The sequence below is a fragment of the Cyprinus carpio genome, chromosome A11 (assembly GCF_018340385.1).
Source record: "Cyprinus carpio isolate SPL01 chromosome A11, ASM1834038v1, whole genome shotgun sequence".
Classification (NCBI taxonomy): domain Eukaryota; kingdom Metazoa; phylum Chordata; class Actinopteri; order Cypriniformes; family Cyprinidae; genus Cyprinus; species Cyprinus carpio.
The window spans coordinates 21955718-22027778 of record NC_056582.1 but is presented as its reverse complement, the minus strand read 5'-3'; the positions used below and the strand labels follow the sequence as shown (position 1 = coordinate 22027778).

General features: G+C 36.0%; 5 protein-coding genes across 9 annotated transcripts in view; 3 read left to right on the top strand and 2 right to left on the bottom strand.

The window, feature by feature from the left end:
• Positions 1-11539: 11539 nt before the first annotated feature.
• On the bottom strand, positions 11540-25067 carry LOC109051932 (cell division control protein 42 homolog). 2 transcript variants are annotated; one of them, XM_019069412.2, is made up of 6 exons: positions 24920-25067; positions 19548-19690; positions 19275-19347; positions 18763-18872; positions 17548-17745; positions 11540-12890 (listed from the first exon to the last, which is right to left on the bottom strand). In XM_019069412.2, exons 2-6 carry the CDS (start codon positions 19650-19652, stop codon positions 12801-12803), a joined length of 576 nt encoding a protein of 191 aa, XP_018924957.2. In that variant the 5' UTR covers positions 19653-19690; positions 24920-25067; the 3' UTR covers positions 11540-12800. The 2 variants fall into 2 exon arrangements, with proteins under 2 accessions (XP_018924957.2, XP_018924958.1); XM_019069413.2 differs by lacking the exon at positions 11540-12890 and adding an exon at positions 14514-15257.
• A 1501-nt stretch (positions 25068-26568) lies between these two features.
• ap5b1 (adaptor related protein complex 5 subunit beta 1) lies at positions 26569-30466 on the top strand. 3 transcript variants are annotated; one of them, XM_042766791.1, is made up of 3 exons: positions 26569-26722; positions 26827-26988; positions 27592-30466. In XM_042766791.1, exons 2-3 carry the CDS (start codon positions 26845-26847, stop codon positions 30250-30252), a joined length of 2805 nt encoding a protein of 934 aa, XP_042622725.1. In that variant the 5' UTR covers positions 26569-26722; positions 26827-26844; the 3' UTR covers positions 30253-30466. The 3 variants fall into 3 exon arrangements, with proteins under 3 accessions (XP_042622725.1, XP_042622726.1, XP_042622727.1); XM_042766792.1 differs by having other exon boundaries at positions 26603-26722; positions 26833-26988; XM_042766793.1 differs by having other exon boundaries at positions 26619-26722; positions 26844-26988.
• On the bottom strand, positions 30460-33920 carry LOC109051948 (uncharacterized protein C1orf50 homolog). Its single transcript, XM_042766794.1, has 5 exons — positions 33766-33920; positions 32021-32136; positions 31841-31927; positions 31139-31270; positions 30460-30925 (listed from the first exon to the last, which is right to left on the bottom strand). Exons 1-5 carry the CDS (start codon positions 33812-33814, stop codon positions 30740-30742), a joined length of 570 nt encoding a protein of 189 aa, XP_042622728.1. The 5' UTR covers positions 33815-33920; the 3' UTR covers positions 30460-30739.
• Positions 33921-35306: 1386 nt separating this feature from the next.
• p3h1 (prolyl 3-hydroxylase 1) lies at positions 35307-43489 on the top strand. Its single transcript, XM_042766790.1, has 15 exons — positions 35307-35832; positions 36852-37004; positions 37125-37314; positions 37493-37624; positions 38527-38666; positions 38871-38960; positions 39054-39106; positions 39189-39310; positions 39392-39534; positions 39643-39735; positions 40745-40883; positions 40989-41079; positions 41165-41240; positions 41822-41962; positions 42662-43489. The coding sequence occupies exons 1-15, from the start codon at positions 35377-35379 to the stop codon at positions 43163-43165; spliced, it is 2523 nt and encodes an 840-aa protein (XP_042622724.1). The 5' UTR covers positions 35307-35376; the 3' UTR covers positions 43166-43489.
• Positions 43490-59831: 16342 nt separating this feature from the next.
• LOC122146633 (claudin-19-like) overlaps positions 59832-72061 on the top strand; it is a 13514-nt gene continuing 1284 nt past the window's right edge. Inside the window, exons 1-5 of one of the 2 annotated variants that reach the window (XM_042766789.1) lie at positions 59833-60506; positions 65845-66009; positions 66520-66604; positions 68231-68377; positions 71973-72061. The exon at positions 71973-72061 is cut by the window's right edge and continues 1284 nt beyond it. In XM_042766789.1, the coding sequence (XP_042622723.1) occupies positions 60284-60506; positions 65845-66009; positions 66520-66604; positions 68231-68377; positions 71973-72009 (657 nt within the window). In that variant the 5' untranslated portion in view covers positions 59833-60283 and the 3' untranslated portion in view covers positions 72010-72061. Of the gene's footprint in view, positions 60507-65844; positions 66010-66519; positions 66605-68230; positions 68378-71972 lie in introns of both variants that reach the window. The other variant, XM_042766788.1, reaches the window with a different exon arrangement.

Below are 72061 nucleotides of genomic sequence, written 5' to 3'. Positions count from 1 at the left end.
CAATCATGACCAAAACTAGCCCAGTCACATTCCGGGGGAAATTGGCTTTCAAAATCACTCCAAAATTGCCATCCAGGGGTTCTACCTCGGTCACGTTCCAGGGGGGGCAGAGGGGTTTGCTTCAACCCACGACAACAGTATAAAAGCAGCCTAATTCTGTGTGAAAACCGCAGACTTGGCAACCCTGATTCTACATTTATGCAAGCTTTTTTTCTTTAAGAAATGTTTAAATATTTTTAGGTTGTGTTTCAGAGATGTCCATGTTTAATTATTTTTATTATTATTATAAAAATCTTTCTTGTTGGGGGGCTAGTGTTTTTTTTTAGGGGGTTAAGTTTCATTCTGAGTACCGATTTCTCCTAATATTTCACTCTGTAGTCCCTAAACTCACCTCAGAGGACACGAGGAGTGAATTTGTCTGCAGAGAAAGGCATAAGTTCACCAAAGGTCTGGAAGAATGATTCCAGGAGTGAAAAAAAAGAAGAAAAAAAAAAACAGGCCTTCGTCAAAACTCACAGATCTCTACCAACATACTTCTCATATTAAAAGAAAACAAGTTACACAAATGAGACAGCTGTTTCTTGTTTGTGATGACAGTTGCCATACTCCTCCCCCTTCTTCCTTCACTTTTTTTTTGTGAAGCATCAGGTTGTGCAATGACCCGGGGCCCTCACAAAGACATTATCCTGATACCAAGCCCTGGTGCAAAGTCAAGCAATAATTAATATTCCTCATGCATTTCAGTTTTTCACTAAAAAGGAAACAGGAATCAGGCACTCACCCATTACTGCAGAGTAACAATTAAAGTATCAATTTCCCTTATCATAAAAGAGATGATCATAAGAACTAAGTAGTTTACAGTGGATATACCAGTGTTCACACAAAAATTAAAATGAGCCATTATTTACTCATTTACCCTCACATTGTTCGAAACTCTTCACTTAAAAAAAAAAAAAAAGATCAGTACCTCATTAAAAATAATGTAACCAATTTCAATTTATATTATTTTTACATATATGAGATTCAACTAAATTTTTAATGTCCACTATAAAGTTGGACATTGAAGCCAATTTGATTATACTTAAAAAAATTTAAGCAAACAACCAAACATAGCTCACCCAAAAATGAAAATGTGAAAATTTACTCACCCTCGGGAAATCCAAGATGTAGATGAGTTTGTTTCTTCATTGGAACAGATTTGAAGAAATTTAGCATTACATCACAATGGATGGGTGCCGTCAGAATAAGAGTCCAAACAGCTGATGAAAACATCACAAAAATACACAAGAAATCCACACCTCTCCAGTCCATCAATTAACATGTTGTGAAGTGAAAAGCTGTGTGTTTTCTATCTCTGTCCTATATCCATAATATAGCTGTTTCCAGTGAAGAAATTATTCATAAACAGATTTAACAAATGTGTTGGTGGATTTTGATGCAAGAGGACAACAGGGGATGGACTTTTTTCACTGGAGGAACCATTATTATGGAATTTGGACTCTCATTTTCTGACGGCACCCATTCACTGCAAATGATCTATTGAGTAATGTAATGCTAAATTTCTCCAAATCTTTTTTACTATGAGAAAAAAACTCATCTGCATCTTGGATGGCCTGTACATTTTCATTTTTGTTTGAAATATTAATTTAAGTTTAAGTTGAAGGAGGTGTAAATTTTGGTGCATCTTTACACACAAGAATCCCCATTTTTAGGTAAACACTAATGGTTGTCAGTGTGAACAGCGTGAATTAATTTAAGGTTCAAGCTAGAGCAGCGGCTCAGTTCAAAGTATTGCTTGAGCATGAACCACAGAGAATTCCTCTACACTGGCTCATCCATCATGCAGCGATATATACGGCTTTCCAGCCTGATGCAAACCCCCTCTGCCTGGCAGTCAGGAATCTAAATTTGTATTCACATATCTCAGTGGTGATGCAATTACTAAAACTATGGAGGTGCTTTCCGTGTGGCAAAATATCAGATCCTGTGATCGGACACAGGTGTAGGGACTGTCATGAGATCACAAATACTGAAAATAAAAAAGAGGATATGGCCATAAACAGGCCTTACACTTAATCCATCAACCTCAGCTATGCCGTCTTACCAACTGAGATCTCCCAGCCACCTGCACCGCAACTGCATGCTGGTATCACTAGTTTGGACATGGTTGTTCTGCATCCATGATATGGAAGTATGGTCAGAGAGATGAGCCTCTCAGCAGATGGGACAGGCTGTCAACAGATAAGCTGGGGGTTTATGGAAAGATGGGTCACCCAAGACACCTGAGGGGTTCTTATTTGCTTGGTGGAGACTGAAAGAGAGGGTCCATGGACGCGACACATGTATCTGAACTCCATGAGCGAACTGGCGTGTCACAATAAACTAAACTCAGGGATTTGGGGAGTCACTGCTGGCTTCTCTGCACTTAAAACATACACTGAAAAAAAAAATGTGGTGTAGGATTCACACCAGAAACAATTTTAACTCAGAAATTGTTAGTAAATTTCACAATTAATGACAAATAGATGGCAAGTAGCACATTTATTATTATTATTATTATTATTATTATTATTATATATGTGATCAGGAGATTATGATTAGTGATACACTATGATTAATGTGCTATATGCTTGCATGTTATTTTAGTCTGCAACAAGGACTTTAATCATAATATATTTGTATGAATTATACTATGTAACAATACTACACAGAACAATTTGTCATATTACTGAAGGAAACATCATTAAAAAAAAATTAAAAAAAATAAAAAATAAGTAAATAAATCAAATAATTTTTTGCCTGCAGATGCTTCCAAATTGGTTTCTGTTTATATGTTTGACCTCTGAGCTTCACAAATTCATGAAACTAAACATGTCAAAATGACTTGTTCCCCATATGGGCATTGTTTGTGCACTCAACATATAGACATCATAATGGGTCATACCAGACAAACATAAAAAAAAAAAAAAAATTGTATGTGCTTACAGAATTTTTTTTATAACTTTTTGCCAGCATGATCTAGAGCTGATGTGCAACGTTTGGTGAAGATCTGAAAACGGTCTAGGAGGAGTTTGAATAAGTAGATTTTTTATTTATTTATTAAATGAAAATGGCAGATAAAGTTTATAGATAATAATAAAAATTTAGATATATTGTTTGCGGTTGAAGCAGAATTCACAAAAATTAAGAATGTTAATTCTATCAGTGAATTATTAGGTAAAAAGTTACTTATAATAGCACCACAATGTGGTCATTTAAAAAATAAATAAATAAATAAATAAATAAAAAATCTGTACTCTATTTTTGTAAAAGTAGGTCATTCAGATTCATTGTTATTTAGAATGTTGTAATATTTATAATCTATTTATTATCTTTATGTACCTCCTGTTAGAACTGAGCCATCCACCCCAAGCAGTTTCCGCTCTGTATCCTGTATTTTCTCATTCATGCATGTTTCTTTATCACTTTAACATGTCAAAAACTTTAAGCATTCCTGTCAAATATCATTAGACATGAATTCTGACCACAAATAATAAACCACAAATGACCGGACCATGTGATGCATTTGTTTATTTATTTATTTTCTAATATCAGCGCCTCTGCACTAGCTGTCATCACATTTGCAACGTCTCGCCTTTTTAAAAGGCTTGGAACTCAGATGCTCATTTTGAGGTTTCAGAGTATTGATTGATTGATTGCTATCTGATTATTATCGAGTGCCAAATATTGTTATCATGGGACTGCTTTCACGACTGAAAAAATTGATTGAGGAGTGTGTAGAAGAACCATGTGTTCTTCTCAAATACACCACTAACACGGCAGAGAAACATCATCCTCATCGGCCTGATGAGGCTCCTGTTGGTACTGATGGAGGAAAGGAGGCAGAGAGAGGAGAAAAAGAGCTTCTGGAGGTGGCCTGCTCTCCGCTTTCCTCGCTGCTAAATACGACCTGGCTAAGGCGGAGAAGAAGTACCAGACTAAGGCCGGAACATATCGGACATTTACCAATCACATCAACAGTTTTGGTTAATGGCTGATTCTTAAATTACTTCTGCCTTTTTATAATAAATAATAACTGTTCCAAAACACTGCTGTCATTATCACACCAAGAGTGATCATAAATTAAAGATTTGCATGATCTAGGAATAGCTTTATTAGGTGTCAGTGTTAGAGATTTAACAGATTGATTCACATTGTTTGGATAAGTTTTATTGTTTAAGAGATCACGTCAAAAGTGAAGAACCACTCTAATTTGAGTATATGATATTTTTCTGATTTATTTGATTTGATTCATATTATAGCTCCTGAAGTCAGTCCTGCTCCAGCTGTTCCCTTTGTCCCAGACAAGGGTATGAATAATAAATCCATGAAAATTAGAAAATGTTACTGTGGATTATAAAAGAAGTCAAAAGTGCATATATAAAATTCTATTTCATATCAACTGCAATTTTTTTTTATCTTTTAATAGGCCACATTCGCAGCCGTTATAAAATCAGTGACCAGATGGGTTAAGGAGGATTTGTCTTTGTCTACAAAGGGACTCGCTGCAAGGATGGACTTAAGGTTTCTTTATCTTTTTAACTTACAAAACTTTGCATATCTCTTCAGAATTAACGGCTGGACTGATACGACCTCTGTGCACAAACTGCTGGACTGGGAGGACAACAAAGACCATTACATCATGGTCATGGAGTTTGGACTTTAAAGGTTTTGTGACGCTCCATGGAGAAAGCATCGACGAGGAGACAGCGCGAAAGGTCATGCGGCAGGTCATTGAAGCGGCCAACGTTTGCATCAAGCATGGTGACTTCCACTGGGATATCAAAATAGAGAACCTGCAGGTCAAATTGATTGCCTTCAGGTGCGCTAATGAAGAAATTTACCTACGAAGTCTTCAGTGGTATGCGTTATGAAATGCTTTGTTAATTATCTCACAGAATTGCATCCTTTATAGTCAACATGCTTAAACTGACAAAATCTCTTTTCCCCAGGGACAAAAGAATACTGACCACCAGAGTTCACCGTGAACGGCAGATACATTGCAAAGCCAACAACTGTCTGGTCACTAGGGATCCTCCTATTCATGATGGCGTGCGGATATTATCCCACAGACCACGAGCTGGATCTGATCAGTTAGAAGAGATGTACCAGACCGGGCCTTCAAAGAAGAACAATTTGTTTTATAAATCATAAAAAAGACTCGCAGCTTGAAAGAGAGCAAGTATAAAGTATCAGCTGATAATCAAACATTTCTCGACTTTTTGCATAGAATGCTGCCAGATGATTTCTGCATGTCTGCAGTCTGATCCACAGCAGAGAATCAATCTGGAGATGCATCTCCATGACTGGTTTAAGGTACTAAAATGAGCTAGATGTTTTTTTCTCATATCTGGTTTGGTTTGATCATCAGCCATAAACTTCTTGCCAGTCAGATTTGCTTCAAATGTAATGTATTTAGACTAATAACGCTGATTTGTTTTTGGTTTCAGGTCATGGAGTAAGACATGAAGAACAGCTTCTGTCACGGCAACCCTGTTGTTTTCTGTCTTTGGTCAGCTTTGTGTCTGGCAGGCTGATGTGAGTGGCCTTTCCATCCCTCCACTCATGCCTCAGCATCTTCCGGGGCTCGAGAGTCCTGGTAACGTCTGGCGCCTTGACTTGAAGCAGCAGTACTTGCATCTGTCAATACTGCTTGCTTAGAGATGTTCAAATAATAGTTATTGTAAGAAAATGTATAATAAAGTTTATAAGAAAATTTGCCATGTTTTTTGAGTTGTCCAAGTCATAGTAGATATGTAAGGTCATCCAACTAAAGGTGGATACCAATTTTTAACTACATGTATCATACGGTTATAGTGGTTTTTCAGTTGTATCGCCCCCATTGGCAGAATTTTATGAAACTTCATATGCATTGTGCGTCCAGGTTCATTAAGCTTGGATTTAGCGTCCCAGGAAAAACATTGACAAAATATATATTATAAAAGCAATGCACTCAATAAAACCTGACAAATGTTGTGATATGATAAAAGAATGAAGAGATTTCACAAGTCATATTTAAATTAAGTTTATAAGTTTGTTAAAATTGTGTAATCTAATAGGTGGAAATTTTATATGCAATTCAAATATGTAAATCTTAAATTTAGGCCTAAATATTTTTTGAACTGCAAACTTAAACCTGACCATCCAAACCAAAAGGTACCAAAAATGTAGTAGTATTAGTATTTCAGGTCAAGGGAAAAAGAAAGTGTTAGACTAACATGTTCCCAAAGCCGATCCAACATAAAGACAGCCTGCGTGTCCTTACAGTGCAGTCGTGGTATGTATGAAAAACTCTGAGTTTAAGCTCTGCTTGTTGCCACATTACAGGTGGCCAAAGGGTGACAGGGAACAGGGAATGTGGGTTACTGATTTAAGACTCTGTAATATTTCAACGTTCACAGCAGTCGCAGTCCACCACCTAACCTTTCAACACATCCCAAACTGACTGGCACATCTGAGGCTTCAACCCAGCCCTCTTCTGGCTTATCTGCGGCTTCATCTCTTGCTGTGCTTGACAACGGCATCACTGAAAGGCACAGAGTTGCATTTGTCACTTCTACCGCTAATATTTATGGGTCTTTGGAGGCTTCTGCAATTCTTGCAGCCTTCCATGTTTAGTCTTTGGCTCTGATTGGCCCTTCAGGCATGATGAAGAGAAATGCCATCCTGCGGGAGACATCACAACACTCTCCAAGAAGATCATGGAAGGGCAATGAAACGTCAAACCTAGTGTTTGCTTTGGATGGGAATCAGCTTTACAGCTCTCCCATTTAGAACAGGAGAGATCCATGAGCAGTGGACAGCTTGGACAATATGTTTAAGTCTTGCCCAGATGACAAATCACCCCTATTCTCGGATAAAAGTTAAACATTTCAAAATCATCCACCTGGAAATTGCGAGTACAGAGCATGAATTGATGGAGAAGACCTGCATAGGATCACAATGACCTCGAGTCACACCTCCATGGATAAATGTGTACAAACATTGAGTACAAACGCCCACCCTCTGGAAACACAGAGATGTCTTAGAGGTGAAAAACGGCAAGCTTACCTTCTTTTAAGACACAAGGCCACTAAATCCAAGGGAGCAAGTAAAGAAATTTTGAAAGAATAGACCTGTAAAAACTGGATTTCCACCACAATACATAACTCAAGGTGCTTCATGTACAAAAGTTGGGAGAAAAATATATTAAAGGTGGGGTACAATGCTGTTTCATCCATTCAGAGTTGTTTACGCTGTTAAAGAGTTGGATTCTCATGCCAAGCATGGACAAAGTTAAAAAAAAAAAAAAAATTTGGACGTATGACTGAGTATTTATGTGCCAAAAAATTTTTCGATCGTGGCACTTCATGACGTAGATGAGGGTGGAACACCTTATATGGGCATTTCTCCTGAAAAAAACGTGCCCATGCACACATCGACCAGAGCGAGAGCGAGTTCGCACCCATCAATCAACGAGCTTCTTCTGACAGCCACGGCGTGCCTCCAGGAGCTCAGCTTTTTCCAGAGAGAATCATAAAGCTCTATCTTTCTTTTATAAATATGATAAAACTAAAGAATTTTTGGAGATATGAAGGATGCAGTACTACTCGAGGGTACTCAAGATTAACATGAGATTGGGTGAAACTGTGTGTTATGCCCCCTTTAATGCATTATGACATTTTCATTTAAGAACACAGTAATATTCTATATTATTTTAGAAATCAAACATTATTGGTGAATTATGGTTGAAATAATGTTCCATCATCATTAAACGTAACAAATATATTTATGTAAGAATTTAACAATTATTTCTGACCTGTACTTAATAAAATATATAAAAGAATAAGTGATCATACAATATGAACTATTGTTACACTGAATGGCATTTTAGTGGGTGTTAATAATGTATGATGGTCATTTTTGCTCAGAAAAAAATAAAATTAAACCGGACACATTCGAATGTATGAAAAAAAAAAAAAAAAAAAATGTTTAACGTTTTGGTTTTTATGATTAAAAAACCTGTTCGTTTTTGTCCCATAGGTATTATAACAAATAATACAATATTACATATTAATAATTGTTTTTTTTATTAAATAATAAAATATTTTATTTTTTTATACAGTACCTTTTTAATACCACCTTATATGAAATTTAAGACCTAAAACTGTAATGTAAATACACATTTTATTACATTCATATATGTAATATTTAATGTGGTTAAACTAAAAAAAAAAACAAAATATCATGCTGCTGTAATAAAATTATATTTATCACTACAATATACAGTGAATTTTAATGTCAGCAGACAAATATTCCATAAAAAATATCCCTGCAAAAATAACTGCATTACTGAGATTTTTGGTGGAGTAAACAATTTATTCTGAAGCAATATTTTTCATCGGTGTTCTGTTCTATCAGCTTTTACATACTTAAATCTTTACAAAGGACCTATGTTTAAACTTTTTAGATGTATGCATCATCTTTCATGTCAATTATTACAATTTATCAATAAATTCAATATACACTATAGGGCTGCTACAAGGCAGATTAAATAATTTACACTGCAAATAACAATAATTACAACTGCTATAAATAATGTTATTAGATTAATGTTTTAAATGCATTTATGAATATACAAATAAGAAAGTTTGGGGAAAAATGCAAACTTTCCAACATACTTCTAAACTAAACGACCGGTAAGTGGCAGTAAGTCACTTAATGAGTGAGTCACTGATTAAGGACTTTTGTGGACAGCTGATTCCTAACGTTTTTTTTATATTCTTCATATTCTGTGTGGTGGTCTTTTCTAATAAGTTTAAATAGATTTTTACCATTTATGGGCATTTTACCTTTATAAAGCCATTTTTTCTATAAGTGTTCATTATCTTTTGAGTCAAATTCTTACATTAAATCAGTGAATTAGAATAATAAGATAGTAATAATAATTAATTTGACAATTAGCAAATAAAATCAGTATCAACAAAAGTCCTCTTTGCAATCCAGACACAAGCTGCACCTGAAGTGGCATTTAGAAGTATTTACACACTGTTTAATACAGAAGATGAATGCATTTAACCTGCAGTCATAAATGCATAAATAATTTGATATATTAAACATAAAACATTGAATACTGATATTTGAAATAATAAAAAAAATGAAAAGAGACTTTAAATGTGAAATTAAAACCGACAGTAGGTGGCAGAAAGTCACTGTTAATAAGTGAGTCATTGCGATTGAACTGAATCATTTAAACGGGTGATTCATTCAGGAACAAAATGGCAATGCTGTAATGTTAAACAGCGCTGTGGATTTGTTTGTAATTATTTTTGTTGGCGAAATAGAGTATAAACAGGCAATATGATGTCTAAAACGTAAGTCTCTTAATAAAACTTCTAGTTTATTGAACTGTTGTAAAAAAATATTACATTTGTATATGGTAATCATGCCGTGAAATAGTGCACTGTAAATGAGCACGCGAACTAGACTTAACGTTATGCGTGCAGTCTAGGTGTTTTGAATGTTTTTTTGTTTTTTATTGCGTTGTCAGAATACTGAGCAAAATAGCTCACTTGTCATGGTATAACTTAACTATATCATGTTATGAATAAACTAAACATTTAGAGTTTTTACCTCAGTGTGGTTCTTCTGAGTTTTATGTGTGCTGTTACGCTCATTTGTTCTGAAGTCTCTCACAAAGACACAAACAGAGTGAGCCTCAGCGCGAACTTGTATTCTGTATTCTGCTAACTTGTTGCAATTCTCTCTGATGACGCAGTAACATACTGCAGGGAAGAAAAAAATCTTTGGTCTGTCCAATGATTGTAAACAGTCATTAGGTCTGTCACACTAAAGATATTTTAGCGGTAATGTGTCCAAAAATATTTAAGACCAATCGAATCCGAATTTAAGACATTTTAAGACTTTTTAAGGCCTTAAATTAGGAAAACGTTATTTAAGACATTTTAAGACTTTTAAGGACCCGCGGACACCCTGTAATATACAGTGAGGCTTTTTTAATATAGTGATTTATTATATGGTAATGACAATATGGAACATATTACATATTAATATACAGTTTAGGCTTTTTTAATAGTGATTTATTATATTAACAAAAATCCTGACTTAAAATAGACTATTCTTTTTGAATACATAAACACAATATAATAATAATAATAATAAACCTTAATTCCACCTTTTGGTTTGTGAAGTAAAATATGCCCAAGGCAGCTTCTTGACAGGTTCTCGTGAGACTCACCCGATGACGACAGCACAGCTGGTGATGTTTTCATAACAGTCATCATCTGTATCGGCGTTCTGGCAAAGCTGTCAGTAGGTCCAACCTGCACACTGATAATGAGTGAAGTCCCGCAGGTGGACACCCCCACCAACCACACAAAGGAATGCTCATTCCACACTTCATAATTAATGGTTTTCTGTGGCTGTTTAACATAAGTGTGCACTGACAGCCATCACATAAAACACTCAAGGAATGTGTTAACTCATCCACCCCAGTGTAATTAAAACATTGAGTAGACTGTGCTAAAATAATAGATTGAGCAAAAATGTGATCTTTACTGATAATTTACAGCCGGGGATGTAAGAATATAAAATATGAATTAAACAGATTGGGTTATTTCAATGCTATTTACCATCTTATTTAGGTAAAACCTAGTAACAGAGCTGCAGCTCTATACAGAAAGGATTTCAGTGGTCACCATACTGTGAATTTCCCATTGATCATAATTTAAATGCTTATCAGTAGTAGGTAACTAAAAAAGTATTATAAACTAAATCACACAAAGGGAAATCACATTTAAACAATGGTCATAAATCTACATTAAACCCAAACTGCATTTAGTCAAGCTCAATAAAAACACAAAATCTGTCAAGGCCAACAGGCATCTGCGTTTAAAACAATGGCTGTGCGCATTCTGCAACTGCCAAAATTGAAATGCTAACACAAGAAGTGTTAAACCAGCAGAAACAAAAAGACTGAAATGGGAGAGTATTATTTAATTCAAATGACTTTCCTGTTATAATGCGGCTGTTATGAGGCAAACTTCAATTGACCTTAATTATGTATTTACATTTGAAAGATGCTTTGGACAAAAGCATCTGATAAATTATTAATTATGCATTCCACTCTTAGTGTGGGGAAAAAGAAAAAAAAAAAGTCTAACGCCCTATTCCTGTGTGCATGCATTTTCAAATACAAAGACTGAAAAATACTCACTAAACCTCCACTGCTACAGATAACTGTTAAAGAGGCAGTCCTTTGCCTATCCAGTCATAGAGCATACCCTGCTGGCAGAAACAATCACACTGACCAACTATAGTCCTGAGTCCAAAAACTGGGGGAAAAGGAAAATTCATTAAGAAATTTGCCTATCAGTGAAAAAAATAAAATAAAAAAAGTACACAGACATTTTAGGAGAGATATGTTTCCTTAGGTAAAGCTTCAGTGCAGTGTTCATTTTACAATGCATGCAGCACCTTAAGAAAAAGAAATGGAACATAATAAAGGCAATTAAGGTATGTTTAATTTTTTTTTCTCAAAAGAATGCATATACAGTACAAAGGAGAGACTTCATACAGAGCATCTGGTTTACACCAAAACAAAATGAAAACAAACAAATAACTAGGGAGGGGAAAAAAGACTGGAAATCTAACGAACTCTGATCCGCCTGTGTTAAACTATTAAACTTGGTTCATAGTTCTGAGAGAGGATATCTTACACTGACACATAAACATTCAATGGTTGCTTTCTTCCTTAAAAACACAAGTGGATCAAAGAATTGCTGGGATCCAGCCCCTACACAAAAGAGGAGTGAAATGAACCTTTGAGGAAAATAAAATTAAGATTAAAAAAAAATATAATTCAATAATCATAAAGAAAAAAAAAAAAGGTAAAATAAAAACAACTGGAGCCTACAACAACTTTTGTCAGCTTACATTATTATTATTAATGTTATCCTATCCAAAGGAACCTGGAGGCTTGCCTACATGCATCACAAGTTCTGGGAAAACGCTTACATGGTCCCTAGCAACGCATTAGAACACGCCACTTGTTCTGCTAACACTGTTAGAAAGTTCCCTGCTTGAGATAGACCTTTTTTTTTCATGAGAAGTCAAAATTATACACTGAAAACAACTGAAGCATTTACAGGACTAATGTCTTGGACTAAATGGGAATATTGGCAAAGAATAAGGAGCTATTTCTAAGCACTTCAGGTGACGTTGCTTGAGGGTGGGAGAGGGATTACGGCAGACTCGTGAACACGTCTCCAAATATGCCAATTCTTTTATTTCTTGGGCTGGTGACGTTTCGGATCAGATCAGAGTGATTCGTTGCCATTTTGAACACCATACAATAGAATGCACGATGGTAAGAAATACAACCTGAACCTACTTAAGACTTTAGTGACAGAGAGTGCCTGCGCAGTGTTATTACTGTATGGTCTTACATTAACCCACTTAAATGTCAAAATACGGCCAGCAAACCAAGGCAGCATCTCTAATAAATCTCACCATGAAGTACAGAAGCAAGATCCCTGGAATCAAAACTAGAAAAGGCCCTGTAAGGTTTATATATTAATGGGCATGTGGGTTGTGTGTGTTTGTTGTGTGTATATGTGCATGTGTATGGTGGGTACTCTTTATATCTTTATTGCAGAGCAAATTTTGAAACGCACTTTTACACATTGCTTTTTAGAGTGTAAAGCTGTGGACCAGCCTTAGCAGAGCAAAGAAGGGAGGGGGAGAGATGGGAAAGAGGGTGCTTATAGCAGCACACATTTACGCTTCTTCTTGGGCTCTGGGGGCTCCAGGGCTGCCAAAATCGCCTCATCAAATACGTTTTTTAGGCCTTTCTGTGAACACAAAGCAAGGGAGAGGATGGACACTCAACATGGGTCAACACACAGATAAAGAAAAGAAAATCAATGGGTGGGTTGGGAATAGAATAATTTCTGCCACAGACGCAACATGATTGGATGACTTTGGACATTTGAAAATGCAAAATATAAGAACAGCATTGTAGAAATAAAGGAGTCGAAGCTTAAACTGAATTTAAATATGTAGGAAATGCTTTGAACACAAAGTAATATTTACAGTGGAACCAAGCAAATAAGAATGCCAAATGGGAATAAGACAAAAAAAGCTAAATAATCAATTAAGAAGTGTCCTCATAACTAGGCCCACACACAATGTGTGAATTTAATTTGTAAATTTTCTGTTTATTTTGAAAGAAAATCTGCAAAATGGATTTAAAATTGGCTTAATATCTTTTCAAATGTGCATAAGAGTTTGCAATCTTTTTGGTATCTGAAAGCATACTAAAATCAGCCAAACTGTTTAAAAGGATATCCCACCAAAAAACTAGAAGATACCTGGAAATCTTGGAAGATATTTAAAAAAAATGACTTCCATTTTATTTTATATAATGGATGTAAATAGTAAATTAAACTGTTTGGTTACCAACACTCTTCAAAATATCTGTTCTGAAGAAAAATGAAAATCATACAGGTTTGGAATGACATCAGCGTGAGTAAATGATGACAATTTGCATTTTTGGGTGAACTATCCATGTGGGATGTCAAATTTTATTAATGACCAATTCTGCTAAAGTTCTGTGGTCACAGATTTCATGTGGCCCCGCTAAAGACCTAAAAATAAAGATTTCAGATGATTGGCCAATTGCATAAAATTTAAACATCTCTATACTTCCTCTGCAAGTATTTGGGACAAACCCAGTCAACTGAAATCCAACTGAATCAGCCATGCTGTATAGTCATTCTGACACAAAACCAGGTGTCAAAAAAGAAAGTGGAAGTGAAAGCAAACACAGGCTCAGAGACCAAAGGGTTGGTGAGGCGAAGGTCTGGTCAAACAGAAACTCAAGCCTCTGGGTGAAATAAAACATACTCTGGGACAAATGATCTGCAGGAGAATGTGACCTGCAGTGTGGAAGTTCTACAAGACTGCCCTCATCTGGGTAAAATGAGCAAGAATGACATTTTCATGAGACACTGAGATTAGTTTTGTTTTTTGGCAAAACACGTCAGGCGACAGCTAAAGCAAGGGAGAACATGTACAATACACTTTTCTGCACTCACACACAGATTAGGGCTGAAGAGGAACTGCTTGGTGCTTGGAAACAACAAGTATGACATTGTTTGAGAAAATCGTCCTCAGAAGAGTAGTCTGAGAAGTTATTGTCCAGTCCAGCACTGTAAGCATGTCTCAAAGGAGTACAAAGACCCACTGTGTGAGTCATAGTGAGAAGGATTTATTCACAAACAACTGGTGGAAGGTAGATGTGGATTGTGCTTTGTGCAAAAAAGACACTGTGTGTAATGTAGAATAGTGTTGTTTTAGTGTTGGCATCAAAGTTGACCTAGGGTCAGGCCATTTAAAAAACCCAACTCTGGTTTAAAAACACATTTAAAGTTTAAACAGCATTAATGCATAATTGACGAGAGAGACGCATTAAGTAATGGCAATTGCAGCTGTCCTTTATTAATGGCACAAATCATTTCACAGGATTATATTAAGCCATTTAAACTCTTCAAGACGTCGTATGGATAAGAATGGCACCAAACCGCAAACTGTAGCCATATGTTAATAAGTTTAGAATTAACTTTATATGATACAATTGTTGCAGTACAAAATAAATACACTGACATAAGGAATAATGATTCTTAAAAATGCAAATAAACTGAGCAGCAAGGTACTGAACTATCTTATCTTTGTCTGCTCATAAACAATGAAAAAGAATATGAACTTTAATGTCTAAAGCAACATCAGTACTTAAAGCAAAAATATAAATATGCAACCGTTCATTGTAAACTTCCACATTTTATTTTCAAACTCAAAGTGCAAATAATAACAGTAATAAAAAGAAATCTGTAGAAAGGAGACAAATGTCACTCCCAGGAGCTGGGACTAAAGTTAGTAGTCTCCAACAACAACAAAAAAAGTAGGGAAAAAAAAGAAAACAGCAAAAGCAAATCTTTTAGTATTGGTGAAAGAAGATACACATGACGTCACTTTAGAGATTGGGAAACTTGTCATTTCTGTGGAGCAAGAGGTAACTAAAGGAAGCAGCAAACATCTGGGGAAGAGTGGGGCATTAGAAAGAGAGAGGTTTAAAATATACAGCACTTCCGTTTTCGCTGCGTTTCAGGAGGTTCGAGGGCAGCTAGGATAGCTTCATCAAATACATTCTTCAGACCTCGCTATGAACACAGAAGGGAAGGGAAACAGAATAAAGCACCAATGTTAGCAGCAGTTACAGAAAACATGACAGATAGAGAAGAGGTGAGATATAAAGAGCGGAACTAGCACATTTCAACAGAGCACAGCAGCTAGTGAGGAAGAGAAGCTGCTTGAAGAAGAGCTTCACACAGAAGGATACTCCAGTAAGTAGTAATTCTACAGGTGCAGATGCCATGCAGGCCTACAGATGACACTAACAAATTATGAAAATGGATCCACTGGTGTGGCAGACTAAAAAAAAAAAACATTTAGGATACCATCTCCATTGCCTAAACTCAAACCACAGTCCTCTTTTCCAGATAGACTGCATGCAGACATTTATGAAGTCAACTACACAGATCCAAAAACAGTTGTCATAAATTTGTATATTTATTTCCTAAAAAGCAAAACAAAAGTGCCAAACGTAAAGAAATAATGAAATCATAATAGCTAGTGTAATATATTATTGGTCTCATTGTGAAAGACTCAAAGCATGATACTTTACGTAGGTGCAGAATAATATTAATCAATACGCCCACTTTCTGTGTGTTATTTTATGTTGTCTTTATCATCCCGATAACCCCACTGGATATAAATCCCCTATGCAGTCACATATCAAATTATATTTTAATATGCAAGCATCAATAGGCAGAGAACAGCTGGTCAATGACAGATCAACCTCTGATCACAAACCAAACCAAAGGTTAATCCTCAACATTTTTCAAAAACAAACATTCAGACAAGTCACCAATGTCTCTGAGCCTCTGACCACATTCTATAAAGCTTCCACTTTCTTGTTAAAGTGCCCCTATTATGCCATTTCCAATATTGCCTTTCATGCAGTGTGTAATGTAGCTGTATGTGAATGTAAATGATCAGCAAAGTTGTAAAACTGAAAGTGCATAAATAAAGTTATTGTCACCCACACTAAAGAATCGACTCTCTACAGCCAAAGCGAGTTGTTAGTAATTCGAAAAATGACTACACGTCACAGGGTAACACATTTGCATAATTCCCACCTATGTCCTACGTTCGCCAGCAGCGAACAACTTGACCCCACCCACAAACACATCATTTTACTGACGTATGCTTCTCTAATCTTGGGGAGTTAAAAAAAAAAAAAACATTCTCTGGGAGTTCAACTCAGGATTCAAGTAAACGCATTCTCTTGAAAGATGGCTCACTACTCTGTTTATTTGGAGCAGCTGGCTCCACTGAATCACAAGTATGATAAATAATAGATGTTTATATTTTTTATCGAGAATTCAAAATACGGCACTATGGAAGTGGGCGTATCATTTCCGACACGTGCTGTACGTGGTAGACCAATCAGACCAGAGTAGGCTCACAGAAAGGAGGGTTTTAGAGAGAATGAATCTTAGAACTGCTTTGAACTAATCATTTGAGAATCGCTGGAAAATGAGGTGATATTAAATGCATATTTTGATTCTTTGGAAATCAAATTCATCTGAAATGAAACGCCCACTGCCATGACGGAAGGACAGCCCTGGAGTCTTGTCAATACATAGAAAAGATGGTATCGATTGTACCTTACCAATTCGAGCTGGAGTCTGATAATGAAACGGTTTTGCTGATCGACAAGAGACTGATTCGCAAGCACAACTGGAGCAGGACGTTTCTTAGTGCTAAGTGTCAAGTGTTAACAAGTTTGTGGTAATTATTAGATGTGATGAAACAAATTCAGTCTCACAGCGTCTTCTCGACGTGTTAACCAAGTTGGCGACATAGAACGTGGGCGGACATTATGCAAATGTGTTACTTTATGTCGTACAGCCATAACAGAATAAGATTCAAATTCCTGACGACATGTTCAGGTAATTACAAGCAGACTCTTTTTTTTTTTTTTTTTTTTGATAGACAATAACTTTATTTATCGTGCACTATCGGCTTCACAACTTTGCAGATATTGTATGTTCACATACATGACACACTGCATGAAAGGTAATATTCGAAAAGGCATAATAGGGGCACTTTAAGCTAAATCGTACATGTAGTAAAATAAATAAAAACAAAACAAACCTGGAAGACTTGGTTTCAAAAATCAAATGTCAAATCTTAACACTGTATCAACAGGACACTTCTTCTAACCAATGAGAATTATTTAAAACCAATTATTTTTAGATGTTGAAATCTAAGAAAACAAAATCTCACTGAGAAGATTTTAGCATGATAAATGACCAACTAAAGAGGCAGTTTCTGTTGGTAATGTAGATGATTTACGTTCATGGACATATGTAAGACCTCACTCACCTGCGTCAGAGCGGAGCACTCCACATATTTGACAGCCTTCAGATCGCGGGCCAGCTTCTCTGCTGTCTCCGGAGTGATGGGTTTCTGTTTGTTCTTGGCAAGCTTCTCAATGGTTGAAGGATCATCTCTCAGATCAATCTGCGTCCCCACCAGCAGGAAGGGGGTCTTTGGACAGTGGTGGGTGATCTCAGGTACCCACTGTAGGACAAAGGCCAAAGGATAAGACCAATTTTTTTCCAATTAACTTGTGTAATAGTTAGAAATTAAAGTAGTAAACAACCAATATGATCAGACTAAATACTCAGCAACAAAACGGCAGCCAGTGTTTCACATTAATTACTCATACTCTGGTGGCCTCCAGGCTAATCGGTACCACTAGTTTCATAATGAACTGAAACATATTTAGACTTCTCATGATTTGGAAAAGCATGTCAAGCGAACTATAATGGAACAAAATGCTGTGATTTAATTAAATATGAATATAATCTGTTGCGCTGCATGTATCAAAGTGAAGTGAACACTTTGCTTAAGTGATTAGCTTATGAACATTTGGAAATGCTACAGGCAACAGTTACACATTTTCACGTTCACATAATTTCCAACATTTTCATAGACAGTATTCCACTAGATTTGTAATGAGACATCTGTAAACCTGTATTTGCTGGAACTGCAGGTTTCCACCAAAAATAACAACTCGACTCTTGTATTGTGATTTTGCTTAAAGTAATACTTACTATAATTTTTTTTATTTATTTTACAGTTGCATTACAATAGTAATAGAGAATTATTATTACCACTAGTACTTCTATTACTACTAATAATTTAAAAGTAAATTTATTATTATATTCTAATTGTTTGACTTTCTAAAACACCAATGTGAATGTAATGTAGACTGAGACACTACCACAACTAAAATGAGGTTCAAGTCCATTTTGAAGTCCAGGTATGAGTCAATGCAAAGACTTTTCTGTTCAATTTGGACATTGAAAAGTCTGAACTCTGAAAATGCACCAGATTAATGCATTTAACTTTTGTACGTCCCTGGATCCTTCTAGAAGGACCAAGGTCCACCCCCCATAGTTTCACTAAATCTTGTGGGAAACTCTTCAGGTGATCATTTTGGACAATCAGAGACAGACAGCATTGCACACCAAAAATAGAGCAGAGCAACCAACAAGATGCATTGTCATGTCTGGTTTGATGTTTCAAGCTCACCTTTTCTTTGACATTTTCAAACGAAGAAGGTGAAACAACTGAGAAACAGACTAAGAAGACATCTGTCTGAGGGTAGCTAAGGGGTCGTAATCTGTCATAATCTTCCTGACCTGCAAAGAGTTGAGAATGAAAAAACAAATTAACACCAAGAATGCATGTGTGATCCTGAGCAGCCAACAAACGTCATTCAGTCATGCTGTCGATGGTGTATTTAAACACACGCACAGCAAAAGACTCTGGTCCCACAATCCTCCAAAAAAGCAGTTTCAAGCTCAACCACCCTCCACAGGAATGTGTGGAATTCTCCAAAGCTCCTGAGGTCTAATTTCTATAACAATGATGATCATGAATGTTTTTTTTCCCATCAGCCTATGAGCTCCACCCTCTCAAACACCCTAAAAACCAGAGAATTTCCTACTGTCAAACAGGTTTTATTACAGCTTAAAGATGATGAATATTAATTAAGCTATAAATGAAAGTGAAGAGGTTGACCCATGTAATCTGTACTGTACCTGCAGTGTCAAACAGCCCAAGGGTGTACGGCTCACCACCAATCATAACCGTAACTGCATAGTTATCAAAGACCTGTAAGCAAAGCAAAAAAATTAATAAAAAGGTGTCCTTTGTTCATTCAGGAAACATTTTGTTTGTTTTCATACAATAAAAGGATTAGAGCCACTGAAATCCAGCTAAAAAATGTTATAAACAAGACAGGTCAAGACATGAGACTTATAACATAACAATAATCTAAGTAAACATGAAAGGAAGCGGAAAATGCTACTCACCGTTGGTACATATTCGGAGGGGAATTTATTAGTTGTATAGGAGATTAATAGACAGGTTTTACCCACTGCACCATCACCAACAACGACGCACTTGATCGTCTGCATAGCTGTGCTTTTATAAATCCACTGTTCTCATTCAAGATCTGCAATGAAAGACAATAGTGTTCACATGAGACACTTTATTCAGAAATAGCTGGCTTACTACCAGTGTGTCAGTCTCAAGTTTAGAATGTGTAAAGGGAGACACTAAAGCACATGTGTATTACACAACTCCCCTCTATGTCCACTACTATCACGTGTGCAGAGAAATAGTGCAAAGGACAAACACTGAAGGAAGACATCTGTTAAAATATATATATAGAACCACATAATTTTTTTAAATCAAATTTTTATTGGATTCTATAACACACATATACATATATATATATATATAGAGAGAGATAGGAGAGAGAGAGAGAGAGAGAGAGAGAGAGAGAGAGAGAGAGAGAGAACAAAGAGTAAATAAGGAAATGGGATCATTCCTGATAGCAATATTTGAAGTTTTAAGAGACCAGCGGGAAGTGTATTTAGCAGGACTAAAGCCTCCTGAACTGACCATATGATCTAAAACTGTATTTCCTGCACCACAAAACCAACATACAGCACAACCAGTGTTGACAGATTCACAATCAAATGGCTTTGAATTAACTGCTAATAAGTTATTCACTGAATCCATCAAACTGGTTACCAAATCAACACCAGAATCACTTAATGTTGTTCAAAATATTCAAAAATACAAAAGCTGTTTTTCGTAATAAAACCAAATTTTAATTCAAAATACTTCACTTTATTTTAAGCGGTGCAGAAATACTTTGAGCAGAATAACCACATCTAAATTTGCCAGTATAATAACCAAAATAAAGAACTAATCTCTCTGAGTGAAGTTTCTCATGCTGTTTTTTGTTACTAAATGTGTTGGTGGTCAGCAAGTATAAAACACACACATTAGAAAATGTGACAAGCCTTGCTATCATCAACACAAAATGTGAGAAATCAATCTGTCCCCACTTACTGCTGCAGAAGCGAGAATAATTCATATTCAAATCAATTCCAGACCCTTCAATGTCTCACAGACCATTACATTTGCGTGCAGTAATAAATGTCCTTTAATTAGTATGACATGCGATTTGCTTCTATTATATACATCCACAGAATGGTATCTGCAATGACTAAGACTTTAATGCATTTCGCTTATGGCTTTTCTATTATTACCCACCTACCCTTAGCATGTGGGTGAAAACAACTGAACCCTAAAACTTGTCAGATTTAAGCCAAGTGCACACTACTAGACTGAAAATTGCACATTCTTAAGATTAACGGGTTTTGTCTTCTATTGCGTTCTGTAAAATGACAATGTAAATGTCACTGCAGAGTAGGTGCATCAATTACAAGATCATTCTTTACTCAGACTGTAGTCAAACATTTTAAACAAGAAGTGGGGAGCAGTTCATTTCTTTTTTTTAATATACTGACAACCAGTTTGAGTTTAAAATCTGTTAGATAATCAGAAGTACACATATTAGAAGAGCATCAGCAAAAGACGCACACTGTTTATTATGATATTCCAAATTTTACATAATATGATTAATTAACCATATTTTTCTCATGCAAAACTGCACTAAAGGCAAACAAAATCCAACCCCATACTTCATACTCTCAATTAAAAAAAACAACAACAAAAAACACACATAGCTGACATATTAGTTTGAAAGTTGCTCAAATGTTTCCAAGATTAACCATATAATAAGGATAAAAATGTGAGATGTGCACACTGTGCACCAACCAGTAGTTTATTTAACAGAAAAAGTACCCATCTAAAGCCTAAAATACAAAAATGGTCATACTGGTAAAAATCAGGAAATCATGAATGTGTCACAAATGATTTTTTTTACTAAAAATTGAGACTATAAATAGGCAATTAAAAAAAAATCCTTACAAAGAATTATTTCTTTACTTTTAAAAAGTCCATTTGTATTTTTTACATCAAACTGTCAAGTAAGGAATTCATTACCATCTTAAATCTCATCAGTCAAACTGACAAGTGAAATTGAACAAAAATAAGTACATACTATATAGTGCAATAAAATTACATCACAACCAGTAGCAAACACAAAGAACGAAGGACAGGCAAGAACAAAAGTAAACCCCTATTTCTGATATATTTCACATTTAAACATTGACACTTTCCCCCCTCTCTGACGGCCCCTCCACTGGTCTGATTGTGGGTCACTATAGCTTTAAACTCAAGCATAACGTCACTGGTTTTAGCACATCTCTCACAGCGGATCAGTAGGCTAAACCACTATCCACACAACTCAGACCTCAAGTGTGTGGAGATGACACACGGGGGCAGAAAAGAACAATACGGCAATATCCCTTTCCTCTGGTGTGTGGAGGGGAAGCCGGGGAAAGAGGACAACTTCCTGCTGTTTGCGTCTTGCCTGAGCAGCAGCTAAGCCTCTGCAGAGCTATGCAGCAGTAAGCGGGTGAGCCTTCAAGCTCACAGATGGTCAGGACAAGGAGATGGAAGCCCATCCCGGCTGTTTCCTTCCCCTCGCAGACAGAAATCTGTAGATGCAAGGCCTGACCTCATTCTAGCATCAGTGAAAAACCCACAAACAAAAGTACAGGGATCTGGTGGGTGCCGTCACCTGTCTTAACACAAATTCTTATCATAATCGTAATTAATTTAAACTAGATGTGAGATTGCAGATATTTTGTGTTTATAAACATTATACATCCTTAGAAAAGGATTAATCTACAAAACTCACATGCTCAAAACTGTATGACATACATCAATTTATAGGGATGCACGGTAATAGCACGATATTAATGCCATCTCGTCAGTAAAACGGTTTTGTAATCAGTGGTAAATCTCTACACGTGTGTGCTTTCACGTGGAGCAGCATTTACTACACAGAACATTATACATCCTTAGAAAAGGATGCCATTGTTAACTGACAAGCTATGCAAAACCACGATCATATTTTGTGTATGTTTTGCACAGCTTGTCAGTGAACAATGGCTCTGTGTAGTAAATGCTGGAGATTTACCACTGATTACAAAACCGGCTTTACTGACGAGATGCACATTAATATCGTGCCGATATTTATCGTGCATCCCTATCACTTTATTTCACAATACTGCTAACACCATGAGCAACCAGATCGGCACATTTCCATGAGGACTGAATGTGAGTAGCGAGTTGTGTACTGGAAATAACTGTATTAAGGCCCAAATTCAGTTTCAAATTCAAGCACTAGACTGAGAAAAGCAATATAATCCAGATTCATGTGCAAACCTAGACAGTAAATCCATGATCTTTAAAACCAGGCCACATTTGGACAAGCCTATGCTTTGAATCAGCCTCACCTCTAAATCTTCTTTTTCCCCAAATCTGCCCTGATTTTTGGGGTTGAAAATATTTCTAATAATTTGACTACGCATTTAAAGCTATTTATATTATGTTGATCCACACATAAAATAATTAAAGGTACCATGGTTAAATGGTTTTTAAGGTCCAGTATTAGTTTTTTATGAAAGTTATCAATACACAGTTACAGTTACATTTGCACAGTCATAAATTTCCTTTAATTAGTTTGACATTTACGCAAGCCTGTTTTCACCAAATTCAAACTTTGTTTCTCCCAATACAGATATGAACACAGAACTTCAAAAGTTTATATCTTGCAATTCTGACTTTTTTCTCATAATTCGGAGATCTTCTAATTTCAAGAAAAAAGTTAGAATTTTGAGATAAAAAGTCAGAATTACCTTTTTTTTTAATGGCGGAAATGGGTTTCCATAGACGTGATGGATGATGAGCTCATATTACATGTATACATTATGCATTAACATCCTGATAAAACACAGAAACAATGTGGAATCCTTTTATTTCAGTTTCTGACACTATGATAAATAAATTAATTTGCAATAGAAATTTACTATAAATATTTTGTTATTAGCAAACATTAATAATGTAAATGTGAGCCAATCAGTTTTGCTAACCTGTCTAATTGTTTAGCTACACATTTCTCACTTGAAAATGAACGCCTGTTATGTAAAACCATAAATAATGATCCACCCAACATATTAAATAGATTACTTAAGCTGCTGTCGGTTGCTATCCTTTAGAGACCCACCAAATGCTGCTATTTATCAAGAGAAAATTAATGAATCATTACAGTAAGAATATTAGTAAACATTATTTTAATATAGATTAGTTCTAGCTGGATTTGTCCATTCTTCTTGTGCAAGTCCTGCCTTCCTGTGATAGTTTAACTATTCATTTGTGGCAGGAAAAGCATTTTCTCAATGACCAGAAGTGAAAGAGAACTTGTTGCAAAATACATAATGATGCAAGTCAAAAATTATGCTGTGTCCTCCTCCTCCTCTACCAAACAAATTCATTTGAGACCGAGAGGCATTAATGCTTCACTATTTCAGATCATTCAGCCTACAAGGAGAAATCAAAAACAGCAGCATGGATGTAAATATCAGTGTGCTCTTCTTTTAATTTTCACATCCTACAGACAAGTCAATAACAATACTAAAAAAAAGACATGCATGATAGATATAATGCATGTGTTAGAGAGAGAGAACCCAATAAAACCACTCGAAATGTATGAAATCAGTGCTATAACATGACCCTATATGGTTTTTGCATATGTGTGTGTCTATAAAATGTTGAGATCAATAACACAATCCTGACAGTGTCATCCATGCTAAACAAACACACACTCAGATTCAATGCCACATAATTATAAATAAATAAATACAGCGTTTCTCAGTTTCCAATGATGCTGTACCACTGAAGGCCACCAAAAACACCGTTTTAACCAATTTTAACGGAGCAAACATGCACTGCGCAATCCCTTTATAATTCAATCAGCATTTAATACAAATTACTTATAACACGTTTATATGAAAATCTAAATAACGTTAATTTATGACCGTTAACGTTATCCGTCGTCAACAGGCGACTGCAACAGATGACAGATTGAAAGCCAGAAACGACGTTATATATTTAATACCGACATAAATTACCTATTATATTAAAATAAACCTTAAATATGTAATACAGTAGCATGATAATAATTGTTAAAGCGCCTGTGGTCAAATCTGACCGGTTCTCCTCAGCCTCAGCTAACGTTAGCCGCTTGTGCTAACTGCACTCCGGTGCCGTTTAACACGTTTATTTCATTAAATACCTATTTAAAATACATATACTCATACCGTACATATTCATAATTCGACAATGTACCAAGTCGAGCGCAGATATTAGTTCTAGAAAGAAAAATGTAGATACTATTTTGAGCGTCATTGGCACTCACCGTATCCTTTCTGTTTGTTTCTCTGCGCCGGGCGTTGGCAGGTCCGCGCGCGCGGGGTTTACAGAACTGAAGCGCAGGGGCGAGCCGCGCGCTGCGTCACGCAGGCACACTTCATTACAACCAAGAAAATAACAGATTTGTGTAAAAAATGCAAAGCTAACACAATATATGCAACGTTTTATCATTTCATTTTGATTTGCACAGTCATCCACTTTTGTGGATGGTTCTGTTTGAGTTATTTGTTTTAAGATCCAATTAATAGGCCTATTTCATTAAAAAGGAGGAAGAAAAGATAAAAGAGGATTTTGTGCATACACGGGGAAGAAATCAATTAATTAGTTAATTAATTTGTTTTACACACAATATAGTTAGCCTATCATTATGTACACTGCATGCCGTTCAAAAGTTTGGGATTAGTATAAACATTTTTATGTTTTAAAGAAGTATCTTCTGTTCATCAAAGCTGCATTTATTTGACCAAAAATACAGAAAAACAGTAATAATGTAAAATATTATTACCATTTAAAATACTGGTTTTCTATTTGAATAGGCCTATACATTGAAATATAATTATTTATGTGATGTAAAGTTGATCTGCATTACTACAGTCAGTGTCACATGATCCTTCAGAAATTATTCTAATATGCTGATTTATTATCAATGTTGGAAACTGTTATGCTGCTTAATATTTTTTTTTTTTTTTTTTTTTTTTTTTTTTGGAACTTGTGATACTTTTTTTCAGTACTATTTGATGAATAAGTTGAAAAAGAACACTGTTTATTTAAAATATAAATCGTTTCTAACAATGTAAGTCTTTATTATATTTATTCTTAAAAAAAAAAATCAATTTAACACCTCCTTGCTAAATAAAAGCATTAATTTCTTTGAAACAACAACAACAACAACAACAACAACAAAAACCCAGCAATAATCACAGCAATACATTATATTTTTAAGTAGGCCTATATTAAAATAGAAAAACATTATTTTAAATTGCAATAATATTTCACAATATTATTGCTTTTTTCTTCTGTATTTCTGATCAAATAAATGCAGTCATGATGAGCAGAAGATCTTAAAAAAAAAACAATAAAAAATCTTACTGATCCCAAACTTTTGAACGACAGTGTATATATAAAATATTACTAGTAGTAATTTAATAAGAATAGGAATACAACATTAAATATTTTACATTTCAATAGGTTTATAATATTATGTTAATTGATTATGCACATTTTGTTACCGTTTATGTTTTATTGTTTTGCAATTATTTGCAATACGAGCAACAGTGTTGATATGTAGCTAATGACAGCAATAAAGCTCGCTGTTTGTCAAGATAAGATGTACTACATCACCAATACTTATTCATTGTGGATTGTATGCTTTTACCACGTCTACTTATTTATTTAATTTTCTATTTTAGGTTGCCTTTTTGTCCTCCTTCTCTAAATATTTGACGCACCACACGATGGCAGTAAAAGTGCTTGTCAAAAACAAGGTCACATGACCGTTTCAAAATAAAAGCACTCTGTTTCAGCTCAGCAATGTACATGAAAATAATATGAGTGTAAAATTAAAAGAAAATTATTTTACTAATCTAAAAGTACGTAGTATATAATTAGATAAGAGAAACAGCCTGGCAAAATTATTATGGGCTATTTAAAATTGGCGGATTAGACTTTAATTTTAAAATATACAGGTTTATCATATGACATCTTTAGAACACATGATTTTCAGAGACGTCGATAGTTGGGTGTTACACAGAAGATTGCTTTATTTATGTTTTTAAGCGAGATCTGATAGGTGAGTCGTTAAAGTGAATGAATGCAATTTTTATTTTAATGTTGCATTATTAAATCGATCAGCGACACAGCCGTGCACATAAATGCCTCTGTTCTGATCTTAAGTCACAGTTTCTCTCCAGAATGACCATCACGGATCTCTGGGATCAGAAAATATCGGCCTTTCAACTGAGTCCATCTCAGTTTTTGGCCACCACCACCTCTGAGAGCTTCTTGGCTGAACTTCTACACGAACTGCGGAATGATAAGGCCAATGATCATCTCAAGGTAACGAAAGCAGACAAACACACATTATTATACTGTATTTTATAAAATGCATATGTATGTGCATGTATACAGACGTTGAAATAGTATAAATATATTAACAGGTAAAAATAAACAGGGTTATTTTACTGTAACGGGATGCTATTATAGGTTTTAAATAATTGTGAAATCGTTTTTATTTATATATTTTCTGCTTTTATTTTAATTTGAAAGATTTATTAATTTTGTTGTGTATTATATTTTTTATATTATATATATATATATATTATTGTATGTTTTTTTTTATTCATTTTATATTTCAGTTGTAGTTATTTTAGCTCAAATAAGTGAACGTTAAAATTAATGAAAATTATTCGATTTTACCTTGTCGACTAGCTAAAATAAAATAAGTTATTTTATTTTAGTTAAAAGTTCATTTATTTAAGTTTAGGTTTATTTTATTTAAAAAATTTCATGGTTTTAGTTTTAGTTAATAAATCCACAATGTTTGCAGCTTCTTCAGTAACTAGACCTATTAATTAACTGTAAAGCTTTGTAGAAATGCTGTGCATTTCCCTTGTAATTGACTTACTATTTTTTTATTATTGTGATTTTTCTTCCTTATAAATTCTCCTTGTGTCTGTGCTACTGGACCATCCAACCATTCTCTGCCCTTCTTCCTCTGTTGGAGAGGAAACAGCCCTTGAACTACTGTCAGTCTTCTCTCACACGCCGCAGAAATCCATCATCCTCAAGTGCAATGTCATGCTGGCCATCACCAACGTGATAATATGCACATCCTGCCTGGCTAACCACACGAAGATGGCTGAAGATTGGCTGGACCTTCTATTTCAGATGATTCAGGACACCAATGACTACAGATGCGGCCTTTCCCAGCAGCCAATAAGGGCCACCGCTTGTGATTGTCTTCGAGAAATGGAAACCTGTAGCCCTGGTCTTCTTTCTCAAAAGTTAGAGGCCCTGTATCTTCTAAAACAGCAAGAAACCACAGTTCTGCATCAGTCCTACTGTATGCTTTATACACTCGGGCTGAAGAACGCCATAAGGATCTTGACGACCCAAAAAGATGTTACTGACCTAGAGTTCAAGAGCATCTTAGGAGGAAATGAAGGGTTTGCATGGAAAAGCAATCATTTAGGATTGACTTTGTTGCCAATAAACATGATGGTGCAAGTCCCACGTTTGCCACCAGGTTTGGATTGTAAAGAACTCAAATCAATAATGTCTTCACTCTTGGACGAGTCTTACCTGCAAACGCCTATTTCCCAGTCTGCCCTACTTAGGGAACTTGTAGAAGTTGTCGCCATGGTTCCGGGACTCTCTCCAACGTTATTCAAATCGCAGCTTCTGCGACTCTTCGGAACGGCAGACGTTTCGCTCATGCATGCCACGCTCTTTATGAAGGACACATTCACAGATAGTCTTTTCACCGCCGAGGACGAGAACTTCCTGCTCAAGCGTCTCGTGGGCACAGCCCAGCATCCGCTCCTAAGAATTCCCGAAAAGCTCTTCTACATGGAATGCATCCTGCACTTCCCTGAGAACCGGCCCATATCCAGCAGCGGAGAAGAGAGTTTACCAGTGCTGGTTACGCCACGTCTGGCAGCGTCTCTTCATCCAACGGTTTTCAATGATAGTGCTACTATGCTCTGCAGGCTAAACCTTCTTTGTTTGGTGCACCTTGAAACAGATGAGGGTGAAGCGGATAAAGGAATCCGCTACCTGTTTGAACACATAATGGCCCTTTTGAAGATCATAGACAATGACGGTAGCAGAGAAGTGGTGGTGACCTCTTTCAGAGCGTTGTTCATTTTTCTCATGCACTTCAATGGCATGGAAAATCTCTCCGAGAAGGTGATTGACAAATTATGCGACATGTATTCCAGACATTCGCGACTCGCTCCGAATTTGATTGGCCTCGCAAATCGCATCCAGGAGCATCTGGATGACCCAGTCTGGTCGGTGAAGTTGTTGATAGGGCTTCAGAAATGCATTATGGAAATGCCTCCACTGCAGTTGACGATTCATAATTTGAGTTGGCACTTGAAAGTCTTGAAACGAGTGGCTCAAGAGGGTCAGATTACCCAGAGAAACACCATTTACCTCCTTCTTAATATTCTAATCAACTCCAACTTGTGTGAAAGAGGCAACTGGCAGGTTGGAAACGCAGTTCTCGCCGTTTGTCGCAATCTTTTGGAGCATCCCTCCATTGATCAAGTGTTTATTGAGTTGGCTGACCTTTTGCAATACATATCGGTACATTATGATGACACGGACATTAAGGATCACGCTCGCTTCTACTACACATTGCTAACCAACCTTTCATGGGAAAAGCTGGCAGGGGTTCTCGTCAAAGGACTTGATGGAGGACGTGCCAAAGAGCGGTCGCATTCTGCAATTATGGCTGAAAATGAGGGGATCGCCAGTAACCTGACTGTGCACAAAACTAACCGGCATGTTTTACAACTCATCAAAGTGCAAGAAGAAGCCTCACAAAGATCTTCGGGAAGTTCAGAGTTGTTGGAGACAACGGGAGAGGCTAAGAATTGGTTGGAGGTTTATCAAGGACAGTTTCAGACACCTGGATTTGGCTCCGAGGTCAACTTGAGATACAATCTGACTCATGCAAAAGACACAGATCCTTTATTCGATAAGGTCTTTACAATTTGTCTGCATTTTGAGCTGAAAGACTCAAATTATGCAAAGGTAAATGACATACATGTACCATGTGTGTTCAGAGATAGAAAGCCACTTGAGGTCAAAGTCAAGCTCAAGCCTTTTCAACCCTACCCTACTACTTTATGTGTCAGTGCCGTATTTACCACCCAAGATGGACGTTCTTGGCACAGCCAACTGCCTGATGTGAGCGTTTCATTCCCTGAGATATTCCTTCCTCTGCCTTTACCGCCGAACACGTCCTGTGAATGCAAAGAGCAAGTGTTTGACCGCATTTGGGAGGCCGCAGCCTCTGAGAATCCTGACAAGTCAGCCATTAGTCTTTTCTGTTTCAAAACTGGAGATGAAAGTCTTGCTGATCTCATCAAGGCACATTTCCAGGGTTACCTTATTACAGATCAGCAGAGCAAAATATTGTGGAAAGTATTGTTCTTTCTTCCACCCATGTGCCATGTCCTTCTGAAGATTACACAGGCTGAAGATGCCATTCAGGTCAGCATTGCAACGGACAACTGGGAGCTGTTACCCTTTGTGAACTCTTACCTCCAAAACATTACTGATCATTGTAGCACAACAGTAACCGATGACTAAATGGATGTATTGCATGTGTTCATTTACACAGTTGATTTTAACCAGTTAAATCGATTTTTATTACCTCCTTTTTTGATTTAACACCAGTCGTGTCTGTATATAAAATCTCTGACTAATGTGTTTAATAAAATATATATGAGCACGTTATGCTGTTTTATGTAGAGTAAGCAGTGTTTTTCATCTGCTTAATAAAAAGAAAAATCAATATAAGATATTGAATGAATGATTTAATGAAAACAACATACCCAAAAATATCTGTAGCTCTGAGAAAAAAAAAAAAAAGGAAATCTGACCATAAAGACACATTAAATGCATGACTGAATGACAGATTTACAGGTCCAGCAGTAGTGACAAGGCAAAGTTTTCAGTATGCAAAACTGAAGATTTTAATTTGCCAAAAAGTTTCTATTAACAAACAATTAGTATCTTTTAAGACTATGTGGCTTCCATGACCAGATAAGACAGTCTGTGAGTGAGCTGTGCCCTTTCACTGTGAAAGACCTTCAAAGTTGGGCTCAGTACAGGCTGGCAGAGCAGTTTGTCTGTTCAACAGTTTATCCATAATAGCATATTCAGAATCCCGCTTTTCAACCTCCTCTTGTGGTGTCCAAGACATGTCATGTTGGAGTTTGTATGCGCCAAGGAACTTGTGAGGGCAACTAGGACCCCATTCCTGTAAGAGATTAAATACATTAGCTATTTAAAACTATTTGTTTTCTGGTGGCCTTTTCTGTAATTTGTTTTAATTAATGAAAAGCAGAATTCCTCATTTCTGAGTTTGCAATTACAGTCACGCTAGTTGGCGCCAACCAGTTCAGACTGACCCCACTTCTCACTCATGTCAACTGATGAGACCAAGACACTCATAATGTGGCAATCAACTCGCCTGTGGAGACAGAATGGAGAAGTACCGCTGTCCGGATTCACGCATGTAAAGATAATACATGTTTCCTGGTTTCTTCACAACATTGCAGGCAGCATGGTGAAGCTCAGCATCTTTCTTGGCATCTTCTAAAACCTAAAGTGCAAACACAAAATTATTTAACCATTACTTATTTGTCACATATTAGATTATTATCACAGATATTTAAACGTAAAGAAATAGTTTGAAAATTTGTTTAAAATTACTTGCCCTCAGGCCACCCAAGATGTAGATGAGTTTGTTTCTTCATGGGAACAGATTTGGAGAAATGTAGCATTACTCTGTAGTGAATGGGTGCCGTCAGAATAAGATAAAAACATCACAGTAATCTACGCTCACTTGTGAAGTGAAAAGCTGCATTTTTGCAAGAAACAAATCCAACAAAACATTTTTAACTTCAAAACTGGAATCATGTGGATTACTTGAGTTTTGTTTTTATCAACTGTTTGGACTCTCATTCTGACGGCACCCATTCACTGCAGAGAATCCATTGGTGAGCAAGTGATGGAATGCTACATTTCTGGAAATCTGTTCTGATGAAGAAAGAAACTCAAATATATATTGGATGAAAAAAAAAACTTTTGATAAACTATTCCTTTAAGTCCAGGGACATTTGTGGTACTGCTGTAAAACAAAATGATAATTTGATTGACAGTTCAATCTTACCTTTCTTGCTTGCTCCTGAAGGTATCTTATCTGGTCAGCAATCACTGTAAGTTTGTTGCAAGCATTGGCTCTAATAAAGTCATCTCCTAAATTACCAAAATAAATAAATAAAATCCCTACACACACAAAAAAACCTGTATTTCCATATCAGTAAAGTGATAGAACTAAAGCATCACTTACCTTCTGTACTTGCTGTGCCAGAGCAACTAGATCCATGGGATCCCCAACCCGGTTAGTCTGGTAGGGGCTCACCAGTGCCATTCCACTCGGGTTACTGCTGGTCTCCACCAAAGTTACTATAATATTAACATTGTTAACATGTAAAATACTGCTGCACAGCACAGAGATGATTTTTAGTGGCAGATTCCACTCCAAAATACATGTTTAATCATGTTCATTTTCCAAAATGGCCTAATTATTATAGAGAAGAAGAAGATAGTCAACAGTTGTGTTGTTTCTGCTCCATCTGGGATGATCACATCCTTAGCAAATGCTCTTTAATTGCAGAATGAGAATGAGTGGGACACCGAGAATCATCTAAGACAATGGGGTGTCTAAACTTAATTAACATACAGAGCACAGCTGTTACAACAGAAGCAACTTCTTTTACATTAAGAGTAGTAAATTGTAACTGTATACAAGGAATGAGTTTAAGATGTTTGGGGTTTATTCCGACTCCATTGAACCCAAGGTAGTATAAGTACTTTGTCACTGCTATGCATCTTTATTGAGATCTTCAACATCCTCATTTTTTCTTACAATATATTACACCATTGCCATAATAAGAGAAATTAAAATAAGAGAATAATATATAATAAGAGAAATACTCGTTACATAGTAAGAAGAATGGCATCTATGCTGATATTAGGCTCTTTCATTCTTATTTGGAGGTCACTGTAGCCATATGGATCCAAACCACGTGGCTCAGCACCTAGAGATGACCTCTACAGCCCTGAATGTCACCGGAGAACATGTCAACTAGACAAGCCAGCTAGCCAACCATCGGCACAAGTCCACAGAAGCCAGACAAGTCCTCTGCACAATCTGACGTGCGTCGCAGCCTGGAATGAAACCACGCCATGCTGGTTTCGTCTGGCCAGAGGAGAACTAGCTCCTCACAGAGTCTGTTTTCTCCCAAGGTTTTTTTTTTTTTCGCCATTTCTGTCACCGATGGTGTTTCGGTTCCTTGCCACTGTCACCTTTGGCTTGCTTAGTTGGGGACGCTCGACTGATTGCACAGACACTACCGGAAGAGAGCTGAAGTGGATGATGACATCACTGAATCATCAATGAACTGACTTTAATTGGAAAAGTGACTCTGTGTTACTGTCCTCTTGTATTAATGACAAACTATTTTCCTGTTTGACACAATCAGTATTGAATAAAGCGCTCTCTCTCTCTATATATATATAAATGGCAGAGTGGTTTTAAAAGCTTTCTGCACTGATCTGATCTGAGATCCCACAGTAATTCATCAATAAACTACAAAGAATTATGTAAAGGTTATTATGTAACAGGTTGGATAACCTCTTGAGAGTGAAAGTAAGCGCCTCTGGAGGTGCAGAGCAGATGTTTATGGTGTTAAGATTTTCTTTCTTTTTCTTTTTTTTAAAAAAAAAGAAAAAAAAGATAAAATAAAATAAAGCAAATGATTTAAACTTCTGAACGTGAGTGCTGGTAGCTTCGTATCATGGCACTTACTATAATACAAATAATGGGATATTTAATAACATTACAAAAAATGTATCAACTTATAACAAGCATATATTCTGTTTGTCTCTGATAATACTTTGGAGCTAAAACATTCAATCACTGTTAAATACTATGGTGCGGAGGAATGAATGACTCGAGCAATTCAATGAATTAACAGACAACCTAAACCTAAACTAAAAAGAATTAGTTCACCGTTGAAAGCACTGTCTTACCCGTGCTGGTTTTGTTGGGTTGTTGTGGTAAACAGACGGTTTTATCCATTCTGTAATTAAATGTCCCGTAGCGCTCAGCGAATGAACACGAGACTTTTCACCGGAGTCACAAAACAAAAGTCTGCCTCAACACAGAGGAGGCGTTTCTGGGGTCCTGAATCGAGTAGTAGCCGTGATATTTGCCTGTATACAAAGTCCTATATTTTGGTCATATAATAATTTACACACATATTTAATGAGGGTTTAAACTGTAGCATGTGTTTTTAAAATAATACTTTTGAATAACACAATGCATATTCATATTTATTATATCGATAACTCAAATGCAAAGCGATCATGCATGTCTAGCCGTAGCCTTTCTGTCCTGTTATGTAGATTGCAAGTTTTCTGCAGTTATGAAAGATCTAAGTTTGAAATTATGAAACCAAAAAACTGCAAGTCTGTGCAAGTTTATCATTTGTTTTGCACTACACCTTTGGACGATTCCTTCATATTATCTGAATTATGCAAGATATTTCACTGGTTTTATCTTTCTTATTTTTTTTATTTTTTTTTTACAAACATCAACAGTTTAGTCTCTCTCTCTCTCTCTCTCTCTCTCTCTCACACACACACACACACACACGACAGTTCATTTATTTATTTGGAAAAAGTCTGCAAATTGTAACTTTTAGCCTAGTAAAACTTTAAAATAACTTTATAAAACATAATTTGTAATGAAAGATCCCAGGTACAAATAGTTTTTATTATTATTACCTTAAAATTAATTTTTGTGAAATTGAACTTTCAGTTAAACTTAAAAATAACTTGATAAAATAAATACATAAATTATGCTTACCAGATACAGATACAAGAATACTGCATTTTATCATATGAGAACATACAAACTGCTGATCTGTTAAGAGGTTAATTATGTTTCCTAATCACTTAATAAAGGTCACTGTAGTGTTATCCTGCTTTTTTTTCTCCCGACAAATTAATATAAAGAAACATTGTACAATAAGGTTCCATCAGTTAATGTTAGTTAATGTATTAATTAACATGAACAAACAATGAACAATACATTTATTACAGTATTTATACATCTGTGTTAACGTTAACGAAAATACAGTTGTTCATTGTTAGTTCATGTTAATTCAGAGTGCATTAACTAATGTTAACAAGCACAACTTTAGATTTTAATAATGCATAAGTAAATGTTGAAATTAACATTAAGATTAATAAATATTGTTCATTCTTAGTTCATGTCAACTTAAGTAGTCAACTAATGAACCTTATTGTAAAGTGTTACCGAATATAAAAATAGAAATAGACACTACTTACATTCTGGATTACAAAAAAAAAAAAAAAAAAAAAAATTTAAAATTAAAAGAGCAAAAACTAAAATTGCCAACTCAATTCTCACTGTTTCTGCAGGTCTATATTATTCATATATACCGTATAATTTATGCATTTTCAACTAAAACTATAAAGTATGGATAGCCTACTTTATTCACACAGTTGCCCTAAATTTCTCAGCTCTTACACACAGTCCTGGAGCTCCACCCTCTCCAAAGACTTTCGGAGATTCTCCAAACCCGAGTTCTACCTCACAGGCCTACAGTCTCCGAGATGTGGACCTCACTGTCCTTGATATCAATCCTCTCCGCTGTCCAGTTCACCTTGTGTGACACTCAAAGCAATGGAATATTTGAGCCGTACGATCTGCTTTTTGATAACGCGGTGGAGGCGTACTATAAAGAGGACTGGCTGGCTGTGATCCTGAACATGGAAAGAGCTTTGCGGAATAAAGCAGCGCTGCGTAAAATCCAGACGCACTGCCGCTTATCCTGCGCGAATCACACCGCTTTCGGGGACCCTTTCCCAGGTGTGGGTGTCCCGATCCCAGGAACCGGGGCCGTGGAGGATTTAGCGTTTTTCCAGAGGATTCTCAAACGGGCCGATTGTGTGAGTGCATGTGAAAGCGAGAAAACGGGACCACCGACACTCCATAAAGTTAGTGAGGCTATAGAGCTGGAGTTCAAGAAGAGGACGCCTTACAATTACCTGCAAGTGGCTTACTTTAAGGTAAAGAAGAGGCATTTAAAAAAAGTAAACAGGAATGGGGATAAAATCAGTGCATCTCATTAGCATAAAGTTTTTTGTAAACAAAGAATAATAAGTTATTAAATACATTGTATCAGTGCATAAAAGTGCATCAGATACATTTGATCAGATTTTGTACACAACATTTATGCATTTGTTAGTGAATGGTTACCCGTTAAAGAAGCTCTTCTACGTTTCCCCAACCCCCCCCCCCCAAACTCACATCACTGTGCCACGTCTTTAGGTGGAGCCTTGCAGAGTTTTAGAACTGCCCAGGGGCGTTAAAATAGCACTGCCTTGTAAAATGATGGTTTAAATGAGATATACAGTCGGGTGCGTGAGCCTCAGACCACTGGGCCTAATGAAAAAGCATCGTTGTTGCATTAAAAAACTATAGTACCAACAAGTATGAACAGCAAAGTCATCACACATTTCAAGGATTGCTTCAATGACAACAGCACTACTTTAATGATAGTCATTGATTTAATATATAAAGCATCGTTGTTGCATTAAAATATATATATATATATATATATAAAATATTATATATATATATGCTTTATGCAAGTATATATATTTATTTTTTTTTTTTATTTTTTTAATGTAGGCATTTATTTGTACAATGAATTTTATGAATAATTAATTTATTATTTTGTGTTGAATTTTCATTATGATTTCTTTATTATTTGGTGTTTTGGTGATATTTATATATATATGCTGATATATTGGTGCTATATATATATATATATATATATATATATATATATATATATATATATATATATAATATTATTATATTATATAGTATATATACTAATGCTGAAAACAGTTGTGCTGAACTCTTAAATATGACTTTTAATATGATTATATATTTATGTATTCATTTATTTTGAAGTTTAGCTATATTCTAGGAACAATTCTGTCTCTAAAGTATAACTTGGAAAGCATGAGTGTTTTCTAACCAATATCTGAATATTTCTTTGTTTTCTTTGCACTTACAGATAAACAAGCTTGACAAGGCAGTGGCAGCAGCAAATACATTTTTCATAGCAAACCCTGACCACGTAGAGATGAAACAGAATTTAGAGTACTACATGATGATGGCCGGGGTGCAAGAGACAGATTTCAAGGACCTGGAGGAGAGACCGCACATGGTACGAGTAATGTTTGTTAATCTGAATATGTCTAGATTTTATCCATATGATCTTACTGCCTTATAAAATGTTTATAATGTTGAAATATAATTGGCTGTACCTGTAATTGCTGATTTACAGACTGAATTTTTAGAGGGCAAGATTCATTACAGTGCAGAAGATTTTGCCCCAGCCATCGAGCACTTTGAAGCCGCTGTTGAAGAATATTTCACTGCTTATGAAGAATGCAGAGTTCTTTGCGAAGGAGCGTTCAATTATGACGGTTACAACTACATGGAGTACAACGCTGATCTCTTTCAATCTGTGACAGGCACGTGGTATTCTGATGCTTTTGATTTAACAACACCAGATTCTCTTTGATTTCATTTGATGTCATTTTGAAATCTCATGATGTCTCATTTGATTTCTCTTTTTCTTGTATGTAGTTCTGTTACACTAAATGTTTTATAAATATGGATTTTTGTTGTCTATGTTTGCTTTGATCACAGATCATTACCTTCACGTTCTGAACTGCAAACAGAACTGCGCTGTGGATCTGGCATCCACCGCTGGAAGAGAGAAGCCTTTTGAAGATTTCCTCCCATCGCACTTTAACTACCTTCAGTTCTCATACTATAACAGTACGACACACTCATCATCAGCAGAAGCATATTCAGTACCAGATTTCTGTTTTGTTATTGTTAACTAAAACCAAAACCAATGTTGTTTTACTGCTGTCTATTAAGTTTTTTTTTTTTTTTTCAGTTTTAGTTAAGTATGTCAAATTAAAGTAATTTAAAATGAGAAATGTTGTCTTGGCAATTAGCTAAAATAAAATAAGTTTATAAGTTTTAGTTTTAGTTAACTATAACAACCCTGGTTTCAGTTACTGAAATAAATCTGCAATAAAGTAAAATATAAATATAAAATATTAGATAGAAAAGTTTTTTATATTATTTCAGTTCCTGTTTCTTTTATTTCAAATAACAAAAATGTTTTGTTATGGTTTTCATTTTAGTTAACTATAATAACCCTGGTTTCAGTAATTGAAATAAATCCACAATAAAATAAAATATTAATTAAAAAAGCATACATTTGACAACTTTTCATTAAGAAAAAAAATGAAATTAGAACTCTTGCCTTTGCAATTTACGAAAATAAGTTAAAGTACTTAAGTACAAAAATTAATAACACTGAAAAATACTAAATATCAATATAAAAAGTTTATTCAAAATATGAACAAATATTCTAGTAGTATATAAATAATGCTAAAATAACACTTCCAGGTTTATCAGATTATATGTGAGTATATATATATATATATATATATATATATATATGTGTGTGTGTGTGTGTGTGTGTGTGTGTGTGTGTGTGTGTGTGTGTAGTATATTTAAGTACATCACAGTTTGCACAGCAGGTAGATATATTGGGGTGTTGCTAATAAAGTCACATTTTTTGTGTACTGCAGAATGCTTTAAATGCATCGTGTATTATTTATGTATGAGTTCATTTTTAAAGGTTTACTCTCTTGCTCTCCCAGGTGAGAAATACGAGCAGGCCATTGAGTGTGCTAAAACATACCTGCTCTTCCACCCTGAGGATGCGGTTATGGCTCAGAACTTGGCGTACTATTCAGCTGTGCTGGGAGATGACAAAGCCGTCAACATTACAGCCAGAGAGGTGCTGTCCGCATGTGCCACTGATGCACATGCATGCTTTTGATCTACAGCACATTTATTTGTAATATCAGTTAATAAAAACATTATTAATTTATTTCCAATGGAAATACATGATGCAACATTGTGCATGCTTTCAGTGCAGACTTCAGATTCATTTTGAACAAAAGATTGTGTTTTTTTTTTTGTTTTTTTTTTCTCATTGCAGGTTGTTAAGCAGCACATTAAGAGGTCTTTGCTGGAAAAAGAGCTTCTTTACTTTGGCTATGAGATGTTTGGTAAAACTTTTGTTGATCCAGTAAGTGTATTAACATGTGCTCAGTGCTATGATTCCCATATTTATTTGTTCAGTTATAAGTTATAATGAAATCTTTATCTCATTCTGTCTCAGGACACATGGACCCCCGAGGACATCATACCCAAGAAACTAAGAGACAAACAAAAGTAAGTATCCTTTTGTTGTTGCATGTGATATATTAACACGAAAGTTCAACTGACCTGATGTTGGTTTCCTCTGTGCACGCAGGGCGGACAAAGAAACAGCCGCCAGGATTACAGAGGAGATCACTAACCTGATGAAAGAGATCGAGACACTTGTAGAAGAGAAGAGTAAAGACTCATCAGACCTGGTCAAGTTGGTGAAAGATGGTAAGACTTAAAATAAAATTCAACATATGTGAAGGGATAAGCAAGTTACACGACCTGGTCCTGCGACTGGTGCTTTTTCAGATATCAATCCAGCCCCTGCTCCAGAAACTGCCAACAAACTCCCGGAAACCCTGACATCCTCAGCCCTGAATGGTTCACAGCGGGTCGTCCTGGATGGTGTAATCACGTCCGACGAGTGTCAGGAGCTTCATCGCCTCTCAAGTGTATGCTTAACATTTCTTTCTTTTTCCCAGAAGAATAGACAATAAGATATTTTTGTATTTTCTGCAGTCAACTAAATATTTATCTTTTCTATGACCTAAATCTTGCAGGAAGCAGCTATTCAAGATGCTTTTAAAGCAACACCCTCCCCTCATTCGGCGAGTGAGATGTTTCAGGATATTTTGGTTCTCAAAGCTCTGCAGGTGACACCTACGTTACTTAAGGGTTTAAAAAATCCTCTTGAATTCAATGAAATCATGAAACTAATAATTGCACCATGTTCTAATCAGTTAAAGGAACATGCAACACTTTGTCAGTCGTTTAGTTTCTTTTTTTTTGTTGATAAACTATTGTTTAAAATCCTCGTATGCTCACCAAGGCTGCATTTATTTAATAAAAAATAAAGTAATATTGTTACATTAATATTAAATTAAATTTTTTCTATTTGAATATATTTAAAATGTGATTTATTCCTCTGATAGCAAAGCTGAATTTTCTGAAATATGCTGTTTTGCTGCTCAAGAAACATTTCTGATTATCATCAATGTTTAAAACAGATGTGCTGCTTCATTTTTTTTCAGGATTCTTGAATTTTTGAATAGAAAGTACAGAAGAACAGCATTTATTTTAAATAGAATATGTTGTAACATAATACAGTAAATCTCTTTACTGTCACTTTTAATCAACTGAGTGTGTTTCTGCTGAATAGAATTATTATTTACCAGAAAAAAATCTTACTGACCCAAACTTTTGAACAGTATTAAACTTATAAAAAAAGAAAAAAAAATTAAAGATGCTTTATCGGCATCTGTGGTTCCATGAAGCACCTTAAGATTCATGGAATCTTTCTATTCTACGAAAGATTCTTTATATTGGAAAAAGATTCTTTACATTTTTAAAATGGACTTCACACTAAGAAAAACAAATGTTTATTTAAGGAACTGTTCACTGAAAAGTTCTTTGAGTAACCAAAAATGGTTCTTCTGTGGCATTGCTGTGAAAACAATATTTAGGAACCTTTATTTTCATTAGTGTATGTAAAAATAAATAAATAATAATAATCCTTTATGCTTGAGGTATTAGGCTGATTTAGATTATGCAGACTACAAATGTGATGCTCTTTGTTTTTTCTAGAACAATGTTGACTTTCTTTACAGGTATATTGTATTTTAATTCATCACTTAAAAGCTTTTTTCCTCATACCTTGGTCAGGAGGATCTGGTTCCCTTGAAGAGTGCACGTTTGTTTTCCGACCTCAGTGAGAAAATTCGAAAGCTTCTGGAATCTAACTTTGGTCTGGAATCGCCCCTGTATTTCTCTAGCTCAAACCTGGTCTGCCGATCTGCCATCGGTAAACTGACTTTTTTTTTTAACGAAATGCACATTATTTTTGCATCTTGAACACAGACCTATTTAGTTCTTAAACAAGCATATGTTGTCCTCTCTTTCAATCCAGAGAAACAGGAGGAGCGTGCAGACTGTCTGCTCATCTCAGAGCTCAACGACTGTATCAAAGATCCATCAGCGTACAGCGATCAAGGCTACAGGTTTGCCTCTTGAGGAACCAGTAAAACATCAAGGATATTTAGTTTATAACGTTTTCACTAATACATTATTTTTGTTGATTTGTAGTGCCATTTTGTACCTCAATGACATCTTTGAAGGGGGAGATTTTATCCTCACCGAGTCAGATGCCAAAACTGTCTCTGTAAGATTTCTAAACATTTTGCATTATTTTAATTCAAATTAGTGAGCTGTGCAGAGGAGTAACTAACTAAATAAAATAAGTGACGCTATTAACATGACTGCATATTTCAGTAATGTAGTAGGTTTAGCCAAGATTTAACTAACTAACTAACTAACTAACTAACTAACTAACTAATCAAACACTATACTTTGGAATATGCTTTCCTTGTCAACTAGCATTGGAAAGTCTGATTTATTTTAGCAAATCAGTTTGTTCAAACAGTTCATTTCAATGAATCAGTTCAAAAAAGTGATTCATTTATGTTTACTTTTTGTAGTTAAATAAATATTTTATTATTTATCCCTATTTTACTGGTTCCTGTAAATTGAGCCGAATATGGTTTTAACTACTTTTAACGCATTGTTGCTTGACAAACTACAATTTCAAGGTAGCTTCCCCAGCAATGCTAGTGAGTTATTTTAGACTTGGTCGACGTCCATGCAGCAGCATGTTCCACTAACTGTGTTGATAAAATGTGCTGTTGTGGCATGAGTTTTCTAAGACTAAGTTTTCTATGTTATTTCACTCTACCCTCTTTTCAGTCTGTAGTGAAGCCTCGGTGTGGTACAGTCGTGGGATTCAGAGCTGGACAGGATAACCTTCATGGAGTGACCGCAGTTACCAAAGGCCAGAGGTGCGCTGTAGTGCTTCAGTTCACTCTGGATCCTCATCACAATGAGAAGGCAAGTATGACTTTCAGTGCAGCTTTGTGAATGGTAAAATAAAGCAACTGGATTAACTGTAGATTTAAACAGGAAAACTAACACTTTCATGGGGTCTGTTGCAGTGTTGTTATTGTTAACTAAGACTATTCAAAATATTTAGTTAATTTAGAAATAAAGCTGAAATAAAATTAAATATAAATATAGAAATGTGGCCTTTGCAACTGAAATAAAATAAGTTGATGTACAAATTACTAAAACTAAATGAATAAAGTAAAGGTAAATAGAAACATTAAAACTAATAAAAATGACAAAAGCACATAACAAAATTATTAGAACTTAAAAAACTCAAATTTAAATGAAAACTGAAATAAAATGAAATTAAATATAAATATTGAATAAAAAACAAACAAAATTAGAAAAGTATGGCATTTGCAACCATCTGAAATGAAATAGGTTGAATTACAAAAATTACTAAATGAATAATTAAGTGAAAGAAATATAAAAATGACAAAGACACATAACAAAATTACTAAAATTATTAAGATTTAAATAAAAACTGAAAATATAAAAATAAAAGCCAATTCCAAGTATTTAAAAAAAAAAAACTATAATAGTATACAAATAACACAAAAATTGCACAGATCGGTTATCTCTTAAGTTGTAGTTGTTAAAAGTTCCGTCTTTGTCTAACCCTTTTACATTTTGTTGTGTCCACAGGAGCGTTTACAGGCTGAAGAACTTCTGAAAAAGCTTTCCAGCCCACTTGATGCTGATGTCCAGAAAACAGTAATGGACAGTGAAGCCAAACCCTCTGAACCTGAAGAAACAGTTTCTGTTAAAACAACCGAAAAAGACACCGTAAAGACAAGCACATCTGCAGAACAACCTACCAAAGCTACAGAGGACAACAAAACTGACAGCAAAGTGGTGAAGAAAAGTGAAAAACCAAAGGCAAAAACATCAAAAAAGCCAGCAAAAAAAGAAACCCAAACAAAAGCTAAAGCAGACAAAACAAAGAGCACAGAGTCAGACAAAACAAAAACCACAACAGCTGAGAAAAAGAAATCAAAAACAGCTAACAAGACAAAACCTGTAACATCAGACAAAAAGAAGAAAACAGGCAAAACAACTGTTAAAAATACTGCAGATGACAAGAAAACAAAGCCAACGACCACAGAACCTAAAGCTGCTACAGTTGAAAAACACAAGGTTGAGTTATGAGCCTCACGCAGAAGAGCTTCTGTGTTTTATTCTTTTTTTTTTTAATTAGTGATGTAGGAGTGGTGATGGATCTGTGTTTTTGTAAAAAATTTTAAAGACTCGTGAATTTGAAGCCGTATCACAGGAGTGTAGACTTGACAATCAAGTTGACTTGTATTTTCTCTTTTGCCTGAATTGTAATTATTTCTATTCTTGTCTCAGGAACTGAAATACAGTTGTAACATTTCGTGCTCCTTGAAAGACTAAGGCAGCTTTCAGAGATTACATTTGCCACTTTGCATTCCCACAATAACTGAATAAAAGCGACATGCTTTTAAATGATAACAATGCTGTAAATGTTTATTGAGTCGTGCAGAACTCACAGACATGATGCTGAGATGTCGTGGAATGTGGCCATGATGCTCATTTCCCTTCTTAAATGTAATTCATTTAATTTTTTCCCAGCCATTTCATCATCCATAAATTCTGTTTTCCACATAAAACAGGGAGTTAGCAAGGGATTGAGTCCATGCACTACCGTAACACTGCAGTAGGTGGCAGCATGGTTCTGAGCGTCCGTTTCACACATTTTCTGAAATGACTCCAAGTACTTTGTTCCCACCACCACCACCTGTTTGTAGTTGTTTTATATATATAAGTACTCATTCTGAAATGGCACAATGGTTATTCTCTCACTTTTTCCTCTATTTTAAGTATTTTGTTTGTTCTACCTCATGCCTGGTCCACCCAATGCAATTTTCTGGACATCTGCATTGGCAATTATATTCAAAGCTGTCTTTAGGACACCTACAATTACTTCTTAAAGAGTCTCCTCTTCCATCTGCTTGACAAAGTCATTTACAGCTGCAGATAGATAGTTCTGAGTCCTTTTATTAACTGACTGAAAAAAAAAATGTCCTTTTTGGAAGGACATCAGATTAACTCGGTGCAGTAATCATGCATTAATATACATTATTAGACATTTCATTAATTAAAAAGACAACTTTTTATATCTAACAAAGTCTAAATGAATAACATTACTACCATAAAGTTAAAATGACCCCTGCTGCAAAAACAACCACAAAGATCACTTTAAACAGCTATTAGCGAAACTTTCTCTTTGGGCAAAGGCTAAAAATATTGATGATCTTGACTCATATCCACATTATTGTCTTGCATGCTTTCCAGAATGAGGACGTCCCTTCATCTAAATTATTAATTGCTATTAGCGATAGCATGCATCAAATCACATTAAACGAATAGTGACTAAACTTTCTAGGATATGCACTTGTTTTGTTGTTGTTGTTTGCACTTATTTAGAAATGGCTGTTTAGCATACTTAGCATTTCCATGCTAACCAGTAAAAAAATCCAGTTTTTGTGGCTAGCGAACCAAACCCCATTGTTTTGGTGGTTTAATCATAATCTTTTGAGGAAATGATAAGCTGTTGCACCATGTCCTTGCTGGTCACTGCAGTCTAGGGTTATTTGTTGACATTTTATCATTTGTAATTGCATCTAAAGTCTTTATATAATGCACAGTGCACAGTTTTACAGCATAAGAGCAACTGTTTCAATTCATTCTAATGGGTTTTGCTTTTATATATTTGGCCACAGATTGCAAAGAGGCATTGAATAGTCCACCTGGAGAGTGCTGGCAGTTGAACAGTGGAGGTGAATGTGAAAGGTGAACTGTGGCAGCTGCAATGAGACCCCTCGTGTGTCTTTTCCTCCCCTTGTTAGCAGCACAAACAGTTCTTCTTGTGTGTCTCCCACTGCTGAGGAGTGGGCAGAACTAGCCATGAGCAGAATGCCAGGGACTGATGGGGACAATGACTCTTACAGTCAAAATGTTACTCGAAGGGCCTGTTACATGGGTGGAAAGTATATTTAAGAACAGTTTTAATTAGAGTTTTTCGTATTCTAACTTTAACCAAGGGTGTTCTACAAACAAATAAAAAACAAAAAACTAGGTTTAATTTAATTTATCAATAGTACAAGTAAAGAAAAATAAAGTAAGTCTTTCTACCTCAAAATTCATTGTCTTGCTGTTTCTTTGTCAATACACAATAATAAAAAAAAAAAAATTCTGTGTTTAGTTATCACAACTTCAATTCAACATTAGAATAAAAAACAACACATTGTTTCAACTTAAAAACTTAAGTGTTCATGTTTGCTTTAAATGTATAGTTAACTTTAGTTTAGCTATAAGTTATCTCAACAAATTCTAAAATGTTATAATTCATTGCAGCAGCATTTTTTCCCTAGGAATTTGTGAATGAAAATGGTTTAATTCTATTCATCAAAAGAATCCTGAAAAAAGTAACACAGGTTGAAAAAAAATGTTTTAAACACTTATAATAATTCAGAATATTAGAATGATTTCATGTGAAGGATGATTTCATTAGAAGGATCATGTGACACTGAAGACTAAAATAATAATGCTGAAAATTTCAGCTTTGCATCACAGGAATAAATTGCATTTTAAAGTATATTAAAATAGAAAACTGATATTTTAAAATGAAATAATGTTCTGCAATATTACATTTTTTTCCTGTATTTCTGATAAAAACAAAAAATGCAGCCTTAATGAGCATAATATATATATATATATATATATATATATATATATATATATATATATATATATATATATATATATATATATATGTGTGTGTGTGTATATATATATATATATATATATATACATATACAGCAATATTTCTATTTCAGTCAATATTACACATAAGCACATTGCATTCACATCTATACGCTTATTCTGTCGCAGCATATTTATATACACTATTAACTATGCTTTAAGGAAAGGAGCTAAATAGCAAAATACCACTTCAGTACATAATCGGCAGTGTTCTTCTAATCCTTTGAGGAGAAGTTTTGGTGGTAGGTTTGTTGGCAGCGATTAAAGACACCAAGGGAGACCATCCTTATAAAATATACCTGATTTTACATACCTTAGGAGTTTACAGTGTTGTGATTGCTGGTGTTCGGATGCCTGGTGCAGACCTTTACTGTTACCACACATCCATTGTCTTTTGTTTGAGCTGATGAGATGTAAAACAAATGCAAAATAATTCAGAGTTCAATGGTAATGGCTTTGGAAGCACTTTTTGTAGTGTTGCATGTTTTCTTTTTTCATCTTCTCACCCCACACATGTCAATCTGACCGCTTGCATGAGGACATTGACTTGTGTGCATAAGGCCTGGGGTTAATTAGCATCGTTGTTGGCCAGTTCAAATTGTGACGCACATCACCTTCCACTAAAATGCATGATTTATTCGTGTAGAGATGTTAATGGAGAAATTGTCGCATGAAGTTTGTTTGCATGTTTGATGGCGCGTTTACTGTCCTTTTCTCGGGCATGTGTCTTCGCTGTATGCTGTCTTTGTGTGGGGCTGCCCGCCATGCCATACAAACTCAGGGAGACACAGACCACATTGTCTGCTTCAGGGATTGTTTTGTATGTGGCTGGCTATTGTTCGGACAGAAACGAAAAGCAAAGCCCTTAACACTGGGACTGGCATACAATACAGTATTACATGTATATATGTCTTTCATTTAGAAGTTATCCATTGTCCGTACCAAGCGTTGTTGTGTCCATACAAGATCTTTTGTATTACTCCATTATCAGACATTTATAATGGCAATCGCCCCTGAGCCTTACAGGACACAGAGGGGCGAATTCACTAAACAACCTGTGTCTCATTCACTATCACGGATGTGCAGTACTACATATTTTTACATGCATAATTAGGCTGGTGGGATTTGATGTGTTTTTTAGGAAGGTTTTACATTCTTGTATTCAAAAATGGATTGAGTGTACAGTACTATATATATATATATTATATATATATATATATATATATATATTATATATATATATATATATATATATATATATACACACACACACACACACACCGCGTTCCAAATTATTATGCAAGTGATATATCAATAGGATTTTGTTTGTGTGGTTTTTCACATCTTTTTAGATAACTGGTATCAATCTCAGACAGGTTTGTTCAATAGTTTGCCAGGTCTTCTTAGATAAATGGAAACCCTACTTAAATAGATTGTTCCATATTATTAATCAAGTCACAGTTCTCATGAAATATGGTGAGTAAGAAAGATCTTTCTGAAGATGAAAAGTATGAAAAAATGCAATGTCTTGCAAAAGGCATCAATACTAAAATAGAGATTATTGAACTGTCAAAAGTTTTGTGAGTGACTTAGAGCACAGAAGATCTCGGTCAGATAAAGATTTATTAAGGACATTTTCTGTCAAACAAATGAACTGTACTGTAATGCCAGCAGTAAAAAAAGCCACTGCTGAGCAGCAGACAGGTGTTTGAAGCTACTGGAGTCTCAAGATCCTCTCCATGCAGACTGACAGTTGTGCGTAAAGCTGTGTTTCAGTCACTGCTAACCAAACCTCACAAACCTCACAAAGAGAAACCTGCACAGTGGCTGTAGAAATACATTTTCAAACTGTTTCGCACCATGGTATTTATGCAGCATGGGATAGTATGTTATCCTGCATGAAAATCCTTTTATTTCCGAGAGCACTTTTCTTCATTTTATACCACAGCAGAAAATGGTCAGTTATGAACTCCACATATCTTGCAGAAGTCATTTTGACACCCTAAAATGACCTTACATCTCACTTTCCAATATTCCAACCCAAATCATCACCCACCGCCTCTTTGCTGATGTCTCAGTCTCATTGGAATAAGATGGCCATTCATCAACTATCAGAAATCCATGTATCTGGACCATCCATTGTACTGCAGCATTCGTAAGTGAATAAAACTATTTAAAAACAAGTCTTCATGTGTTTCTACAGCCACTGTGCAGGTTTCTCTTTGTGAGGTTTGGTTAGCAGTGACTGAAACAGATTCCAGTAGCTTCAAACACCTGTCTGCTGCTCAGCAGTGGCTTTTTTTTTACAGCTGCCATTACAATACAGTTCATCTGTTTGACAGAAACTTTCCTTAATAAATCTTTATCTGACCAAGATCTTCACTCCCAAACTTTTGACAGTTCAATAATTTCTATTATCTTTTCGCGAAATATTGTTTGTTTTGATGCCTTTTGCAACACATAGCATTTTTTCATACTTTTCATCTTCAGAAAGATCTTTCTTCCTCACCATATTTCATGAGAACTGTGACTTGATTAATAATGTGGAACAACCTCTTTTCCATTTAACTAAGAAGACCTGGCAAACTATTGACCAAACCTGTCTGAGATTGATACCAGTTACTTTTTATTGTACTGAAATCCTATTGATATATCACTTGCATAATAATTTGGAACGCGGTGTATAATAAAGATGACAAAAAACAGAACAAATTTACTAAAATTTTAACTAAAATTAAAATGTAAGCAAAATATAAAATAAAAACAACTTTAACACCATATTATCTCTATGACAATAAAATAACAATAACATGCATTTAAAATTCATTTTGATTTCAGGTCGACTTATTCACACTCAATTCACATTGACATGATACTCATGGAAAGTCCCTCCAAACTGTACGAAACTCAACGACCAAAAATTGGACTTTTAAAGGGGATGAATTTAAATTTTATCTAGCTAAAATACCATCAGTATGCTAATAAAAGCACCATGGCTAAAATATCAAACCTACAAATATTTAAGAAAACAACAACAACAACAAGTTGACACCCCTAACCAACTTGTTAGATAACTCGTCAGCCGTCATGACTCATCCCTGTTTGATAACCACCTACAATTAATCTTACCAAGTGCTAAATGAACAGAAATAGTATTTGAATTAAATATTTATATGTAAATTAGGCTTATTAATGATTGTGCCTTATACACCAAAGTCTATATAAAACACAGTCCCACTTTATATTGTGTCCCTAATACCTCTGTACGTAGTATGTAACCACAGTGTAAGTACACTTTGGTATATAGTATCTACAGCTGTAATATTTCTGTAACTACACACATGTAACAACCCTCCGAATGGTTTGTGTAAGTACAAGTGTGTAACAGGACATATATAACTACATTTTGTAACAACAATATGTATAAGAGTAATTGGAACCATTTGATCCAGGGGGTGGAGATGGGTAGGTTGAGAGATATCTAAGGTGGGAGGAGTTGGATCTCGAGTTGGAGTTGGTGCACCACTGTAATACCAGTGTACTTAACATGGTAACTCCTCGGGAACTGTCCACAATATAAATCGTAACATTCTGGACACCAACTACAACTTACATGTAAAGCCTAACTTACTGGTTGCTGCTGTGTAACATCAGAGTGATTACATGGTAAATCTAATATAAAGTGTAACACTTTCCTTACCAAAAAGTGCTGTTAGCCCAGTTACAAATTTGTACTTTCATTACCAAAAAGTGCTGTTACCAATGTCCTGTTACACATTTGTACTTTCATTACCAAAAAGTGCTGTTACCAATGTCCTGTTACACATTTGTACTTACACATACCATTCAGTGGGTTGTTACATGTGTAGTTACACAAACATTAGAGCTGATACTATGTACCATTGTGTACTTACACTGTGGTTACATACTATGTACACATCTAGTTACTATGTAAGTACACAGGTATTAGGGACACAATATAAAGTGGGACCTAAAACACTTTTTGCCTTGAACAATTAACAATGAGGGTCATTATGTTAAGAATATAATTTTTTTTTTGTTTTTGCAGTTACCTATTTGCATATATACAACATGCAAAATGTGATTCAGATGCAAAGAGCACATCCAAAATTAACATTTGATATCAGCAGCCAATGATGTCAGAGTCAGTGAAATCACAGTATTTCACTCTGTAAAAAAGGTGATTAGTTCAGTGATGGCATCTTACATTTTTACAGTAAGGTGAGATAAAGGGCACTGCGCTTAATGTCAAAACCAGGTTTCATAATAAGGTCATCTGCAGAGAACTGCTTCTTCCTGTAAAGAGATGAGTAAAAGGGAAAGAAACAGCCAATTCCAAGAAGTCAGTGATGTGTTCTTTGAGAGAAGTGTCAGTTGAGGCTAAATAGGCACAGTTTCTCTTGTTTTCTCTCTATTCACAGAAGAAACGTTAGATGAAAGTGAGGAGGTTGAAAGTATCCATTAGTAGTTTCCACGGAGACAGACTCAGCACGTCTCTCTCAGGGCAGGATTTAGCCGGACACAGCAGGACTCGTCCTGACTAAATTAATTCCAACTTTACAGCTTAAAAAGGTGGCCGAAAAACAGCAGGCTAACAGGACCTGACATGGAATCAGCCAAAGTTTCCATTAGGCTAGAGCAACAGGACAAAAGTTACTGACACAAATTTGATCCTTTTCATTATAATCAAAACACTTTACTACTATTTCAGTCAGAGTGTTAATCAGTTAATGCAGTGGATCTAAACACATTGGCAAGCTTTAATGAGTTATTTGAATCAATGAAAATTTTAACTTTTTAGTCTTTTTAATCTTTGCCATGTCCTGCTTGATAATCTCTCATGTAATGAAAAATATCTATGCAAGTTCTGAAAATAAAAACATGTGACTAAATAAATGTCAGTGGTGTTCATGCATATCTAACTATACGCCCCCCCCCCCCCCCAATAATCTGTAGGTTTTCTTTATCAAACATAGAATCATGTTTGACATAGAAAGACTGTATGACTGGGACATTTTAAGGTCATTTTGTAAACTCACTACCCTGACAGCTCTCATTCACTAGAATCATAAATACTCAAAAAAGTCTCATCTCTTTAACCAAGTTACTTAAAATCTTAACCAAATCTTGTGTAAACAGAGACAGAGGGTGGCGTTGTTGGTATATTTTGATGGATGGCTGAATGATGACTTCAGTGGTTACTGCAATGAACTGTTGTCTTATTTCCCCTAAGACTTGGATCATTCCGGTGCCGGGCTGGGACAGGCCCCAAGTCAGTGCGATTGTGCTTGGGGGAACCATGAAGCTCATCCTTACTGGCCGGAGGAGGGAATGGCTTGTCTTCACGTGGTAGAAGGTGAAGATCTACGAGAGAACGGTGAAGAGAACTTCATGGTGTCTTTGAGATTGTATTCGGAAATTGGCTGGAAATTAATTTGCAAAATGGTAATTTAGGTAAAGCAAAAAGGTTCAGTCTATATAGTCTAAACAGACTTCAGTCTATATTATCTCTGATTTTCCATGCAAAACAAGGGTTCTAAAATGGGATTTTCACAGAGATGTCATAGAGGCAGCATTTTGGTTCCCCAAAGAGCAGTTCTTTTGTTCAGAAGAACATTTTTTTCTTCTTAGTTTGAGGGGAAAAAAGTGAAATTAAAAGTTTCCATTGATGTTAAAGGTTCTTAACACTTTGCCAGCCACCTCCAGCATTTTTGATCTTCCCAAAATTTTTGATGGCCCCTAAAATATTCTGTGGTATGAATATCTGAACATGCAGTATGTCAAAAGAAAGAACAGAGCCTCTGCTTTTAAACAAAACCGGTCTTATTCTAGCATTTTTTTTTTTTTAATTATTAACACTTGAATGTGGGTGAGTTTCATAAAAAAAAAAAAAAAAAAAAAAAAAAAGAAATTACATTTTGAACAAAAAGCTGAGAAAATGGCATTTTTGCCAAAGTCAACATCCGGATCGGATTCAGAACGATGATCAAAACAGATGGATTACTGTAGATTGCTTCCATCAACACCCACAAAGCTTCACAGTCCTTCACAAGTTCCTAGGTTGGCAATTCATTCGGTAATGGTGGATTTGATTTATATGTTGCTGAATGTTTTATGAAACCATTATTTTACATATGCAACTGCTTAAAAATTATTATTTTTTCTTCTTCACCGGGTTTTGATCCAGACATTCTGTACTTTTTCTAAATATGTGTAATAGCGCCTCCTATCGTATAACAGTAAAAACATGCAAAGCCAGAAAAATTGCATCAATTGTGGGGAAGGAGTTAATGGAAACATTAAGAGTACTGAATTAGCAATTTCTTGTGGGTCTTTGCTGGTTGCAGATCTGTCAAATAAAGATGTTGGGTTGTCATGGATACAACAGGTCACAGCAAGGTCTAGCATTACTTGTCCTGAGTTAGAGGCAGAAATAAAGGAGAAAAGAAATTCTGCCACCGTATTAGATATTGCTCGGACAGTATTCTGTTTTCTCTGGGCGGCAGAATGCCCTTATACTCTTTCAAATCACTAAAGACCTGAGGGCCGCCACATAATGGTGGATTAGCCCAACACATTCCCCTTCTAATCCCCTATTTTCAAGTCCCCGCGTCCAACTTAGCTGCTCTGCCCTGGGGCTTGGACCCATTTGAGGGCATGTTGATGTTGGCTACTCTCTCTCTCCCTCCAGCCCAGGTGGAGACTCTCAAGCAGAACTTTCTATAGGCACCACTCCAGCCTGATGTTTTTCTGTGGGTCAGGTGGAAGAAGCAATTCAGGGGCCGCGGGCAACAAAGAGCCCATCTGGACCTAGATAAGTGCATAGCCAAATAAGAGGGACTCCTGTTGTTCTTGTTCCTTTCTAGACGTCGCTGCTGTTGAGTGGACACTGATGTCTTGAGAAGCAGGCTCAACACGAACCCTCCAAATGTACATTATGGAAGGGGGACGTAAGAAAAGATCCCTCTATCCGAGTCTAATGAATGCAAGAGGCTTCCTTGGCTGTATGCGTACAATAAAAGCAAAAGAAGGAAGAGTGGGCGACGACAATGGAAAAAGCAATTATGGGAATGGGTAATAGGGCTCGGGCCACAAAAGTCGGTCCTTTCCCATGTCGGAGTGCATGGCGCAGGTCCCCGTCCTCTGGGAGGTCTCTTCCATGCATTGGGAACACTCTGGTCTCGTTAGCTGGAATATGATTTGGTATCTTTGATCACGTCAGCTGACTTTTAAGCTCAGCTTAGTGTTGTAAGGGTCTGGAAAAAGAGGAGTAGAAAAACGGACAGGATCTCACCACTTTCTTTAATGCAACGACAGATTTCGTGCTCGGCGTAGGTTGACGGCAAATCTGGAATGGGGTCATACAGCCACATATGGGTTTCAGAACGATGATGAGAGGAGGCGCTGTCACATGAGACAGCCTCTTTGATCATGTTTAAAACTCTCCTTCCTCTTTTCAATATCTCTGTTAAAGCTTCAACGACAGTTGTTTCCACTGCAGCAGTTCCCATTTACCCATTTTGTCCCCCCAACATCATAGAGCACTTGATTTTGGCCAATAAATACTCTTAGTACCACTTTTGTCCTTTTGAAATATACTGACAGCTCAGTGCCCAAATGTATTGTTTCAGCTCAAGACATCTAGGATATTGCATATTGTTTTCCTCTGTGTCCAATATTAGATTTTCAAATTAGATTGCATGGCAAGATTCCCACCCTTCTAACCACACGTACATAACATCGGGTTGATAACTCCCTAATTTGTTTAGATCATCAACCTTGTTAACCACTTTCCTGCGTAGAAGACACTGAGTCATGTGATTTAGACTGTTTGTACAAAATGAAACAACTTTTTTGTTATATTCAACATTTTCTGGAGTCAATACTAGCTGCAGAAAGTCAGAGCTGGTCTGAACATTTTGGGAAGCCAGTGCTGAAAAACTTCACAGAAATATGATTTTTATTTTAATTTTTTTAATTTTTGATTTAGACTATGGTTCCATCCAGTCAGAGCATATCAAACATATTGGTTATTTTGAGCTGATTTTAGAACACATATTGTATTCATTTGTCATGCATCTCCTAGCAATGAGGCGAATGTTTCTGTGTGAGTTTGTTGTATTCAGAATCACTTAATTGTTTAGTGTATGACACTACACGTATGTGAAGTCTATGAAAAATCTGTTTATATTTTTAAAAGTTGTGTAGTGTATTCCAGCTTCTCTTTTCATTTCATTCTGAATATGCTTTTACAGTCCTTGTTGGTATTCAGATCAAATAAGCCCCAGCCACAAAGCATGCTGGGTAACTTGAGTATCTATGTCTACATATCTGACAAGTTAAAGTTTGATTTAACTTTTTGATAGGTGATGGCTAATTTAGACACTGTATTGTAACCGATAGCAGTGTAAATTTGACCATATTTGGCAATGCATTAAATTGGCAGTTAACTGTAATATTGTACTTTGTTTGGCATTTCAACCTGAATGCAACACAACAAACATATCATTCTACATGCGTACTGTTGCAGTATAACATGAATCCTGTAATCATTTGTGAACCTCTTCTCTAATTTACTCCATTTTGCCATAACTGCAAGTAACTTTCTCTTTTTACTCAAGTTTGCTGTCTACAGAGGTGAAAAGAACCTTTGAATGTCTCATCGCTAATTAGCCAGCAGTGAACTTGACCAGATGGTCTTTTCAATGGTCAAAGTTTCCCAGATAGCTCCTAAGCCGCTGAAGTTTGGGCATGTGAAGGAGGGGGACTTTCACTACAATCCACTTCAGTTTCACCACAGTTTTTTGTCTCCTCTACCTCCATCTGTATCCATACTGCTTTATACGTTTAACTAAGTATGTAAATGTTGAATGAAATTGTAGTTACAATTTTCTCAGTTTACTAAATCTCTCAATATATCACCATACAGCGATGATTGTGTCTGAATCTGAAATCGGAAAGGTTTTTGGAGAAGAGAAGCAACAGAACAGAACTTACCTGTCATAATGTAGTGTGAAAGAAGTTGGTGTTGTACTCCATTTAACTGCCATATTTGAATGTTCCTATTATAAGCAGTGAAATATTCTTGAAAAGCTGCCTCAAAGTGCTCAATGGCTGGAGCTCCTTGAACATCTTGCCTTGTAAATATTCATTCTGAAAAGCCATAGAGACAGTACATTATATTCCAGCATTACAAAAAATAAATAAATAAATAAATAAAAAAAATAAAAATAACCCTTGCTAGCATATGTGTATGGGCCATGGATTGCAATGGCTGAGAACGATGATGGGAAACAAATCAGCAACATGCCATTAGACTAAATTAACATTTATTTTCCTTTTAATTACAGTGGGTATAGAAAATAATCACCCCTTTTAAAATAATCACATTTTGTTGCTTTGCAGCTTGAAACGAAGACGGACAGTTTTTGTTTTATCCAGCTGTATTTACTCAGTGCAACTTATAACATCCAAGTAAAAAAACAACAACAACAGAATCACCGAGTTGGAAAAAGGATCACCCCTTGTGTCAGCATTTTGTTGAACCACCTTTTGCTTTAATCACAGCCTTTAGTCTGTTGGGATTTGTTTCTACTTACTTTGCACATCTAGACTTTGCAATATTTGCTCACTCTACTTTGCAGAACTGCTCAAGTTCAGTTATATTTGATGGTGACATTTTGTGGACTGCAGTCTTCAAGTCATTCTGCAGATTTTCAGTGGGATTTAAGTCTGGGCTTTGACGAGGCCATGCAAGGACATTCAACTTTTTCTCCTTCAACTACTATGTGCTCAGTTTTGCTGTGTGCTTTGGGTCATTGTCATGTTGGAAGGTAAACCTTCTTCCCATCGACAACTTTCTGGAGGAAGCCAGCAGATTTTCCTTTAGAATTTGACGGTATTTTACCCCATCCATGTTTCCATCTATCCTGACAAGTGCTTCAGTCCCTGCTGCAGAGAAACACCCCCATAACAGGATATTACCACCTCTGTGCTTTACTGCAGGAATGCTGTTATTTGGATGGTGAGCTGTATTGGATTTCTGCAAGACATATTGTTTGGTGTTGAGGCCAGATAATAAAATTTTAGTCTCATCTGCCTCAGAATCTTCAAGGTTTTTGGCAAAGCTCAGTAATGACTGCATGTGACCTTTCTTGAGGAGTGGCTTTTTTCTTGCAACCCTCCCATACAAGCCACATATGTGGAGAGTTTTTGATATTGTTGTCACATGCGCACAATGACCACTCACTGTCATAAATCAGTCCTGCAGCTGCTTCAGAGTTGCTGTAGGTCTCTTGGTCACCTCTCTCTGACCAGTTTCCTCCCGGCTCTTTTATTCAGTTTGGAGCGACGTCCTGATCCAAGGAGGGTCTGTGTTGTACCGAATACCTTACACTTCTTCATAATTGACTTCACTGTGCTTTTAGGCATTAATAAAACATTTGAAATGTTTTTGTATCCATCTCCTTACTTTTGCCTGTCCACAACTTTATCCCGGAGATCTTTTGACAGTGCCTTGCCACCAACAGTTGATTGTTTGCTTCAGTTGCATTACCAAGGACTGAAATGCTCCAGGAAAGCTATTTTCATGCTGAGCTAATCAAAATGACCACAGCTGACCACAGTTGAAAGTCAAATTGATTTGTGTGCCATTGAGAAGGTGATTAGCCTCATCTGAGTGAGTTTACAAGTCATTTTTAGGAGGGGGGTGATTTTCCAACACATTGATCCTGTTTTTTTATGTTATTTTATTTTTTTATATCTTTCACTTGGATGTTATGAGTAAAAATAGCTGGATAAAACAAAAACTGTGTCCGTCTTCATTTCAGGCTGCAAAGCAACAAAATGTGATTATTTTAAAGGTTTTAAAGATTATTTTCTAAACCCACAATAAGTACGCAAAATAAGGCCTGCTTTGAATGCACACAGCTAAAATAATTTTTAGGCATGTTTTTCTTTCTAAAAATACCCAAATCTTTTGGAAACAACGCTTAATTTTTCCCCACTATAGGAATAAATGCTGGTAACTATCCTGGAAACCAGGATTTGCTTTCCCCCCACATTAAAGCATGTCCCCAGTAAAATAAATGTTTTCAACATTATCTAAAATGTGTCATATGACTTACATAACCAATCAATCATTAGACAGCAAAGGGGGCATGCAATAGTTTGCATAGCCTACAGTTTGGTTCATACATTTGTGAAATAGACCAGGACCAAGAGTGAAAATAAAATCAAATAAAATAATAAAATAAAATGCTATTTGACACACCAATGTTTCCAATGTGGGAAACAGGTTGTCTTTCATAGTCTATGCAAATTAAAATAACATTATTCACATTGATACAATATGAAGCAAGCATGTAGTTCATTTACTCTTTCTATCTGTCTATTTATCTCCAGCGGTGACTGCTGTAAATGTTGGATCTGTCTTGTTACCCTAGTGGGTTTTGTACAGGCGCATACAAGCATGATTACATGGTATTTTAATCCATGCAGAGAGATGGGCTGATGAGCTGTTTATAAAAGGGTTTGTCTGAGCTACATAGTTCAGTGAGACCCACTCAAATGTAAACAGCAACCCTGGGGTGATCAGTGCATGGGGTGGGGGTTGGGATTATGAATTCATCTTTGTGCATGTGTGTGACTTGTATTGAAGGATGGGTTTGTGGATAAATGGAAAGAAGGAATGGATCGGCCAGTCTTGTGGTCTCTGAAAAAAAGGTTTATTGCGATCTAGATAATTAACCCCTCTCCTTGTAATAACACAAATCCCAGGGGCCCCCGAGTGAGTATTCGACCCCTGTGTCGGGATGGACCGTGGGGGCTAATCCTGTTTCGAGATGATGCTTCAAAGAAAAACCTAATGAGACGTTTTGGAAAACACAGAACTGCCCCACTTCTCTGAGGTCAATGAAATAATGACTTGTTTTTCATAAGTCCTTGCTCACAGCCCTTGTGTAAAAGTTCTTAGACGCCAGATTAATTATCTAATTTAAAATGGTCCAAAAGTTGATTGCAGTTTGAGGTCTGGAGATAATTTTTGTGGTGTTTTGTTGTTGTAGCTGTAGCTCTATGCTTGCCAAATATGCTGAACAGTGCATTGTGTTCTGTCTTTTTCCTCTATGTACTTTATTAGTTGTGGTGTTTGATGAGGCAAGCATTACTATTGCTATTGCTCATATGTAGTGTTAGGAATTTGAAAGAAACCACTAAACTCAAGTATTAAGCTTTGCTGCGTAACTCATCCCACACCATTTATGCTACAGACATGAAATATATCTCAAATCATGTGACCCGTTGAGGAGAAGTGTTCTGTTAAATTGATCCACGACTTGGGCCAGTCAGCAATCTGTAAATATAGTTTTGAGAAAATTACAATTATAAATCAGTGCAACATGATGCATTAAGATGTTTTAGTTCTCTCAACTAAATCTTTAAATAACTGTCCTAAGCAACACTACATTACCAATAGTTTGTTCACTATAAATGCAAAATCTCTTATTTAGTCAATAAATAAATTCTTACAAATTTCTTCTTCAGCAAATTTTCAATCAGTACCAAGAAACTTTACTCTGCAAGTTTTGCTTTTAAAAGAGAAATAATCTTGCAAACCAAAAATACTTGGTTTGTAGTTTTATATGGTTGCACAATTAACCTGCAAACCTCAATAATAAACAATACATTGACAATAAACCAATGTAAAGAATGTAAAAAATTAAGTCAAATGAAATGTATTTATATAATACTTTTCACATTGTGAGATATAAACTCACAATTGCGAGAAAAAAGTCTGAATTGTGCAAAAAAGTCAGAACTGCAAGAAAAAGAATTTTGAGATATAAAGCAATTACATTTTCTTTTACAATCACACTTTACTTTAAGGTCCATTTTTTCCTATTAAAAACAAATTAATTATGACTTTTGCCTCAATAAACTCCTAATGTGCTGCTTTATTAAGTAAGGTAGTTGTTAAGTTCAGGATAAGGCAGATTTAGGGGTGAAGAATATGGTCATGCAGAATATGTGCTTTATAAGTGCTAATAAACCTCTAATAGGCATGCTAATAGGCAACTAATTAAAAGTGAGAATTGGTACCTATACTAAAGTGTTACCTCTTTTTCTTTTTCTTTTTTTTAATCAATGGAACATGCTACCATACTAACCTGTAATTAATCAGCAAAATTGTTCAATAAGAAATGGTTTCTTCAGTCAACTGTGCTAGTTGGCATTTGGGGGAATACAGTAACAGTATCTGAAAATAAAATGCAATTGTTTTTTCATAGTGCGGAAGACCTTAGCAACAGCATATCAGTGCCTATAGGATCATGCTGACATGGTTGCATTGGCAAGTCACTCGTATTTTCTTCACACACACACACACACACAAAAAAAAAAAAAAAAAAAAAAAATCTAGTTTCAGTGTCTACTTTTGTCACAATTTGTGCAATTGCACTGAGATCAGACCCAAAAGGCGCCTCCATTATATGCAGCAAGACCTGCTGTGTGTTTAATCACCGAGCGGTTCCCATGGAGATCCTCGGAGCTGTCACAGGCCAACCCCTAAATCTCCACCAGAAGCAAGAGTTTTTGTGTGCGGGTGACACTTCCTTTCAAACAAGCACAGTTTAAACGCTGATTTATGCGCCTCTGTAGTGCTTCACAAGGGTCAATACAGCAACACATTCAACTGGGGAAAACAACTTCACCTAACAGATGCCGCATTTCTGACACAGGAGCAATAACTTTAATCCACATATGACTTTGAAGATTTGAAGACACTTGCTCACTTCAGAATCTTATGCAATTAGGGCTTTGTGGCGTATCACACGTCCCACTTTTGCGGGTTGACTCCACAAGTGACATCTGGGCTTAATAAGTCCCTCCTGCACTTTTTTCAGTAGGCGTTTCTCTTCACTAAACCACCAATCAGAGAGTAATAATCGGCCTGGCACTCCACCCCCCATTGCATTCACTCCATCAAGGCTTTTTTTTTTGTCTGTAAAGTATTCTCCGTCCTTTTCTCCCCTTATTCCCGCTGCTCTGCCTCCTGAGCACCATCCAGACACACTGGTGTGTGACAAGAACAGCTATGAAGACAGTAAAGCAGCACTCAACCACATTGTGACGGCAACCCGAACACTGTTTTCACAGCCTCCAGAAGTGGGGTACCTTCAGAGAAGAGACTTGAGGGACTCAGTTTTAGACAAAATCAAGGGATATCACAGGAAGCCTACAAATGAGAGATACTGAAGCGAACGAGAGCTACAAAGGGATACAGCAAGTGACCGAAGAGTTGGCGAGAATCAGACAGACTTTGACTGCTCATCTCGACTCGTTCAATTCACTCTGAGCGAGGTGGATTTCTTTGCACATTCTTAAGGGAATTGCAGGTGGCTGAAGAACTTCACTGAACTCAGTCTAATTCTACACTAAAACAAAAGTTTAAAAAGGACAATAATGGCCAACTCTGGGTTTCAGCTTCTGGGCTATTTTCTCGCTCTGGGTGGATGGATTGGCATCATCTCCACTACGGTGCTGCCTCAATGGAAGCAGTCCTCGTACGCAGGGGATGCCATCATTATGGCCGTGGGCTTGTATGAAGGCCTGTGGATGTCCTGTGCATCTCAGAGCACGGGACAGGTGCAGTGCAAGATCTTTGACTCCTTGCTCTCTCTGGATGGTAAGTATATATAAGTATATATCTCCATGTATGAACAAAAACATTCTTCAAAATATCTTATTTTGTGTCCCATTGAAGAATAAAGTCAGTCATATAGATTTGCAATGACATAGCTATAATTTTGACAAAAAAAAATAAAGCTTCCAAAAGGTTTTTTTTTTTTTTTTTTTTTTTTGCAGTGATGCCACTGAAGAACCATTTGGGTTCCCCAAAGAACCATTCAGTGATCAGATCTAAGAAAAAAAAAAAAAAATAATAAAAAAAAATAATATTAATAAATTCTTAGTGTAAATAACATTTGTTATAATCTAAAGAATATTTTTCCACTATAGAGAACCTTTTGTGCAACTGAAAGATTACATGGATGTTAAAGGTGCTTCATGGAACCATTGATGCCAACCTTTATTTTTAAGAGTATGAAAAATATGTTGAAGCTTGATATATAACACAAATTAAAAAACCTTTATATGAAATAATTAAATCAAGATTCTTTGGCTAGAGGAGGTTGGTGGCAGAAAAGCACAATCAACAGAGCTGCTGTGTGCACATTTAATCAACTCATTTAATCGATCAAATTAAAATATGTGCGTTTTGACATATTATAATGAAAGCCTTATGTGACACTAACCTCACTGAGGCGCTGACTCTACCAGACTGTTGAAATGCCATGGAATGCAATTACATGGCGATGAATCAACATTTAGCGCCACTGTCATTGTCAATTTTGTGGTGACTTGTTACGTCTAATCAGAATCAGTCACTTCTCGTCTATTTCTGGGACGGTCCCAGGAAAAAGACGTCTCTAAAAATCAATTATGAATGGTGGCTGATGATTGCCCGTTTGGGAGGATTACATTTTTTTTTTTTCATGACAAATAGCATCACATCCACATCTGTTTGTGATTTGTGGTTAAATATTACAACATTGCAGGCAATGACAAAACAGATCAGTTCTGAAGAGTTATGAGACCCTTCCAAACAACAATAACAGAAAATGTAACATAAATGTTTGCCATCTTATATTCTGCATCACTGCTTAAATAGCAGCGTATTGTCCTGAAGTGATGAATGGCAGTTGTGTTGAGAAGAAAAGGCCAGTGTTTAGGCAAACACCAAAGAAATGTTCAGAATGCACATCCCCACACAACACACAGGTCGTCCTTATCGCTCTTTAGAAGAGATTATATGCAAACAAACATTTGCCGACATCTAAGATGACTACATTTGTTGTTACAGATTTTATCTGACTGACTGATAAAGTAAAGTTTCCAAATGGAACCAAAATGTTCTGACAGCATGATGGTCTCATCCACTGGTGCTTTAAAGAACCCTAAAACCAATCTGTCGAACTGAAGAACAGACAATCTACAAGTATACTGCAACATTAAGAGCTTTTTTTAATCTCCAAAGAACCATACAGTCACCTCAAGAACCTTGTGAAGCCAAAAATGGTTCTTTATGAAGGAGAATGTTTTCTGCTGAACATAAAATGCTACAAAGAACTATTAAAGAACATCTTATTACTTTGAAGAGTGCCATTAATCATAGTTATAATTGTTGTAGGCTTTGTTAAAGTGCCAAAGAAAACACCACAGCAATGTTGTCTAAAATATTAAGTGTTATGGCCACTGCTTCATCAAAGAAAAACTTTCCACATAAGATCGGACAGACAACATTCATCTAAAGAATTTTCACAACCATTTTCTGCTCAATTACTGTTAGGTTTTGTGGAATATCATTTGGCTTTCATAGCATTTCTATCACAGACATCCACCGCTCGTACACAAAGGCTGCACACAGTACTGTATTACTGGTGGTGGAATCTGTAACCCTCAGCCCACAAAGGGTGACGGGACCATCTGATTCCACTGTCCCCCCTCCTCCCAGCCTTAGGTCATCTGGTTGGATAGTGACTGCAATGTTCTGGCTTCTGTACGTACAGACAGCCTCCCACAAACTTACATTGTTTGCCCTTTTCAGCAGAAGTTCTAGTGGCTCTATTTTCTTGAATAACTGTTATTATGTGCTGACAACTAAACACAGTGTTTAGGATAAAACAACATCTCCATGAAGCACACTTAAGCTACAATAATTCAAAGTTAGAAAACTTGCATGCAACGTGCCCAAAGAAATACTGCATGCAATGCAGACAAAAATTATAGTGTTCTGGTGTGTCAGTCTAAAAAAGAAAGTACAAAACATGAGCACAAAAAAAAGAAAAAAAAAGAGAAGGAATAACTGAGCTGGGTTTTAATCTGTAAATAAATAAATAAATAAATAAATAAATTTCCTTGTATGTATGTACAGTGGGGAAAATATTTATCTGATCCCCTGCTATTTTTTTTTAAGTGTGCCCACTTACAAAGAAATTAAGGATCTGTAATTTTAATGGTAGGTTTATTTTAACAGATAGAGACAGAATATCAACCTAAACATCCAGAAAAAACACATTGTATAAAGGTTAGAATTTGATTCGCATTTCAGTGAGTAAAATAAGTATTTGATCCTCTACCAACCAGCAAGAATTCTGGCTCCCACAGATTGGTTATGTGCCCATGTGGAACACAGATTAGTGCTGCCACTTTAAGAAGTTACTCCTAATGTCAGCTCGTTAGGTGTATAAGACCCCTGTCCACAAAATCTGTATCTTCCATTCCAACCTCTCCCACCACCATGGGCAAGACCAAAGAGCTTTCAAAGGATGTCAGAGACGAGATTTTAGATCTGTACAAGGCTTGAGTGGGCTACAAGACCATCAGCAAGAAGCTTGGTGAGAAGGAGACAACTGTTGGTGCGATTATTCGGAAATGGAAAAAAATACAAAACAACCATCAATCAGCCTCGGTCTGGAGCTCTGTGCAAGATCTTGCCTCATAGGGTAAGGATGGTCATAAGAAAGGTGAGGGATCAGCCTCGAATCTTAAGGCAGTTGGGACAACAGTCACAAGCAAAACATTGGTAACACACTACGCTGCAATGGACTGAAATCCTGCAGTGCCCGCAAGGTCCCCCTGCTCAAGAAGGCACATGTACAGGCCCGTTTAAAGTTTGCCAAAGAACATCTAAATGATTCAGAGAAGGCTTGGGAGAAGTGCTGTGGTCCGATGAGACCAAAATTGAGCTCTTTGCCATTAACTCGACTCGCCGTGTTTGGAGGGAGAGAAATGCTGACTATGACCCCAAGAACACCATCCCTACAGTCAAGCACAGAGGTGGAAACATTATGCTTTGGTACTGTTTTTCTGCTGTGGGTACAGGATGACTTCACTGCATTGAGGGGCAAATGGATGGGGCCATGTACTGTAAAATCTTAGACGAAAACCTCCTTCCCTCAACGAGAAGAATGAAGATGGGTCATGGATGGGTCTTCCAGCATGACAGTGACCCGAAACATACCGCCAAGGCTACAAAGGAAGCTCAAGAAGAAGCACATTAAGGTCATGGAGTGGCCTAGCCAGTCTCCAGACCTCAATCCTATTGAAAATCTGTGGAGGGAGCTGGAACTTCAAATTGCCAATCCCTCATCAGATGTGTGCAAACCTGGTGACCAACTACAAAAAACGTCTTACCTCTTTGTTTCTGCCCTAAGTACTAAGTCATGTTTTGCTTGGGGAGCAAATACTTATTTCACTCACTGAAATGCAAATCAATTTCTAACCTTGATATAATGTTTTTTTTTTTTGTTGTTGTTGATATTCTGTCTCTATACATTAAAATAAACCTAGCATAGAAATTACAGACCATTCATTTCTTTGTAAGTGGGAAAACTTACAAAATCAGCAGGGGATCACAGTAAGTGAAATGTATTCTATTGCTGTAAATGGTTTTAATGAAACACATTAACAGACTCTCAGCTTTCACTGTTGGTTCATTTAAACCTATTAGTTAAGGCTGATTTTGAAAAGTAAACACATTCACCCAGAAAGAATGATCTATAATGCAAGCAGACAGGCAGAAAAATATAAGAAATGGAAACTAAATTTATGCAAACAATGGTTATGTGCTAATAAATTGAACTAGACTTTCTCACTTTTGGTTCTTTGTTCTAAATATTATATCTGCATGGCTAAGAACACCGAACAGGGGCGTCAAAAATTATTATGACGTCATAAATAAGTGATTTGTGTGAGGAACACATTGAGAGATGTTTTCAATGATGTGTGAAGCAGCCCACAAAGGCAAACAATAGACAATGGCCGAGCCTCACATGCAGCTTCTCTTGAAGCATGTTCTCCGCCATTGTGCATGCGCTTGCCCTCCTTTCGTCTGTGCCAGGCACTGCCAACTTTGGCACTGGACAAGGGATTGTGGGAGGACCCTCCACCCTTCACCCGGAGTCCGTCATTCAATCCTGACCTTGAGATCACAGTGTTACTCCACATAACGCTCTTCTTACAAATCAAGAAATGAAGCAAAACAAGGATGAGAGACCAGAAAATAAGACCTCTCCTATAAATCACTAAAATCCTGCTTCAAAGGTTGTCTCTTCACACATAAATCAAACAACAAAAGTCGTGTGATAATCTCTCCTCAGTTCTTGACTTCTTTGAGATGCTGGTATACTTATTTTATGGCTTCGATTCATGTTTGATGCAACACTTTGTCTGCAGAGGTGATTCCCATTATATGGTCATCTGAACTCTTCTTTTGAGGAGATGTGCATAACAATGCATGGACAGTTCAAAAGGATTGGTGGTCTGCCTCTATTGTGTGATTCTGAGTTGAAGTTGAAGTCATTATCCATGTTGAACTGGAATGTTAGCATGTAGCTGTCACACAAAAGCAGAGACACAGGCATTAAAAACAATCCTCCTTTGTAGGAAAGCCACAGTAATCCCCTCTGTGTGAAACATGTAAAAATGTCACTCCTACAGCATTATGCATGAACTGAACACCATGTGGGTTATCTGTGGAATTTTAATGTAGCGGATCAGCTAGAAATCACCACCAAACATAGCTCAAAATAGACAAGAAAACAGTGCTAAAATAAATACTAAATGATCATATTAGAATGAATTCTGAAGGATTATGTGACACTGAAATAATGGCAGATGAAAATTCAGCTTTGCCTCACAGTAATAAATTACATTTTAAAGCATACTAAAATACAAAACTGTATTTTTACTGTGTTTTTCTGTATTGTTGATCAAATAAATGCAGCCTTGATGAGATGAGAAACTTCTTAACACACACACACACACACACACACACACACACACACACACACACACACACACACACAATGGATTAACACAATGGATCTGGGAATTACTCGGAATGAATATTCCTTAATTTTGAGTTCCCACTTAAACTCTCTGCTGTTGTGTGTTTTTTCCAGTCCACATTCAGACATGTCGAGCTCTGATGGTGATCTCAGTGCTAATGGGATTCATTGCTATCATTGTGAGTGTGGTCGGGATGAAATGCACAAAGGTTGGTGACAACAACCCATCCACCAAGAGCAAGATCGCCATCTCTGGTGGGAGTCTATTCCTGCTCTCAGGTGAGACTCCAACCCCACGCTAAACACGCTGCATTTTTATGTAGGTTTGGTGAGAATATGTAAAATTGTGTTTTCTAATTAAAACATGACCATTTCTTTTTGTAATGGTCAAATACACTGGATTGGTTTGAGATGATCATACCAGTAAGCTTACTAAGAAATGTGGAGCGAAAATGTAAACAAAGTCATTAATACTATCTACACAAGTGTTACTGTGCTAAGAATGAGTAAATTGTGCTATCTAGGTCACTGTCGCACATACCTCAGTCCAGTAAATCATTTAGTGTAATTTAGTTTTGGAGAATACATTGACATTCCTCCATTAGCCTCCACATTCTTGAGGTCTGTTTGGGTCCTCGGACGCCATATCACTTCTGACCCATCTGACATTCAAGAGTAAAAAGGAAGTGGCTATTTTGGTCACTTTAGCACTTTCTGCAAAGGCTGAAAGTAAACAAACAGATATGGACTCAATGAAAGTGCTAAGACTGTGATTTCTATCATGTCTAGGTTTGTGTACGCTGGTGGCTGTGTCCTGGTACGCCACACAGGTCTCCTACCATTTCTTCGACCCAAATACACCAATTAACGCCAGGTAGGACCATTAATAGGTTTGAAAATTATGAGGGGAACTTTTTTTTTTTTTTTTTATCAGTTAAACATGTCATTCTCAATAATTATGAACCAATCAAATGTCACTGGTAAAAACGGGTAGTAAAATGAAATAAAAAATTAATAAAAATAAAATATAAAATTATATAAAAAGTCATATAAAACATATGTATAATGTAAAATACATATAAATATACACACATCATTTATAAATGATTAATGTACTATATGAGTACATACATTTAATTTAATATATAATAAAATAAATGAAATATTCAATTTATTTTTTTTATTTTAGCCTACACTGCAAAAATGATTTTCCGAAGTTGTTAATAAAACATTATTGAAGAACTTTTTACAAGAAAATACAATTTAAGTATTTCTACTTTAATTTAATGTGTTAGTTGCTGTTTCTTTGCAATTATTATTGAAATTTACATGCAATTTCTGAGTAAAATCCTGTTTCAAATTTTTTAAAACACAACAATGTATTATAATGTATTTTATACACTTTGAAGCTGTCTAAATATGGATTTTGCACTGCCAAAAATGGTATACGGTAATACTATAATTTATTTACACAATAAATTAGAAAAAAAATATATAAAAACTACTAATTTAGGGCTTTTGATTTAACACATAAATTTATAAAAAAAATAATGTGTTCAAATTATTAATGCATTTGAAGGAATAGTTTTGTCACGGGCTGTCCAGTATAAAGCACACAACGAAAGAGTAGAGTCCATGAAAGTAATTTTAATAAATCCACAGGGAGAACAGAACAGCCGCAGAGGCACAAAACAATAGCAGACGAGGAACTGAGGAAAACACAGGGTTTAAATACATGGGGAAGGTATTCAGGAAGAACTGAAACGGGTGTGGAGTAATTGGTAACTTAGGAAACAAACTAGTGGAGGGATAACTATGACAAAGGAAACAGAACTAAATATACACATGACAAGTTGACCCAAAAATGAAAATTTCCTGATTATTTACTCACCCCCAGGACATCCAAGATAGATGAGTTTCTTCAGCTGAGGAGAAATTAAGGTCTTTGGAGAAAAACATTTCAGCATTGTTCTCCATTTAATGCAAGTGGCTCATCGCAGACCTTTTTTGATGGTCCAAAATCCATATTTAGGCAGCTTCAAAGTAATTCACATGACCCCAACAGAATATATCTATATATATATATATATATATATATATATATATATATATATATTATATATATATATATATAGTATATATATATATTTTTTTTTTTTTTTTTTTTTTTGTATTATATTTTTTTTTTACTTTTTAACTACAAACGCTAACCCTGGTTCAGCTTGGTTTAGTTAGTGGTTAAGTAATTTCTCAGTCAAATTTTATGATTAGAAAATTATTAATTAAATTAATTAATCAGCACATCATGTAATTAATTAAAAAAATTTAATTAAAAATGTTAATAATTCTAATATATATATATATATATATATATATATATATATATTTATATATATAATTATTGTATATTTTTGTAAATAAGAGATGAGAGTCACCTGATTACATAATCTTTTGTTATTAAAACAAAGTTAAACAAAGGCGGGGCTTCTCTGTCTTTCAGGTATGAGTTTGGCCCCGCCCTGTTTGTTGGGTGGGCGGCTGCCATCTTGATGATGTTGGGCGGCTCATTCCTCTGCTGCTCCTGCGTTAATGAGGAAAGAAGAGGACAGCAGTTCTACCGGCAATCTCAACCCTCTACAGCCAGGGAGTATGTGTAAATCCAAAAATAAATGAATAAATAACAGCACAGCAAGAAAAGGAGAAACTGTAAATGTAAAGAGCAGCGGGTACAAGAGACAGAGCTCTTCCCACCATGAGCACACTTTCTCACTCACAGTGACCGCTTTATCAAGGTCCAAAACACAAACTAAGCTATCACATGGACATATATTCACATTGTGTAGGCCTGCGGTCAAGGAGGATTGTGTACTTTTTTCAGAGATACTGTATAAGAATGAATCTTGCTATCATTTCATTTTCACGAACAATGTGGAAATTATGTACTTTATTGACATGTACGGTTTTCCCAACATACCTTAATAAGCTTTTTAATTAAAGGTGCAGTATGTAATTTTGACAACTAGTGGTTTAAATGGATACTAAATTTAATGAATGAAATGCACATTTCAAAGTTGTGAAACTGGTGAAGCATTGATTTTTCGGAGAAACAATTATGTGAACTTAGCATGTTTTCTAAATATTTGCAAACATGTTATGGTATTTTATGCTTTTTGTACAGTCAAAAAATTACATACAGCCAATGCTATCTCACAGCCAATTTGTATGTATTTTACACGTTGGCTAATTCGTATGACCTTTTGTACTATTTCTGTGATCGTTAAGTTTAGGGGCGGGGTTAGGTGTGGTCCTTCATATGAATTCCTACAAATTTTCCACCTTGTAAAATATGTATGATTTTTTACAAATCATATGAATTCGTATGAGTGAGGTCATACAAATTTGTACGAATTAGCCACTTTGTCAAATATGTACGATATTGCTGTGAGATCCGGTTGATACAGCACCTTTAAGGAAATCCTAATTTTGCCAAAAAAGAGATTTTACAAAAAAATTTGAAGCTGAAATTCATTAGAAGTCACAATTTACACTGGACTTTTTTTTTTTTTTTTTTTTTTTTTTTACAAGGTTTCAGGGAAAACTTCCATGTACACTCAAACTGTTTTTATGTAAAATGAATGGAAATATATTCTGGGAACAAAGTCTAACTAATATAAAAGATTTCAGTCTTTATTTTGCCTTTTAACAAACTAAAAGGCAAATAAATTCAAAAGAGAAATAAATAAAAGGATTCAATCTGGGATACAGTGGCTATGTTCGGACTAGCATACTACTCTTAAAGCCCAGAGTTCAAAACAAAGTTCTTTTTTGTTCTTTGTTTAGGGGTAAAACAAATTTGAAATACATGAGCAGCGGTATACTGTTATCGAACATCCCGACGTTGCCCACTCTGATGAAAGCGACATTTATATGATTGTGTAAATATGTGCTGCACCTTTTTCTCTATGTAACAATATAAACACAACAAAAATTGAAAGAAAAGCAAGCATTTTTTTTTTTATATAAAAAAAACATAGCAACATGGGTATGCTTGCCCGAGCTCTGCAAATTAGCACTCCCGTGAAGTTACGTCAAGTGTATTTACATGGCACTTTATTCAATATATAGCTTAAAAGCAAGCAGCAGCATTAAACCTGAAAAGGGATGTCAGTGTTTAATTTCATCAAAAGCAAAACTTCATTTGCTACTATAAAGCGGTTCCCCACTGTGTTCAGTTTTTACCCATGGACATCTCACCTCAAAGGACTCGACAGACGAAATTATCTCAGAGAAGAGTTCCACGTGAAAGAAGGTGAAGCCTCAGTGCTCACCTCTTGTGACGTAATCGTCATTGACCACTGGTAGTACGAAGGTGTTTTGCAGCCGGAACAAACTTTTCCGGAAAGTTTGCTTAAGCAAGCCGTTTCGAACTCCCTAAACGAACACAAAATGAATTTCGTTTCGGACGGATTTTGTTCGAAATGATGTCACATGAGCTCGTTCTTCGATTTCGCTTGAAGTATATCGGGGCCTTTATGATATATGCAATAGCCTATATAATATGTGTACTGTGAAAAGTATGCATAGAATACATTGATTATCTACAACATTTGGGAAATCCCACAATGCAATGGGCTTTAGAGAATATTTAACTTATTTCTTTACTCATTATTTAATCAGACACAAATAGAAAACACTTTTTTGTATAAAATAAGATAAAAAAATAACCATTCAAGTGATAATGTATAATGCATTCTGTTGTACATACATTTTTTTTAATTAGTAAGCATTATACTGTATATACAGTACAGATTCATCAAGTAGTATTTCAATCCGAACATAGCCTATAGGCTAGATAGAAACGTGCCATGACTGTTCTGATTGGCTGCTCTGTTCTGCATGGTGGGAGCTCTGTTTGCTAGCTATGTGTGTTCCTGACAGCCATGGTCACACTGACACCACATTTAGGAGACCAGGAGTCATGACAGTTCCACCGTCCACTGAAGTACAGGAAATTCCACTAGAACGAAAGGACATCATTTACAACAATTGAGTTCCAGTGCTCCAGTGTGGGAACTAGGAATTAGCTGACTTGAGTCAAAAATGTCCAGCGCAAGCTGTAAACATGCTATTTAGATAAAGCACTTTCGAGGGAAAGTCCAACGCTGGTTTTAGTCAAATGACAAGTTAGTGGATGCATGGCACAGCGCTTTACCAGCACGTATTCACCTTAAATTGCAACAAGTATAACCTTTTTTCTTTGAATGTGTGAGACTTCAGATTCACAAGGAAACCCATTTCCACCACTGAATAAAAAATGGTAATTGCGAGTTTACATCTTGCAGTTCTGACTTTTTCCCCCTGAATTGCATGATATAAACTCGCAAATGTGAGATATTAAGTCAGAATTGTGAGTTATAAACTTACAATTCTGACTGTTTTTCCTTGCAATTGCAAGTTCATATCTAGCAATTCTTACTTTTTTCTTGCAATTTTGACTATATACTATGATAACAAAATTGCACCAGTTTGTAATATCAATCAGCATAACAGACTGCTTTTGGACAGGTAAAATAACTAGAAGTGAATGACAATTCGAAGCTTTGGCAATGTTTTATTGTTTACATTCATGATGACAAAGCAATTTTAACTTTTTTGAATTTGACACCAAAAGCATTGCACTTTTAAGTTACAAATGGCTGGGCCTGTTCTTATGTTAAAAATAAGGTGGATAGAACTGGTTAAGTTGGACGAGTATGCAAATAGGATACTGGAATAACATGCATAACCACTTAGTGAATCCCACATCATTTTAGATTCAGATTGTCTATAATGGGGCCATTTAAAAAAAAAGAAAAAACCCTGTAAAAATCATTTTGAACTGGTGGACAGTAAAAGTTTTGTCTCCTTTCTCCAAAACCAATGAGGTGTTAGTTTTTGGACCTGGTAAAAGTTAATATTCCTTAACTAACAGAAACTTCACTGTGCATGCAAATGACATGTAACCTCAGACTCATCTTTCTTTCAAATATTCCTTCTGAGATCTTAAGTTGTTGGCATATAAAACAAGAATTCTGTTCATTTTCCACCATCCATTTTTCCGTGTTAACAAACAGCACACATCTATGTGGTTCCACATAACGTATTAACACCCAGTGCACCGAGTGTCTCTTGTCAATTGTCTCTATCCCAGGTTCCTCTAATGCTGTTCTTCTCTGACTGTCTTCTTCTCTTCTCTAATTCAGGGATGAGTTGTTGAGTGAGACTAGTTTCCCTGACTGACCAACCCTCCCTGCCTTTATTCGAGGACTGTCCGAGCTCCACTCTCTGTATC

What these genes read in the sequence shown, in the direction of transcription:
- LOC109051932 (XM_019069412.2), bottom strand. Translation starts at nt 19,652, where the DNA reads ATGCAGACGATCAAGTGCGTCGTTGTTGGTGATGGTGCAGTGGGTAAA. An exon ending in CCTCCGAATATGTACCAACG is followed by an intron (nt 19,348 to 19,547) that starts GTGAGTAGCATT and finishes CTTTGCTTACAG; the next exon opens with GTCTTTGATAACTATGCAGT. An exon ending in TGGGCTGTTTGACACTGCAG is followed by an intron (nt 18,873 to 19,274) that starts GTACAGTACAGA and finishes AACTCTTTGCAG; the next exon opens with GTCAGGAAGATTATGACAGA.
- ap5b1 (XM_042766791.1), top strand. Translation starts at nt 26,845, where the DNA reads ATGACCATCACGGATCTCTGGGATCAGAAAATATCGGCCTTTCAACTG. An exon ending in AGGCCAATGATCATCTCAAG is followed by an intron (nt 26,989 to 27,591) that starts GTAACGAAAGCA and finishes TCTTCCTTATAA; the next exon opens with ATTCTCCTTGTGTCTGTGCT.
- LOC109051948 (XM_042766794.1), bottom strand. Translation starts at nt 33,814, where the DNA reads ATGGATAAAACCGTCTGTTTACCACAACAACCCAACAAAACCAGCACG. An exon ending in TGGCACAGCAAGTACAGAAG is followed by an intron (nt 31,928 to 32,020) that starts GTAAGTGATGCT and finishes TTTGGTAATTTA; the next exon opens with GGAGATGACTTTATTAGAGC. An exon ending in TCTCCATTCTGTCTCCACAG is followed by an intron (nt 30,926 to 31,138) that starts GCGAGTTGATTG and finishes AATCTCTTACAG; the next exon opens with GAATGGGGTCCTAGTTGCCC.
- p3h1 (XM_042766790.1), top strand. Translation starts at nt 35,377, where the DNA reads ATGTGGACCTCACTGTCCTTGATATCAATCCTCTCCGCTGTCCAGTTC. An exon ending in GTAAAACTTTTGTTGATCCA is followed by an intron (nt 38,961 to 39,053) that starts GTAAGTGTATTA and finishes ATTCTGTCTCAG; the next exon opens with GACACATGGACCCCCGAGGA. An exon ending in AGCTTCATCGCCTCTCAAGT is followed by an intron (nt 39,535 to 39,642) that starts GTATGCTTAACA and finishes TAAATCTTGCAG; the next exon opens with GAAGCAGCTATTCAAGATGC.